Source organism: Siphateles boraxobius, unplaced genomic scaffold (genome assembly GCF_051911475.1).
Source record: "Siphateles boraxobius isolate OS27281-9 unplaced genomic scaffold, OSU_SipBor_1 25, whole genome shotgun sequence".
In the NCBI taxonomy this organism is placed as follows: Eukaryota; Metazoa; Chordata; class Actinopteri; order Cypriniformes; family Leuciscidae; genus Siphateles; species Siphateles boraxobius.
In genome coordinates, this window is record NW_027508866.1 from 2,092,063 (window position 1) to 2,157,997 (window position 65,935).

A 65,935-nucleotide genomic window follows, 5' to 3' on the forward strand; every position below is an offset into this window, starting at 1 on the left:
TACGATTCCACCAGCAAGCCAAAACAGTACTTTAGTACGGTAATAATGAACCTGTATTGGTCCATGAACAATCAACAATGCGGTGATTGGTAATGGTGACAATGGTAGCTTAGGAGATAAATATAATAGATGAAAGGATCGACGAATGAAGATAATTAATCCTTTTGGTCTTGGTACTGCTTATAGTTGTGATGTTTCCTTACACACATGAAAAACTTTGCACACAAACAAATAGATAATCAACATGTGTTTGGTGCTAACCTGCTAACAAACCATATTTACAATCTTGAGTGTACAAATGTGACTACCAATAATAGTACCAGCATTCATCTTCTTTTTGGCATCAAAAACTCTGTACTAAATCCAGCTTTGTTTTTGTTACCAAAAAGAAGATTAACGGCGGTATAAGTACTATAATTTTTCACAGTATTCATGTATTCCATATTGTTTACTACCTCATTGATGAATTTTGCTTGTTGACAGAAATGGAGATATCCTCTTCTGTAGAGGAATCTTATCAATGGTATTGTTTGCATGGTGAATAAAGTTAGTTTGTCCTTAAGTATCAGTGCATACAATTGGCCAATTAAGTATTAAACCTTCCAGTTGATGTTTTTGTGATTTAGAAGCATCAGCTCCATTCACTCCTTCAAACTCCTTCAAATGCATACCATAAGTACTCAGAATTTTGATTCAAAGTCAGAACATTTGCATGCCTTGTTCAAACAGGGTTTGTTTGTTTTATATTTAAGATAAAATATACATTTTAAATCTCAAAACATTAGCTGTAACATGGAGGATGCAAGTCTATAAACAGTTTAGGGAAACTAAACTAGGGAATACTCGCTTAACACTGGACTAACAGCAGGCTCAAAGTAACTCATTGGAATCTGTAATTTGTTTGCAGAAGTCAACTTCTTTGAGCTGTAACAATGTATCCACCTGTGGAGAAAATTCTTTCAACTGGTACACTGGTCCCTGGAACACAAATTGTCACGGAACGTGCAAGGTAAAAAAGGTGTGAGGACTCAAATGCAGAGAACGGTAATTTATTAAAAAAATAACCAAACACAAAGCAAAAACCCACGACACAAAGCAAAAACCAACGAGGGGGAAAAACACAATAAATAAGGATGAAACAACTGAACCTTAACATGAAGCGGGGAACGGGGAATCACGGGGAACAGGAGACATTAGACAAATGACCCGACAAAGACTGCAAACAAGAGGAGACTTAAGAAGGGAACAAATCAAGAGGGGACAGGTGGAAGAACTCAAACAATAATCAGGTAACGAGGGGGAGGGATCAGACAACGACCAGAGCACATGGCCCAAAATAACAAAACACCCATGTGCAACACAAGACAGGACAGGCATGTGACATTACCCCCTCCCTACGGAGCGGCTACCAGACGCTCCATAAGACCAGGGCGGGACAGGGAGGAAACACCAGGGCGGGACGGGAAGGAAACACCAGGGCGGGACGGGAGGGACAGACCAGTGCGGGACGGGAGGGACAGACCAGTGCGGGACGGGAGGGACAGACCAGTGCGGGACGGGAGGGACAGACCAGGGCGGGACGGGAGGGACAGACCAGGGCGGGACGGGAGGGACAGACCAGGGCGGGACGGGAGGGACAGACCAGGGCGGGGCGGGAGGGACAGACCAGGGCGGGGCGGGAGGGACAGACCAGGGCGGGGCGGGAGGGACAGACCAGGGCGGGGCGGGAGGGACAGACCAGGGCGGGGCGGGACGGGAGGGACAGGGCGGGACGGGAGGGACAGGGCAGGGCGGTACGGGAGGTACAGACCAGGGCGGGACGGGAGGTACAGACCAGGGCGGGACAGACCAGGGGCGGGACGGGAGGGACAGACCAGGGCGGGACGGGAGGGACAGACCAGGGCGGGACGGGAGGGACAGACCGCTTACTCCTGGGAGGCCAGGGCGAAGCAGACAGTCCATCGGGCGGCCAGGGCGAAGCAGACAGTCCATCGGGCGGCCAGGGCGAAGCAGACAGTCCATCGGGCGGCCAGGGCGAAGCAGGCAGTCCATCGGGCGGCCAGGGCGAAGCAGGCAGTCCATCGGGCGGCCAGGGCGAAGCAGACGACCCATCGGGCGGCCAGGGCGAAGCAGACGACCCATCGGGCGGCCAGGGCGAAGCAGACGACCCCTCGGGCGGCCAGGGCGGTGAAGACCCCTCGGTCGGCCAGGGCGGTGAAGACCCCTCGGGCGGCCAGGGCGGTGAAGACCCCTCGGGCGGCCAGGGCGGTGAAGACCCCTCGGGCGGCCAGGGTGGTGAAGACCCCCTTGGGCGGCCACGACGGTGGCTCAGGCTCAGGTACAGCAAACACCGGCTCAGGAACAACAGACACCAGCTCAGGAACAACAGACACCGGCTCAGGGACAGACACAAGAACTGTAACAGTCACAAGAACAAACACAAACACAGAAACAAACACTGGCTCTGGCGCTGGAACAGGCGCTGGCTCTGGAACAGACATTGGCTCCAGCTCTGGAACAGGCCTTGGCTCTGCCTCCGGCTCTGGAACGGGCACTGGCTCTGCCTCCGGCTCTGGAACGGGCACTGGCTCTGCCTCCGGCTCTGGAACGGGCACTGGCTCTGCCTCCGGCTCTGGAACGGGCACTGGCTCTGCCTCCGGGTCTAGAACAGCAGACACTGGCTCCGGCTCTGAAACAGGAGACACTGGCTCCGGCTCTGGAACAGCAGACACTGGCATGTCCAGGATCCGAGCCAGACGCTCCAGATAGTCCGTAAGTGCCTTGGCGGCCACACAAATGGGCATTTCCGGATCTGTCTCAGACTGGGCAGACTGGACGTGCTCAGTCTCCGACTGGGCAGACTGGACGTGCTCAGTCTCCGACTGGGCAGACTGGACGTGCTCAGTCTCCGACTGGGCAGACTGGACGTGCTCAGTCTCCGACTGGGCAGACTGGACGTGCTCAGTCTCCGACTGGGCAGACAGAGCGTGTACTGTCTCTCGCTGGGCAGACGTGACGTGAACAGTCTCTCGCTGGGCAGACGTGACGTGAACAGTCTCTCGCTGGGCAGACGTGACGTGAACAGTCTCTCGCTGGGCAGACGTGACGTGAACAGTCTCTCGCTGGGCAGACGTGACGTGAACAGTCTCTCGCTGGGCAGACGTGACGTGAACAGTCTCTCGCTGGGCAGACGTGACGTGAACAGTCTCTCGCTGGGCAGACGTGACGTGAACAGTCTCTCGCTGGGCAGACGTGACGTGAACAGTCTCTCGCTGGGCAGACGTGACGTGAACAGTCTCTCGCTGGGCAGACGGGACGTGAACAGTCTCTCGCTGGGCAGACGTGACGTGAACAGTCTCTCGCTGGGCAGACGTGACGTGAACAGTCTCTCGCTTGGCAGACGTGACGTGAACAGTCTCTCGCTGGGCAGACGTGACGTGAACAGTCTCTCGCTGGGCAGACGGGACGTGAACAGTCTCTCGCTGGGCAGACGTGACGTGAACAGTCTCTCGCTGGGCAGACGGTACGTGAACAGTCTCTCGCTGGGCAGACGTAACGTGAACAGTCTCTCGCTGGGCAGACGGAACGTAAACAGTCTCTGGCATGGCCCCTCTTCTCTGCTGAGTCCTCATTTGGTCGGATCGTTATGTCACGGAACGTGCAAGGTAAAAAAGGTGTGAGGACTCAAATGCAGAGAATGGTAATTTATTACAAAAATAAACAAACACAAAGCAAAAACCCACGACACAAAGCAAAAACCCACGATGGGGAAAAACACAATAAATGAGAATGAAACAACTGAACCTTAACATGAAGCGGGGAACGGGGAATCACAGGGAACAGGAGACATTAGACAAACGATCCGACAAAGACTGCAAACAAGAGGAGACTTAAGAAGGGAACAAATCAAGAGGGGACAGGTGGAAGAACTCAAACAATAATCAGGTAACGAGGGGGAGGGATCAGACAACGACCAGAGCACATGGCCCAAAATAACAAAACACTCATGTGCAACACAAGACAGGACAGGCATGTGACACAAATATAGTGTTTTGCCTATCGTCAGTAACTGGAGACATTCCCTTTCAATATTGGTCTCTCAATGTTGCATCAGAGCTGATGCTATGGGGAATGTGTCAAATCACGGCGTGTTACTGTGAAAGCTGCTACAGCAAAAGTGGAGCTAATGGGCCTGAGCAAGGTGTCTCACAGTAGGAAATAACATGCTAACGCTATGGTTACAACTATTGTATCAAGTTGCATATCATAACATATCTAATGACAGTATATCTCCATTGCTACACACAGCAGTGATGTCTACTAGACCTAGTTGAACACCAGTGTTATATGGGTTGGCTAAGCACTGGCAGCACTGGTGCCCTTTGTTATGCACTAGGGGACTTGATTAAAAAACATCGCACCCAGGAGGCGTCTACACAGCCGCTGTAAGAGTGTGAGTACTACAAGCAGTCCACAGTAACTAAGCAGGCTATGTGGTAGTCCCAGCCTCAGACGTCACACCCACAGACCGTTGGCTGAACGTCTGATGAATAAGGCACACTTTTCTGGAAACACTTCAGGAGTTTCAAAGTGATTGGTTGAATTCTACATGATGTCCGGTAGACGTGTGTGTCGCGTTCTTTATTGGTCCGCCTGGAAACAAAGGAAGAAGAAAGCCGTTGTGTTTACAACCGTGACAACAAACACTTACCAGGATCAAATAAACGCTGGATTTTCAAAGGTATGTGAAATTCACGGCTCCATTGTTGCAGTAAACTCGGACAACGTTCTTGAATGAATCATTTATTAGATGCACGCTGGTCTGTTAATGTAGGAACATCAACATTATATCGTCACGTCCCTAAACATGACGCAGAACAAAGCGAACTGTGATTGGTTGCGTTACATGTCAGTCAAACGTCCTCTTGGGCGATCCTTGACCAAGAAAAGCTGCGATAGAGTCCAGACCTTCTGCTGTTAGTCTGAAACTCTGGCTACTCGAGACTAGCTAGGTGGTGGCAGCGGAATGGGGCGGTGAAGGGGTTCTTACTGGTTCAAAAACACCTGAACCAGCTAAACAGTCCCTGCGTCTCAATATCCATACTATTAATTAATAGTAATACTAATATAACATAATACAGTAATACTAATCCTAAATAGTATTTGAGAATAAGTGTGTCCCAAAGCATAGTATGTTGAAAAAAGTATGGCAAAAGTGCCCGGATGGTCTACTAGTTCTGGTAGATTGTATGATGTGATAGTATGTCCCAAGCTTGTCTACTCTTCTGCTACACACTCAAAAGTATATATACTTTTTCTTCACTACAAAAAAAGTAAATTTTAGGGCTACTTTTAGGCGAATTGAGACGCAGCATAAGTCTTACTACACTGATTAGCTGGTTCAGGTGTGTTTAATTGTGGTTGGAGCTAAACTCTGCAGGACAGTGGCCCTCCAGGGCCGAGTTTGGAGACCCCTGTTCTGAGGAAATAAGAACGCTTAAGAAGAAAACAGATAAATTTAGATTACAAGCAGTTTATATAGGATACACAACATAAAACTAGCTCTCTTGCACCAAGTATACAAGAAGCTAGTGAAGAAACGTCCAGATTTTTGAATCTGGCAAAAGTGTTTGGGGAAGCCCATCCTGCTGCTGAGAAAATGTCCTCTATAGACATCCCATGCCCATGAGGAATCCATACCCCTAATAGAGTAGGCTCGAACACCTTCAGGACACTCCAGATTCTGCGAACTATAAGCCAGAGCTATTGTATTCACAATCCAATCAGGGTCAGGGTGAAAATTGCAACCTTCAGTATATTTAAACTGTAACAAATTTACATGAACCTGTTCAAAATTGCTGCAGTAAATGCGTTCTATATGAAGTGTTTTTACATAATGTGGGACGTTTCTTGGTGATTTTTCTGCTTATGTGAAATAACCTTTGTTTACAGCCAGTCACAGTAAATGTGCTGCACATAGTGCCAATAATATGGGAGGTGCTTTGCAATAATAAAGTTTACTCAATATTTATCATATACTCTATAGTTCTAATTTAATGTCAATGTGGATATGAAAGACTCTTGGAAGGACAGTGGGATAAGCTTAGTAAAAAAAATTTTGTATTTATTTATTAGGACCCAGACATTGAAAGTGAGAAGAGCCCTACTTCTGTTCTAAGAATATTATTATAACTACAAATTACCTTTCATGGTTTTTGAGGCACTTAACATGCTGAACATGGCAAAAAAAAATTTAAAAATAATAATAATAAAATAAATAAAATAAAATATTGGCACAGACATCAGTTGTCAGCCATTAGGCATAACTCTGTAGTTCCCTGACTAAAGTGGTGATTCACCAACAGAAGTCAGCCATTTTGGATTCAATGTGTTTTGTTTTTTTTAACTACAAGCTATGATTTTTTTTAATACTTATGAATTCACATATAAAAAGGAAAGCTTATCTAATATTCAATCATTTTACCATTGGGATAGCAAAGCAGTCGACAGCATTCTTCTCCAATCCTGACCTTTATTACTGTTTGACCTTGAGTGAGATGTAGCCGCGCTCTTTCTAGAACAAACATACACACCTCCTGTCCGCTGGGAGCTGTGAGGACTGAGCCACAGTAACACACACAACAGGACAACACACTATCAAAAGCCAAAAAATTCTCAAGCTCTCTTTCACACAAACACACACAGACAAGAACTATAAATACAAACAGTTGGTAAGTGATAGCTGGAGTGGTTCTTGGCATGTTAATCAGGCTTTCTTTTGCCGAGGGCTATTTAGAGGATTCACCAACACTCCACGCTGAGTTCCCTCACTGCTCGATTCAAGGACAAAAGCATCTCAAACGGATATTTAACTTTGCTCTTGGCCAATATCCATACTTATTATAGCAAACATACACACATGGCTGCAACTGAATAAAACATTTATGTAAAAGTAGACCAGAGTTATTAAAAATGTTTCCTCTGTTCAAATGTGCCATTCAAATGTTTTTTTATATATATAAATTGGTATTTGATGCAAATAAATGGCATTGGTAAAAATGACATTTGTGATAAAAAAGGGATATACTGTATTGAATACAACTTGCACTCAGTGAAGCTCAAAATGCAGCTTTTATGCTGAATGAAACAGACTAAGGATGATTCATACAAGATTTAAAATAATATATATATAAAATATATATTTTTGCAAAAATATCATGCTATGTTGGCTACATGTAACTTGATAACCATCATCTGTTATAAGTTCTCTGCAGTGTATTAAATAGACTAATAGCAGCTTATGTCTATGCAGATAGGTGTTGTAACATCCTCTTACTCTCTTTTGCACACAACACATCAGATCCTGACATCACACCAGAGTAACGCATCCCATCATCCTCTGGCTCTGAGATTCACATCAAGGACACCATCTTCACTACACTGTAACTAATACTCAATCTCACGCTCTGTCTCTCCATCAAACACTCACGGCAAATAAACTTATATAAACATTGAGGATTTTAAATGTTAAAAAAGCATTGATTTTTAATATTCCTTTTTTATCAAGCACCAAAAATGCTTCTATTAACATTGAGAGAGTCAACACTACCTTACATAAAATCTACATCATGTAGATAATGTATAATACATTTACTAAGCCTTAACGAACATGCACCCAGCAAAAGTAAAAAAAAAAAAATGTCTTCTTTGCTGCTTTGCACCACTCTATCACCTATGTACAGTTCGCATTAAATTTTTCAATCAAGTTTGTCAGTCTATAACTATAACAGTCTATAACAAAAACATCTGTGGCTGTGCATTATGTTTCGTATCGCTGATTTTGTCACCGTGAACACAGGATTTTGCATTTTTATCAAGTTAATGTCAAAATCATTGTTAACTTGCCAATTTGTGTTTATAGTAATAAGATATGATAGCCGTCACTGTCACAGATCAGGTTTGTGAAAGCCATGAAACATGTTCATATAAGGTTCATTTGAAGTTCTCTAACTCCCCCTACAGGACACACTGACTCAATTCAATGAAGAGAGTTACTGCATGTCTTGTGTTACAGAAGATTCCAGGTGAAGGTTTTGATGCTTTTTGAAAAACATTGATATACATTAAGATATTTATTTACATATTTATATTGCATAAATAGAAAATGTAAATTTAATGATACAGTGAAGTCAGGGTAGAGATACATTTTAAAGTATTGATTACTTAGATCATTTACTTTAATATGAACATGTTTGATACAAACCAGAAGCAATGATATCAGAACCAGATATGATGCCACAGATCAGTCACTATTACTGGAATACAGTTACACAAACCAATGTACTTTTAAAAATTGCAAACGGAACAGATTAGAATACAATAATAAAGTTGGAATGTTTTCTAGGGAGGCTAGTTCATACACAGTATGTTATTTCTGAGTAGATATTCAAGCCCATTTCTCCCACATTGGCACATAAAAAGTTTATCCATGTAAATGTATAGTTAGAATAATAAGTAAAATAAACATGTTAAAAAAGGTTCTGGTTATGGCAATTGCAGATATGCAAAGCATTGGCAAAAGGTCTGTTAACGTAGCCTCACGTCTGTGGCCCGTGGCCTGTGGCACTGTGGCTGCGGCCCAATAAAGCTGCTGGCTTCCCCTGGGCCACCAGTTCAAGCCTCTGGTTGCTGGTTGCTTTCACACTATTTATTTATTGTGACACATCTCCAATTAAAGTGTGCAGAGAACTGCATTTCCCCCTCACTCCTCTCTGTCATAAAGAGAGAAAGACAGAAACACAAAGAAGAGAGAGAGAGAGGGGTAATACTCTGCCTTCCAGCAATGATTGCAGTCATTCCCACTGAGTCTTGCCCTGAGAGGTGCTGTGAATTATAATTGTCTGAATATTGAGTGAGATGAACGGAAGCTGTGTTGATCTTTATGACAGCACAGTTCGTGAACAGAGCTTTATTTTTGCTGTTTCTAACCCTCGAATCACAATGCAGACATTAAATATCCTCTAACTTAGACACTGTTGGTCCAAATCTGATTATTTGTTCATCTCATTGAAATCTGATCTAAATGATTGACTGTCCACAGCGTGTATATCAACTGTTCAGATTCAATTTGTGTGTCCTGTGGCACTCTTTCATTTTCTGGAATGTCTGCATTGGTTTCTATGGTAATGACATTGCATTGGAAATCCTACATCAAAAACAACAACAACAACAACATGGAGGGGTTTGCAACACAGATGTTGTCTCACAACATGACCATGTGTAACCTCGACACTGGACTATGAGGAGACTTGTGTGCTTGGCTTTGTTCTGTGCTGCTGTCTCTGTCAGTCTCAAAATTCAAATTAGTGGATATTGTACATACACAACTCTTTGAATATACATGTAAAAATGGGTTCTGTTTGTGGGATTGTTTTGTGTGGGTTTGCACATGTTTTAGTTCTGTTTCCTGTGTGTGTGTATTCATTTCCATGGTTTCTCTTTGATAATTTGATTATGATTTGCACCTGTTGTTCATTTGATTGTTTTTTTTTGTATTTAAATATTCATTGTTCGTTCTCTTTGCATTTTACCAGTTGTTCAGTTCATGTTTTTTCCTGAGTGTTTTGTATTTGAGTGTGAAATTAATTAAATCATTACTGACAGCAATTACTGTAGATCCAGCTTTTCCAATCTTTGCCACAACCGTACATGACAGAAGAACAGACCTAAAATGGATCTAGCGGCAGCAGCCTCTCGCAGGGGGATCGCTCTCTCGAGGAGCACACACAGGACTTCTTGGATCTGTACCAATGTTAAGAAGGCACAGCCAATACGCGTGCTCTTTACTGCGTGATGTCAGCCAGTGTGTGCCCGCTGAAGAGAGATGAGTGTTACGTTTTCTGAGGCTGAACAATAGCAATAATTTTCCATAAAGTGGACATTCTCTTTTCATAAGTAATTGAAAATATGTAAGTGTGATTTGCAGTTTTTTACTAGGTGACTCTATATTTATGTTAGTCAGGTGATTTTAATGCGTATATTAGTCTATTATCGTTAGCTTGTTTCTCTCACGAGCAGAGTATAACAATTGGCAAGTTCATCTGCTGTATTGCCTTCTTAATAAGTTTAATTCTTTATTAAGTAGCTTTAAGTGATGTTTGTTGGTAGTAAACTTATAGTATTTGATATTGTATATGTGTGGATTGTTAATTACATGTCGTTCGTTCACATTTATCATGCCACTTGCAATAGTGATGTGTCGTTCGCGAACGAGCCGGGTTCTAAGAGCCGATTCTTTGTAGCGAACAAGGAGAGCCGACTCTCGTCTGGGGAGAGCCGAATATTCAGCAGCAGGAAGGGGCGGGACTTTTTTTTGGATGGGCACACCATGCGGCCAATCACATGGGCGGACAGACTAGGATCATACCAATATGTGAAAGAAGGAAGGGGGACACACACTCCGAAGATAGCAAGTGTAGTGGTACAGGCCAGGTACATATAGCGACTTGGGCCTCATTTACACTGCAGGTCTTGATGCCCAATTCTGATTTGTTGCCTATATCCGATTTTTTGGACCGTTCGTTTACACGTTCTTTCAATTGTGACCCATATCCGATTCATGTGTTCACACTTGACATACTATCTAAAACGCCCCGCATGCTTAAAGGGGGTTCTTGCACAGATGAACGAACGCGAAATATGCTTGATGCTAACTTTGCGATATATGCGAAGTTCGCCAAACATCACCACTATTTTGAAGAGGATGACGAAAAGAGCAAATCATTGCAGCCTGCACATGTGCTTCAGTTATTGTGTGCGAGAGAGATCTCATAACTGGTGGGAACATACAACACGATCTCATGAAAGTGCGTATCTGATACTATCCATACCAATAATTTTATTTCTCGTGCCATTTATAGCCAAAAATAGTTTTTGCGTGCATGATAAGCACTGTATACCCCTTGGGTAGGATTAGGGGTGGGGAGTGTGTGCGTATTACACGCCATAAAGTGCATATCATATGCACGCGAAAACTGCATATCATATGCACGCAAAAACTGCGCATCATATGCACGCAAAAACTATTTTTGGCGTAAATGGCACGAGAGAAAAAATTTGTGCCATAGATACACACTTTCATGAGATTGTTGCAGGCGAAATTTTCGGATGAGCAAGCCAACCTTTGATATGTTGTGTCACCGTTTGTCCACATTCCTCTCCTACAACGACACAACGTTTCATCGGGCCATTCCGTCCCTTTGCAGATGCGCGTCGAGGTTGCTCTCGTCATTAAACTGCAGAGACGTAGCCAAATGCCTCATAAAATCCGATCTGCCTTTTTACATGACAGTCGCATTGGCACATATCTGATTTATATCTGATTTATTTCCACATATGAACGAGGCCTGAAATATCCGTATGGATGCGTTTTTTTTCCTGTTTACACTGTCATAGAACACATCCAATCTGTGTCACATATGAGCAAAAAATCGGAATTGGGTCACATTTCACCGACAGTGTAAACGAGGCCAAAGATAGGCGGGGGAGCCAGATTTAAATGCAAGCTCGCTGGGAGAAAGTGAAGAAATGAGCGAAAACCCGAAAAAGAAGCAGCATCTGGCTGCATTTTAATGATATTGGATTTCAGTTTTCAGTATTATTGAAATGTTAAATAATAGTAACTGTATTTTTTTGTGGTGAAAAAATGCATAAAAATAAGGCTTTTATGATACCCAAAAATTAACCAAAAAATTGGTTACCAACACACAAATTATTCCCAGTTGCTAAATTAGGCTAAAATAGAAGTCCGAGTGATACAAAATGAAGAGCCATTTGGGAGCCGTAAGAGCCAAAAAAGCTGAATCTTTGAAAAGAAACGGACTTTCCATTACTAACTTGCAAATATAATGACCTTTCAGCTACTTTTATTCTATGCACCACCTAGCACTACAATAATGTTTATTTCAGTACATCTTATATAGTTTGAGAATATGATTTTTTCTTGCCAATTGTGAAAAGTTATTGTGATTACTGTCTACTCATTGTTATCTTTGTTATTTACAGACCACATCTATATAGCCTAAATGTCCACTATATGAGACTTTTGAGCAATAAATGCCCTGTATTCTGACTGTGCTGTCACTTCTGAATAATTTCATTAAATTCTGAAAACTGAATCCTGCCTCAGGTGTCCTGACCGACACACCAGTGTGAACACGCAACCACCTGAACTAGTGCACATATAGAACAAATCCTTTTCACAACCATTGTGTCTATTTTGATGAAGACAGCCTGTGTGTGTTTTAGAGACTATAGTAAGTTTCCCCGTCACATCTGACTTAAGTTTATCTGGGGTGTATCCAGGGAACACCCAAGCATCTACAGTCGACACTTAATATTTATACTCTAGCACTGCTTCTACAGTCAACAGCTGGCCTCGAGTCGCTCGACATCTCGACCTTTTTGAACAATATCACTTGGGAATAAGGTCTTTAGTGTTCCACTAACTTGCTCCACTAAATTATGTTTTATTAACAAGGTTCGGGAACACGTTCTAATGATCAAACAATCAAGTCATTCCAACCAGCTGTCAGCAATCAGTAATCAACAGGTCCACTCAATCAACATGAGTAAGGCCTATAAATATACGCAGTCGACTCACCCTTATTCCTCGACAGTTTTCAGCATCCCTCCACCACCCCATCTCCTCACACTTGTCTGGTTATCTTCCTAACCAGAGATATGGGGGGAGTACTCTGGGTTCAGGCCCAATTTCCGAGCTCGGAGCCCTCCCCCCGGACAGCACGCCAAATACGCATAACCATTTACTCTCTGATCATTCGTAAGTGTGAACTCGTGAAACACTATAACTTTAGAACATACGATCTCTAGTGTCTAGCCTGCTGCGCAGCAATAATCAAAGAATACAATAGTTTTTATAGAATAGGAGCATGGCAAAGGTGACATGGTTCATTACATAATTTTTCAACAACATGATTGGTTCTTCATATGTATAATTCAACAAATCCTTCGGTCACTAGGTAAAAGCAAATCCTGATTTCTTGATTCAAATTCATGAGTTTATATTTAGACATCTGTCAAGTTTTATTTCCCCTTTTGTTATATTCAGATATAATTCAGACACACTGACTTTGTCCCAATGTTTGGGGACATTTATGTTTCAAAAGAACATAATTGTTAATCCTAAAAGCAAAAGAAATGTCATTATTAATTACAAAAATCCACCACAAAACGGTCCTCGAGGCACGCTATTGGAGTTTGTGGACTGGGTGCTTTTACATAATGCATCCCCCTTTTTTTATCTGCGCGAGAGAGGAGTCGTCCAGCACACCCACGACTGCAGTCCACACAGCACCCGCTGCCACCACCCCAGTGGACATAAAGCCAGAGCCCACCGCAGCCAAGGTGCCTGAGCATGCCACGATGCCAGCACCAGAGCCGATGGCTGAGTCAATGATCGTCGCGGAGTCCGAGCCCAGTAAAAATTCTGAGCAGGTATGAGAGCCTGCAACATCGTCCGTCCCTGTGGGAGTACTGGTGGAATACGTGGGGATGAAGTGGAGCCCTGTCAAAAGTGGAGTGGAGCCCTGTGAAGTGGAGCCCTTCTGCCAAAGTGGATGTAAGTGCACTGAGCTCAGCTTGCCTGATAAAATTGGTGGAGAGTGCAAGTATTAGCACACTGGCTGTTTCGTCAGCCAGCAACAGTTCACTGCTGTCTTTGATGTTCCCGTCCTGCATCCCACTCTCACCTCCTCTGTCTGTCCCATGTTGGACAGAGAGGCTGTTCCTGTATTATCTGTCTGTCCTGCATCGACCAAGGAGGCTGTTTATTTTTAGACTGTGTATTTGTCCAGTGTTGGCCAGGTAGGCCATTTTGAACCCTCTGTCCGCACTGCAGTCCTTCAGCCCTGTCTCATATCAGTCCTTTGTGTCCTCCTATGCTGCCTTTTCAGAGCATTGTGGATCCACCTTGGACTTCTGGTGCGCCAGCTCAACCCTGGAATGTCGACCCTCTAGCTCCACCCAGAACTTCCAAACCTGTAACTCCACCTCGGCCAGTCAAACTGTCAGCCTCACCTAGGACCATCGTCCCCATGGCTCCACCAGGCTTCCTCATCCCTCTGGCACTGCCTTTGTCACTTTGCCTTCGCCATGGACTTCAGGGCCTTGGTCTGCGACTCGTCCCTTCACCCCTTTGGTTCCGTCGGGCTCCTCTTTCCCCCGGCTTCACCTCAGTCATCCTGCACCCTGGTTTCACCTCGGCCATTCGTCCCTGCGGCTCTGCCTTGGTCTCCAGGACCTTCAGTGTCGCCCGGTCTCATCGCCACTTCAGCTCCGCTTGGGTCTCCACCGTCTACAGCTCCACCGTCTCAGTCAGTCGATACCTGCCATGTCTCCACCATGGCTCCTCCCTCCCTCGACTGCTGTGGGCCTGCATCCTTCTGTTCCTGATGGGGTAAATCCTCCCTTTCTCCTCTCGCCATCATCTCCACCCTAGGCCAATTCTCAATATGTGTTCTTAAGCGATCCTGTGTCCTTGTGTACTCGTACAACGTCATCATCACTCATGTTCAAATCCAATAAAAGTACATTGCAAGTAAATTGGATGCATGAAAGTACCTGGATGTGTTCTTGATAATGAGGATGCATCGAATGCAGATTTGAGAGAGTCTGCAAGCTAGCAAATATTTGACGGCTTGTGAAAGTAAACATTTGTGATTTTGCTTTGCCTAATTTTAATAAAGTGATGAAGACCTGGAGAAAGCCAGCAGTATTTTAACTGGCATATTAAAAAGAATCTTGACATTGACAAAGCATAAGTAACATAAAACAACATTTTTACAAATACACGTGGTAAAATGTTATAAAATACTATGAAAATAATGTCTTTAACAATATGAAATTTGTTTGTGATGTTATGTTGTATTTCTTGAGCACTGGCTGCTGCAATATAATGGGATAGTCAGTTGAGCAATAAGAACGCAGCACATCTCAATTCTCACAAAGATTCTGTGTCCTCGCGTCCTTCTGAGTTTGTTCTTTCAAGGTAGCCTGGCAAGACAGGTCTCCATGAGCATCTTTTGTATTATCTAGTCTATGTGAATGTTACAATCTCAGACAATCAATGCTTAATCGACATTGACCAATAGGTCTGAGAGAAAATCTGCATACTCTTTTAGGAAATCTACATAGGGCCCTGGAGGTCAATACATGGTAGCCAAAGCAAGAGTTAGTATTTGTGTAAATGGTAGGTTGTTGTGTAAATGGCCGCTTAATCATCAAAGTCTAGCACTAAATCCATTGAACTTCAGGGGTATCTATTTGTCCATTTAGGAAGCATGAGTCATTGTGAATGAAAGTGACAACAGGTGCACTGGAGAGACAACAGCAAGACAACCCCCAAAAAGGGAATGTTCTGCAGGTGGTGGCCACAGACAATTGCTCTCACCTTATACTGACTGATTTGTCTTTAGTTTTGGGTTTTGTTACGGTCCTTGCACTACTTGTAGCATGAGGTAGTGCCTGCAACCCAATCAGGTTGCACAGGTAGTCTAGCTCCTCCAGGATGGCACATTGTTGTAGATTTTTCCCTAAACCTAACTACGTACCTGAAACCTAATTATCTTCGTAAATAAATGTATCTGGGGCACCCAGTCAACGCCCAAGTGTCTACAATTGACACTTAACCTAGCGTCTCCAATCGACACTTAACCTAGCGTCTCCAATCGACACTTAACCTAGCATCTACAATCTACACATAACCTCGCGTCTCCAATCGAAACTTAATAAACTTTTATACTCTAGTTCCTTTCGTCTTCCGTCGACAACTGGCTGAGTTCCCTATCTCTAACTTGCTTGGTTCCCTGAACTGAACTGCTGCGCAGCAGTAATATCAGACAGACTTCAGCAAATGTCCTTTAAATGCTTTTAATCATGGCCGGGAGAGTTCTCGAGCAATACTCAGAGAACTTCCTAAGAAGAAGCAAGGCCGGTGGATCTTAGATAAATTCCATTGAGAATCCCACCAGTAAACACGAATACAATAGTTTTTATAGTATGAAATGATACATTACCACGAGTTTTCGAACCCAGACATCCGTCTAGTTCCATTTCCCATATTTGTCATTTATGCACACACAAAGTCACAAGTTTTCAACTAAAGGGGAAACATACATTTCAAATTCAAAAGCATATGAATGTTGTTAAATAAGGTTAGATGTTAAAAACATGGTTAATTTAATATTCAGTTTAAAATTTCCACCACAACATACATACATGGAGATTTGGTGTCTCCCAGTTTCAAGAGGATTGAAAAGATACCGGGAGACAGGCCGTTACACAAGGAGAGCTGGACAGGGCCGTAGAAGGGCAACAATCCAGCAGCAGGACCGGTATCTGCATCTTTGGGCAAACAGGAGCTGCTCTGCCAGAGTCAAACAAAATGAAATCCAGCAAGGGTTACACAAAATTGGATACAGGCTGGAGCGAATGGGTTTATTGTGGGATCCTGACATTTAGTATGCACTAAAACTACAGTATGTGTGCAGTAAACATTTTGTCACTGGTAAGTCAAATATCCAAATGTCAGTTTTATAGATTCTATCCTGTCGCTGATTACGTTCCCCTCCAGTGGGTGTAGTTCTCAAGAGTAATATGACACGTTGCGCTCCGTCTCAATTGCCTGTATTCACTTTTGCGTCCTTAAACGCTCGTTTTTGGGGGTTGACAGCTTATAAAGTAGTTCTGTTTTTTTTTTAGCTTGTTTGCTGTACAACTTGTCACATAGAAGCTTTTAGACATTGTTTTGTTTTTTGTTATAAATCAGAAATGACAAGCAAGCAGTTTCTCACAATACAAAGTCAATGGAGACGGTTGGATTGTCCCAATCACAATTTTTTAGAGAGAAAAACCAGTTGATTGACTTTATCTGGTTTGAGAGTTGCCCTTTGCCATGTGACAATATTGCCACCAGTGCTAACAACTCTTTCTGAGGGAGCACTTGTTGCTGGAATGCACAAGCACTTTCTAGCAAGTTGGCTAACTCCTGGAAGGTTTGCCTCATGGACTTTCCACCATTCCAAGGGATTCACCTCACTTTCTGCATTCATTGTGGACAAGTATCCCTTCGATTCCCCTTCTATTGCCTCTTTTAGAGATAAGGAAGATGATCTTGGAACTGCAGATGTACTTGCACCACCTGAGGTTTTCAAAAAGCTGGCAAGTGATTTCTTTACTTTCTTGTGTGGTGTTGGTTCTGCGTCAGGGCTCTGTGATGTGGAGGCAGATGTAGGCTGTTGAACTGATGCTAGATACTGTACGGTCGGCAAAGACTCCAGCTCAGATACAGCTCTGGCTTGTATTCCCTCTATCTTGTCGCTGTCAATGTATTGGGATCAACATGCGAAGCCATATCCGACAGGTCATCAGTGGTGGGATCCTGATATTTGTCAGTGAGGTAATCGAGAATTGTTTTCTTCATTGTTTTTGTTAGTTCAGTCTCATCATCATTCAGGCTCAAGATGTTGACTTTCAAAAGGTAAAGCACTGGCTTTACGTAGGACACACTCACGTAGTCCTCACCGGAGAGTGCATCAGTAAAGTCTCTCAGTGGACTCAGTGCCTTTTTCACAGACTCCATCACATCAATGTCTTGCCATGATGGGACCAAATGCCTCGCCTTCCGGTCTGCCTTCCGGTCAGGACCTGCGAAATGGCCTTTTCCTGGTCAAGCACTCTCTCAATCATGTTGAGTCTGGAACCCCATAGTGTCTGTAGGGGATTCAGTGATGAGTTTCTGTTGAGGTAGTTTCAGCTCAGTTTGAGCATTATTTAATTCCCTCTTTTTCTTCCAACTGAAAGAGAATGTACTAACGACTTTCTTGCAGATAGATGTTATGCGTTCAACACGAGGGTCTTTGGCACTTTTTTCTAAAATAAAAAAAGATAAAATTTATTGATTAGATTTAATAAAATTAATTCACAAAGGTTTATATTTTTCAATTGTAATATTTTATTGAAACCCAACAAATAGTGCTACAATACCATCTTTTTTTTCATATACAAAACATTTAAATATAATATTCCAATTTATATTGTAAACTAGTCTCATCATTTTACTCTGTTCAGTGTTACTAAATATTTACTAATTAGGGTACATTAGGATTACAAACAAACTTCTAAATGCCAGTGACAATATTTTATATTTTGTTTCACTCACCAATAGTTAGGTGAAGTCTGTGCCCAAATCACTGCGGACGTGTCCAGCTGTTGAGCTCCAAGGCCCTCACCATGTTAGCCCCACTGTCAGTAGTCAAGCAGGTCATGTCCGCTTCTTTCAGTCCCCAACATTCAAGCGCTTCCCTAATTCCTTGTCCTATGAGCTCGTGTGGTCTTGCGGGAAGTATGCTGTTTCTAGACATGCATTGCAGTTCCAGTCATCAATGAAATTAATTGTCAGATTTAAATTGGGTTCTGAAGTGCGGTTAGACCATAAATCAGATGTTGTGGCAAAAAAAATTAACGTTTTGGACTTTGTGTTCCATTCTGTTGCGGCATTTGGAACCCCGCCGTGGAATGGCCGTGGCAGAAAAAATATTTGCGGCTGGGAATCTCGTAATGCGGATCTACGACTTTGAGCCGTCTTTTGAAGCCCTCGTTTTCGACAGTTTTTATGGGGATCATATCCTTGGCCAGGTAAAATGTCACTGCATCAGTTACATCTTTCCAGCGCTTATTTGTCCTGTCATACGGAGTTCCTTTCTCAAATACCTCCTTCGATAGAGTTGTTTGTTTAAGCCTTGTAACGTTAGCCTCTGGCTGCTGCGTGGATGTACCTGATGCACTCGCTCACATTTTGACTGTCAGCATATTCTTTAGGGTGTTTTCTTATGAGGTGGTTAAAAAGATTCGTTGTGTTGCCATCCGACGTGCAAATCTTATCATTGCAACATTTACAAATAACTGTTGTTTGCGCCGTGTCTGTTATGGAAAATCCAAACCATTTCCATATTACCGATGTTTAATTTTTTTATAGCTCAACTCCTCTGTGTTTTCATCCATCGTCCCTGTGTTGCTAAATCTCACGGGCAAGTTTATGATCCTGTTAACACACTGACATCTAGCGCGATATCGGATCACATGTTGTTACGTAGTTGAAAAGCCATAGAACTGCATCTGATAGAACGTGCACTGTAGCACGATACAACGATACTTCAGAAAAAAGTGAATCGTGGAGACATTTTAATCGTTCACGATCAAATATCGTAATATCGCCCACCCCTAGTGTCAAGCCAAGCTCTTTTGGGTCTGAAAAGCAATCCTGCAGTGCTGAAAAGCCTCTCACAGGCAGCTGATGCAGGAAGAGGTGTATTAGTCTTGATAGAGAGGCTGCAAATAGCAGGGAACATGAGTAGAGACTCCCTGGTGTCTGAAACACAGGCCAGATATCCATCCAACTCTTTGCTGGCTTCATGTGTTGTTAGTTTCAAAGAAGCGAAAAAATCTTCATCATCAGATGAACTGTTGGCCAATTCATTTTTGTGGTCCAAAGGCTCCAGATGCAGTCTGATGTAGTCCATGAGTGAGCAGACACAGAGAAAGGTTTGGTTGAGGGGCTTCTGGGAACAAATTTTATGGGTTTTGTCATTAACTACATTTACGTGCAGTCATCTACATCTATATGCCTAAAATCATGCAAATCCCTTATTTATCCCTTATTCCCTATATTACATAAATTCTAACAGTTCTAACAAATTCTAAGCCTTCAGGAAGTTGGAACCACTGTCTTTGGTTGTGCAAACAACCTTGTCACATATTTCATACTCCGAGTGGATATCATTCATAGCACTGGCCAGTACCTCAAAAGTATGAGAGCCCTTTAATGAGTACGAGAGCCCTTGAGAGCCCTTTAAATGTCGTTCAAGACTTTCAGGGTTGATCCAGTGAGCAGTTACACCAATGAATGACTTTCTACGTGCAGTCCAACAATCCACTGTGGTTGCAATGCATTCAGCTTCACTCCTGGTAGCAGTCACTTTCTGTTTTGGGGGGTAAAGTAGGCCTTGTAATTACAGAACTGCCAGGCTGCAGTGTACTAATCAGCTCTTTAAATGATCGCAGGTCTACAGTGCTGAAAGGATAAAGTCCTTGAATTATGTACCTTAATATAGCTTTGTTCACTGTGATTGGAGACACATGTTTGACTGGGAAAAGTGAGTCAACTTTCAGTTGCTTACTGCTGGAAGCATGGGTGGAGGTCCCAATCTTTCACTTCTGTGCTGTCAATTTAGAGTAGTTTTTGAGGTAATTTGGGTGTATTCTCTGTAAAAACAACAAATAAATATTTAAAAAGAAGTCTTTATATTGTATGCAATATTTATGCAACAATTACACGTAGGCACTCTCTGATTACAGCATTAATAAAACTGCCATTTGCAGCCAATTGCACACTTTATAATGTTAAATACTTGTATAAATACTTGATTTTAGAAATACACTAGCATTTAGTGACTATGAAACATTTTTTTTTTTATCGTATTGACAAAAACACTGGACTGTAAGGCTGACATTACAGGGTGAATTGATTTCATTACATTAGTTTTGACAATACAACATGAGTTTTGTAGCAGAAACACATCTCCTCGCTTGGTCGATCAGTTCACGGATACCTTTTCTTGTGTTGTGCATGAATTCAAACGCAATGAGATGATGATTCAAAGCAATACCGCTATAAGCGCCAAATTTCCCGTGGAACTACTAACGGAAAAACTTAACGTACTTACCTCAATATGCTTCCTTGAGTTTGATGGTGAACTATTGAAGGCCAATATTTCCTTAAGCGGGAGACAAAGGACACATTTCATATTGTATGAATCCTTACTAATTCCACTAAAAGAAAATAATTCGTTAAGGCTCTTGATCCTGTGGCTGATTTTGGACTGTCCGCAGCTGAATCACGCTCTTCCTCCATTTTCTTCCACTGATTGACTATAACAGTCAATCAGTGGAAAATGGAGGAAGAGCGTGATTCAGCTGCGGACAGTCCAAAATCACGCTCTTCCTCCATTTTCCACTGATTGACTGTTATAATTTCACCAATTTCCAGGTCAAGGTGCATTGTGGTAATAGATGCGACATGACGTCACTTCCAAAGGACCAATGAACATGTCTGACCAATTTCATGGAATTGGAAAATCTCATTGGCAGAATAAAAAACATTTAATTTAAACTGGGCATCAGCGCAATGGGTTTGGTAATTTTAGCAAGGGAACATAGAATGAAGTGATCTCCATAAAATTAGTACTTTTTGACTGTAAATAAAAGTGTAAGGAGTAAAAAGTACTTTTTTTTCTTAAAAAATGTAATTAAGTACTGATTTACCAAAAACAATACTTAAGTACAGTAATCAAAGTAAAATTACTCAAGTACTTTACAACCCTGACAATGCCAGGCCTCATGTGGCCAAAGTGTGTAGGGAGAGTTTCTGGATGATGAAGACATTGATGATATCGACTGGCTCTCACGTTCTCCAGACCAGAATCCTATTGAGAACCTCTGGGACGTTGCATCCGAAGCCGGCAAGCAGCACCACAGGCTGTCCAGGAGACTTCATGCAAGGTGGATCATCCTGTAATTTCTATATTTTTTAACTTAGATTTTTGGTGTGATTATTGAAACCAGCCCTCAATGTGTTGATTTTGTCTTTGTCTTCAATTGACCATTGTCAGACAATTTTGTTCTCAACGAATTGCACAATGTATGGAAGTAAAGGTGTTCAACTTGAATATTTTGTTCATTGAGATCCAATGTGATTTAAGTGACCCCTTAACTTTTTTTGAGCAGTGTAGTAAACAAGTTACTATCTTTAGTCAGATGCAGGTGGAATACATCATTTAGCAGGTGTAATCAAGCCATTTTCTTCTCAGCCAATGCACATCGCTTGCTGGTTTCTCTCACTCAGCAGCAACAACATCGGAAAGGTGATTTTACAGTGTAGGAGACGGGACAATTTAGCTTGTAGAGAGCATTTGATTGGACAGAAAATCTGACATTTTGAAGTTCAGAATGAGTCAACATTTTTTAACATTATTTTTGGAAAACAGTTTTCCAAATTAAGCATTTATCTTCTAAATGCATATTTTGTTATTGCTTAGGAGTGCATATACCGGTGAAACTCGAAAAATTAGAATATCGTTCAAAAGTTTCTGTATTACAGTAATTCAAATTAAAAGGTGAAACTAATATATTTAGTATATATAACTATATACATATGCATGATTATACTTTACAGAGGGCCAACATTTCTGTATTTAAAATCCTTTTTTTTATTGATTTTAATGTAATATTCAAATTTTCTGAGATTTTGAATTTGGGGTTTTCATAAGCTGTAAACTATAATCGTGAAAATTATAACTCTTGCACGATATTCTAATTTTTCCAGTTTCACCTGTAGATAACCACAAGGCTAAAACCCATAATGCTCTTATTTTGATTTCATTGGGTCTATACGCTAAAGCCAACATCATTTATATTACTGAATAATTTATGAAACGTCTCATTTTCTGATGTCTTCTCATTGACCAACATCCACTTCATACTCTTCAAGAAACACGAGTTAAAGAGCTACAGGCTAGAGAGCGCATATTCTCTGGTTTTACTTGCATGTCAGTTTGCATTGGAATTAAGTGCTATTTTAATATATGGGTGAAATGTCAATTATATCAGCGTTTAATTCATTTTCTATGTTTCCACGATATGCTGTTCACTCATTAACAAAAAACACTTGACTGTACAAAAACAAAATTATCAAATATATAACACAATTGCATAACAACAGTGAATAACTGTACAAGGTGAAAGCTGTATGTGCATACCTTTATATATATATATATATATATATAAATAAAAAAAGCATAAATCTCACTGGTGTGTAGCCCATACTTGATTTTGTTCGATTTAGCTTCTACACACATATTAAACTGACCTAGAGAAGCAAAAACATACATATTATAGGCTACCTGAAGATAAAACATCATTAGCAACCACCTCTAATCAGGTGCCCTACAAGTTACTAGACCCGAAAAACACAAATTGCTGCTTTGATAGCAAGTTTGACAATTTCATTGAGACTCTTCGGTCCACTCAATGTTTTTTTTTACAACTGCACCATAATTCAAACATGGCTTAAATACAAATCACTACAGTACCAGATCGTTTTAATCAAATTTCAGCAAGACATACATATTTTAAATGGAACGTCCCACCTCCAAAAACAAAACCAGAAAAGAAATTCAATACAGTCAATAAGCACACGGGACAACACTTTGAGCTACTGTTCAACACCTGGACTCAATCTGAGCTCTATTTGATAAAGCATAAAATACATTTATACATCATAGCATAGTTTTGCACCTGAAATTTAAAACCATTTCCACCTCTCCGCTAGCCTTCATTCGCACCTCAGCATTATTGCTTCTCTGACATTTGCGGGAGAGCAGAAGAAAAACAACAACAACACACAATGAATTTTATTATAAAAAGAAAACACGTTCCATAGCTTATGAACATTGCTGTGTGTGTATGTGTATGTATTTTCACTGATTTTGTAAGTTGCTGTAAATAAGGCAGCTGTTTCACTTAAGGCATTGCTGCTATGAAAATGCTTCACTTTTAAACCTAAAAATGCACATACGAGTCGACAGGAAATTCTTAAAGTATGAACCTTTTTTTTGTTTGTCAATTGAGTTGTGTGGCGTTTCACAATTAGATCACCTGTGCTGATATCGAGCCAATCATTGTTCAGTTTGTTCAAATGCTTGTGGCCGAATGACGAGTTCAGTCTACATTAGCGGGGAAGATTCATCTCTTCATAGGTCTGGAGAGCGCAGTAGCCCTTCACCGGATCACACACCGCTCCAAATGGGAGACACAAGGGCAGGAAGTCAAATCCTCATCATCTACTGCTGGTAGTTGCCATACTGCCCCTGTAACGAAAGACACAACGGTGAAACAACACAGCTAGCAAGACAGACGCAGCAACTGACATTGTATTACTGAAAAGAGTCGTGTTACAATTGTCTTTTTCTTTCAAAGACATAAATGAGATGAATAAATGTTGCTTTAATCCAAAATATTTAAGGATTCCAAGACATTGAGAAACATGTTTGAAAAGGAGTTGTCATCGCAGATGAGTACAGCTGTAATGATTTAAAAGAGAACACCAAGAAATAATGACTAAATTAGTGACCATGATGCCACCAGCAGATTACAGTCACACTGTAAACACCTCAAATTCTCATTTTTAACAAATATCTCAAGTCAGGGCTCCAGACTGGGACCAAATGGTTGCATTGTGTGACCTTTTCCCCTGCCGCGCCAATTTTAATGCTTCTCACTAGATCTCGCTGCAATGTTATTCATTATGCAGTAAAATTAAGTGTATAATCTGTTATAAACCACAGATATCAGAACAAACAGCACTGACGTGGAAACCAGGAGAAACAAGTTAAAGAAGGCTTTTCAATCCACAAATCACCAACATTCACCCTGGATTTAATGTAGCAACCCTAACTGTAACGTGGTATTGTGGCAGAAATAGTCGAACATTTTTTTTTACATTATTCACCTCCACCCATTTGAGAGTAAAATTGAAGGACTTTCATGTGCTTCAGACTTTTTCCAGCCCTTCAAAGCTCTAAATATCCATGTGACATTAAAACAAAAAGTTTAAAGATGTAGGAAAACTAACACTGTGGCAATCAAACAAACAAAAAATGAAATGCCCACTCTAACCAGTAGATGGCGGCAGAGGACCACTTATTAGCCATTTCCAATCCTTACCATATAGAAAAAAGTAGGGTCACAACGTCTCATGAGAAACTAAAACTTCACAAAAAACTATTTAACAGCACTCATTGTATAATCAATAAGGCAGTCAGGCAGTTAATTATGACACTACAGAACAACAATGGTACATAAAAGCAGAATATTTAACTTTTCCCCAATAAAAATGAGGTTTTTGCACATTACTGTTGTTAATTAAAAGTTCATTCTATCTGCATATCAATTCAAGCTCACTGCTTTACTGTTAAATTTGCAATAAAATAAAAACATGTAATATTGTCAGTAACTGCACTTTTTAACACAAAACAATAGTAATTTTATGATTAAATGAACTTTATGATAAATTTTGCCCCAGTGCTAGCACGTGGTGCTACTGCTCTCAAGTGGATATTTCTAGGAAAAATGCATGAGCGTTGTGAGCGGTTTCTCACCTGGTCAAACGCATAGGGGCGCTGCGGCTGTCCCTGTGGTGGTCCAGGCTGTGGTGGTCTGTAGGCTGAATACTGCTGCCCTTGGCTCTGGGGGTAGTTTGGGTACTGACTTGGAGCGCCCTGAGACGGACCTGTTGGTATAAAAGGAAGTGTATTCATTGATGGGAATAATTTAATGTTGAAGCTTATACTCTATATTCAGTCCTGGTAAGAATACGGATTAAGCATATTGCTGACCTTTACGATTTGTCTACTTTAGACATGTTACGATTTCCATTACACGAGAGTAGATGTTAAAACTTCATGCTGATTTGTACTTGGCTTTCGCCAAGATAAGCACCAACTAAGACATAGCTTTACAGTAACCTATGGTTCTCCATCCATTTACGCTAGGAGTGTAAATATTAATCGTTTAATATCGTTTAAAATCCGCTGTCTCCTGCGTTTGCAATCAGCAAAAAGCCACATGCGACACACAGTAAAGCGGTGGTTCACTCAGCTGTAATAGCACCAAATAAAAAATAAAAAAACTATATATTGAGCCGCGTTCTGTTTTCTGTCATGCGTCGTGCACGTTTGCGATGACGTAAGATGCACGGAAACGCACCACGATTCGATAGAATCAGGTTTTGAACTGTATGCAGTAACTGTTATATTTGCTGTTCTATTTGCAGTGCATTGAGCACAACATACACATTATGTGAATAGAATGGGCTACAGTTCCTGTATTCTCAATAAAAGGCAAATTATAAACATTTTTGTTGATTTATTTGAAACTTAATAGATATCATGTAAAAATATCGATTATTGAATCGTATCGAATCGAATCGTATCGTGGGGAATTCTGAGTATCGAAAATAATCGAATCGTTGGCTTAAGAAATCGGTATCATATCGAATCGTCATGTAGGCTCCGATTTACACCCGTAATTTACGCTTCTTTCCATATGGTGATGTAAATCTCCTGTCTAGTGTTAAGACGCGTTAGCAAACACAACGGCTGCAACCACAGTGCGGTCCCCCCATGACAACCATCTGGATTGAGCGGAGTAGGGAACATCTTTAGGGTCTTCAAGTGGGCACCTTCCGTCCTCAGTGTTTCGTCGACTAGCCCACGACACCTCAAGAGGGCTCGACAGTGACTCTGGCGTCCCAGAGTCACCCCCCTCCGTCCCCCACTCAACTCAGCCCAGCTTACTGACCTCTACATCCCTCTTGCTGCTGAGACCTAACCCCAATCTCTCCGCAACCCAACCATACACGCCAACCCGTTTGACTAAGGCTGTCGAGCCCCACTGGTGCGTTAATATGCAGTTTTTTAGTGGCAACGGTTCCGTATGGCATACCACCTACCACAAAACACAATATCTGCCCAACCACCCGTCATTCACGCAATATACACAGAAACGTAATGACTGTAAATACTATACAACCTATACAAATAAACCAACAGACTCTTCAAGTTTTCAAGAATTCTACGAAACCGTAGCATGGCGGCCTGTACACAGCCTGCTATAATCTTTCCGTCTCAACTACAGCCAGTTGCTGCTCCTTTCTGCTGCTTCAGATAAGTTCTTTACTGTGCGACGCAACTCTTGGCCACTGAATCCGTCTCTGAGGAACCGGGTTGTAGAGTGTGCCACAAAACTTCGACAACCCACTTCCACTGGATAAACCTGGACTCTCCATCCTCGCTGTTCTGCTTCAGTGGCCAGATGAGCATACTGCAGTTTCTTCCTCTCATATGCCTCATCTACCGCATCCTCCCATGGCACTGTTAACTCTATCAGTTGAATGCGTGCTTATCCAGACCACAAAACAATATCTGGTCGTAGGTTAGTGGTGGCAATCTCAGGTGGAAAAATAAGCCGTTGATCAAGATCAGCCAGCATCTTCCAGTCCCTAGCAGCTTCCAGTTGTCCTGGGCGAGAATTCGTGTTAGCACCTTTTCTTGGTGGTTGCTCGCCTGGGCGGAGGAATATTGTCTTCTGCGTGTAATGTTTTGCTAGAACAGGCGGCAACTTATTGGTCATACTACGCTTGCCTTCCAATGCTAAAGCCAAACATTGCAATACTTGGTCATGGTGCCAAGTAAACCGACCTTGGCTAAGAGCCACCTTACATCCTGTCAAAATGTGCCTTAATGTGGCAGGTGATGAACACAAAGGACAAGAGGGATCCTCTCCTACCCAGAGGTTTAGGTTCTGCGGTGATGGGAGAACATCATATGTTGACCTAATAAGGAAACTGATCGTACTCTCTTCCATTGACCAAAGGTCTTGCCAGCCCATTTAGCGTTGTTCCACACTCTCCCATCTCATCCACTCTCCCTGCTTGGCCAGGGAAATGGCCTTTATACATCTCATCCTCTCCTCCTGCTTTCGCACCTCGTTGACTACCAGCTTCCTCCTTTGAGCCGGACCTGCCTTGTGCCATTTAGGAGGAGCTAAACTGAGCCCAAAACCCCCTTTTCCATGCTGTACCTGTCCCACGATATCCCCAATTTGAAGGTCAGCCTTTGCCTCTACTACAGATTTCTTTGCTGACCACTTTCTACCAGTTTTTACCACAGGGCTGCCTCCTTTACACATTTGTCACGTGACTCTGCTAAAGTAATTTCCAGTCTGACCTTGGCACACTTAAACTCCTTGGTTAAAGCAGAGACTGGCAGCTGCAATACTCCTTTACTATAAAGTCCCACTCTGCTGAGGCAGCGTGGAACTCCCAACCATTTCCTGATGTATATACTTATTAACGCTTCCAGCTTATCCACTGTTGTCAAAGAAACCTCGTACACAGTCAGTGGCCACAGCAACCTTGGCAGTAGAATAAACTGAAGGCACCAGAGTTTTAGTTTGCCTGGTAGAGCACAGCTGTTTATGCTCTTCAACCCTTCCACTGCTTGTCGTCTAACTTCTCCCACTCAAACTGTGTCCTTTAGATCCCCATCGTACCATCTCCCAAGACTCTTCACTGGCTTCTCAGAAACTGTTGGTATTGCCTCACCATTAATGAAGAATGTTTTATCTACTACGTTTCCTTTAACTATCGAGATGCTCCTTGATTTAGAGGGCTTAAATTGCATTCGTGGCCATTCGATATTATCTGTTAACTTATCTAATAACCGATTAGTGCAGGCTACTGTTGTAGTCATGGTTGTCATGTCATCCATGTATGTTCTGATTGGTGGTACTCGCATCCCAGAAGCCAAGCGCTCTCCTTCTACTACCCATCTTGATGCCCCAATGATTACTTCCATTGCCATGGTAAAAGCCAGTGGAGAAGTGTGCTTAGATAATGCTTAGAGGCATTATTCCAACCTCTAAGCATTGCCATGCGGTGCTGAATTTTGGAGTTGAGAAACTAAATTGCAAATCTCCAAAATAGGCTTTCACTAAATTTGTTATTGACATTGGTACTCTAAAAAAATCAAATGCTTCCCAAAGAAGCTCATGTGGCACTGAACCATATGCATTAGCCAAATCCAGGAATGTCACATGGAGCTCCTTCTAGGGCTGAACGATTCATTGCATTTGCGATAATATCGTGATATGATGAAATGCGATTTTGTAACCGCAAAAGCTGCGGTTACACTGGTCACGTGACACGCGAGGAAAAGCACTCTGCAGACCAAGCATCAACTTGAGGCCTGGCATATAGGAAAGAACAGTTTATTTTTTATGTATGTGACAGTGTTATTTATCAGACCTGCAAACTCCTCAGAGTAAAAAAGGTGACAGTGTCGCGGGGGGGGGGGGGACCCAGCACTCTGGATGAGCTTAAGGCCGCTATCGAAGCATCCTGGGCCTCCATAACACCTCAGCAGTGCCACAGGCTGATTGCCTCCATGCCACGCCGCATTGAAGCAGTCATTTCTGCAAAAGGATTCCCGACCAAGTATTGACTATTGTGTGCATAACTGAACATAATTATTTGATGGTTGGCTTTTTATTTTATTTATTAAAAACACTTATTTTATTGGTCGGATGAAATATGCTAATTTTTTGAGACAGGAATTTTGGGTTTTCATGAGCTGTATGCCAAAATCCTCAGTATTAAAACAATAAAAGACCTGAAATATTTCAGTTGGTGTGCAATGAATCTAAAATATATGAAAGTTTAATTTTTATCATTACATTATGGAAAATAATTAACTTTATCACAATATGCTAATTTTTTGAGAAGGACCTGTAAAACAAAACAGCTCCTTGGAAAAAATGAAATGTAATATTGTATTAGTTATAAACAAACATATTTTAGTTCAGATTAGTTTGAGGGCAGCAATTGTATTCATAATGTCAAAATAAAACCGACGTAATGTTACTTGAAGGCATTATAGCCTACTATTCCTGCCAAACTTCCATGGTTGCGGTTAGTGTTACTACAGTAAATCCATGGTGAATGTTGCTGATCTGTGGACACTGGATAGTTCATTCATGGCACAATGTTTCTTTCTGGTTTCCACGTCAGTGCTGTTTGATTCGTTAATAACGGAGAAATGTGAATGTTTCTCACTAGATCTCGCAGCGATGTTATTATTTCTGTGGCAAATTCAAATTATTCCTTTACTTGATCTCTTAGCGCTGTGTAGTAACAGTGTCGCTTGATCAAGCTCGGCTCGCGCTGCTTTGGTCCAAACTGATAAACGGTCCGTCAACCACACAATAACGAGCAGTTTCGTTCCGCTTGCATTACGTTTGCCATTTTATGTTGGGCAATGTTGTGGTGGCTCCGGCGGATTAGGAGCGCGCTACATTTGAAAGAACGAAATTTTGGTCGGCAGGAAAAATGGCCTAAAAAAATTAGATCGGATCATGAGCTGCCTAAAGATTCCCATCCCTACTGTACAATGATTTATTGCTTGTCTTTGTCGACTAATACAGAAGGTAAAGAACTTAAAGTAATCGCAATCGCAATATTGGTTAAAAAAAAACGCAATTAGATTTTCCATATTCGTTCAGCCTTTCTCCTTCCTCTCCTTTTTAGCTGATTGAATTCGTTGCCAGATAACACTGATATGTTCTAAGCATCCTGAGAATCCTGGAATGACCGCTTTTTGAACTGAAGTGTCAATGAAGCCATTCTTTAATAGGTAGGTTGACAATCTCTGCGCAATAATGCTGAAGAAAATCTTACCTTCGACGTTTAATAGAGAAATAGGACGAAACTGACTGATTTTTTGAGCATCTTTTTCTTTAGGTATAAAGACTCCCCCTGCTCGGCGCCATGCTCTAGGTACAACCTGGTTTTCCCATGCCACTTTTATCAATTTCCACAGAATTCGCAGAACTCCTGAAGCACTCTTGTACACTCTGTACGGAACTCCATTAGGCCCTTGAGATGATGAAGCCCTTGCCTTTCTCACAACCTGCTCTATATCTTTCCACTTAGGTGCACAGACCTCAATTTGGTATTCTGGTGGATTGATAGGTGGGATATCTGACGGAATTGACATAGGCTCATGCCTTTTTGCATCTGTATGCGTTTTCACCAAATATCTCTCTAGCTCAACCCTAGATGCTTTTAAAGTGCCATTCTTCTCACTGGTGAATAACTTCTTTACGAATTTGAATGGGTCTCTATAGAAATTAGCCCTCGCACGCTCCTTTTTGTAGCGTTTCCGTGTGCACTCAGCTCTGCGTAATGTTGCAAGCTTATCTTATATGGCCCTTTGTAAGAAACTATACAGTTATAATGTACATTATTCAACCTCCATTGCAAATCAGGTTTATTGGCAAAATGCACAGACGTTCAGCTGTTTGCAATGAACAAATCAAAGTAATTGAAATAGCTCAACAACAAATGTTTCAATGTTTTCCCCAAATTCAACTGAAATTGCAACTTTTAATGACTTCTGCAGTCTCAAAATGATTCAACCCCTTCATGGCAAGCATCTTCAGTACTTAGAACACCTTTTGCTGTTATGAGCTGCTACAAACGAGATGTATAACCAGACAGCAGCTTCTGGTTATCAGCAATTCCTCATGAACAATGGCCTCCAGTTCAGTGATATACTTGGGTTTGCGTACTGCAACCGCTTTCTTTAAACCCCAACAGAGATTATCTACGGGGTTCAAGTCAGGTGACTGTGATGCCACTGTATCTTCCAGGACTTCTTCTGTAACCAAGCCTTGGTGCAAAAGAAACATGGTAGCATGTTATCTTCCAGCTAAAACTTGACTTTTTTAGATCTACTTTTTTTTTATCTACCAGTTTTCCGGCAGACGACCGTACGCATACTACGCAAGTCAACTTGCGCCACAAGAGTAACTCGTGACGCATGTATGACATAGGATGTAGGAGTATCGTAGGATGTAGGAGTATCGTAAGCTTTGACGCCTCTCGCGGTTCAAACAAACAGGGCTGGGCAACAAACTCATTTCCCACACCCAACATTTCTCTTTTTAGACTTCGAATTTGTGACTGGTGTTTTGTTTTGCTATATCCTCTGCGCTTCCGCGTTCGTCATTACGTTGTGCGTCAGGTCAAGTGTTACTTCTTTCGCCGTAAATCAATGCATACGGCCGTCTGTCAGAAGCTAGTTATTTTAGTCGATAAAGTTTTAAATATGGATATTTTTCTTACAGAAATGCATCGCTTGGCTTCAGAAGGCCTTTATTAACCCCTGCAGAGCGGAGCCGTGTGAAGCACTTTATCATGGATGGATGCACTTTGATGGACTTCAAAACAGAAACAACCATTCCCTGCCATGATAAAGCTTGGAAGAGCCAGGACATGTTTAATATAACTCCGATTGTATGCGTCTGAAATAAGAACATCATATACACCTAGAATGGCTTCAGGGTCAGCAAATCATGGGCTAATTTTCATTTTTGGGCGAACTAACCTTTTAAATGTGACGTCTGCTCCTTCATTAGCCAGTTTTAAATCAGCTCTTAAATCTTATTCGTTCTCTCTTTTCTTTTGATTAGATTAAAGGTTTTTATTTTTACTTTTTATTGTATTTAGTTTAATGTGTTAATATTTTGTATGCTGCATGGTTTAATTTTATGCTCAATGTTTTATTGCACAGCACTTTGGTGCAACTCTGTTGGATTTAAATGTGCTATAGAAATAAATTTTGACATGGTGGAATTTGACGTATGCTTGGGATCATTGTCCTGGTGGAAGGTCCAATGACTCCCAAAGCTTCAGCTTCCTCGCTGACGGCATGACGTTTTCTCCTAGGATTTCCAAATACTTCAATGAACCCATCTTCCCTTCCACACGCTGCAGGTTTCCAGTGCCAGATGATATAAATCAGCCGCAGAGCATCACCGAGCCCCACCATGCTGAACTGTAGACAGAGTTCTTTTCAGCAAATGTACTTCAATTTAAAATGTAATTTATTGAAATGATTGAATTCAAAGCTGCATTTTTCAAATTCATTACTTTTACATATTATTTTGGAAACTTTCAATTTTTTCATGATTCTTTGATGAATAAAAAATTTGCCCATTTATTTGAAAATAAAATATTTTGTAACATTACAGATGTTTTAATGTCACCTTTGATAACTTTAATGCATCCTATTCCTTACTGGAAAAAAATTCTTAGTAACCAACACATTTTTAAACGGCAGTGTACATTCAGTAGGTTATTATTTATTGCAATATAAACACTGTCAGAGTGATCAACAAGGTATCTCTTCATTTACCAGTCGAAGACGAAGCAACTTTTATGTTTACTCCGTGCACTGTCATGGTCTTCATCATATTTGTCGTGTTATACCGGTCTTTGCAGCAATTATTTTACCGCAAATACTGCATCGCGCGCTGTTAGCATCGAGCCTGGAGAAATGTAGGCTACCCACACTTGTGATCGACGTTTCCAAATCTTTTTAAGGTATTATGTGTGTGTGCTCGCGTCTCATAAGTATGTGCGCAGAGAGTTTCCCGCGTCTTGTGTGTGTAGAGTTTGCGTGTATGTGCATTTCATATGTATTTGTTTGAGCACTGACGTTGACGAGTTAACTCCTTAGGTATCGAAATCTGGAACCGAACAATATGTCATTTTTCGATACTCGATAGTATCTAAGCAATTCGGTCGGTACCTAAAAAGTATCGAACTCGGTACCCAGCCCTACTCGAGGGTTAATCTGAACTTGCCTTCTCAGAAATCTGGTTGCAGCTGTTGATAGCTGTCTTTTTCTGCCCCGTCCAGGTAGTGTCACCATTGCTCCTTTAACTTTGAACTTGCGAACTATGCTTCCAACGGTTTCTCTAGGGAGATTTAGTTCCTTCTCCATCTTTTTGTATCCGGTTCCTTGTTTGTAAGGGGCGATAAGATCTTCTTTTAACTTTTTGGACCATTCCATTTATTTTGAGACAGTAGAAGTCATTACAAGTTGCATTTTCAGTTGGTTTTTGGGAAACCACTTACATTTTTTTTTTTGTTAAGCTACTTCAATTACTTTTGTTTGATTTGTTCATTCAGGGATGTGATTGTGTGAGTGTAAAAAAGCAGGACATTTTTTAAGACCCAGCATGAAGACAATACCCCAGACTTAATCTGTCAATGTGATGATATAATTCCTACCATAGGCCTGCTGTTGTCCGGGGTATCCCTGCTGTCCAGTGTACTGCTGCTGCGGTGGGTAACCCTGCTGCTGCGGTGGACCCTGCTGATACGCCTCTTGCTGCTGACCATACTGTGCGTTTCCTACAGAAAAAAAGACCAGGCAATTAACAAAGACTTTATCAAGGCTATCCGCCAAGTAATATGAACTGTGTTTGCAGGAACTCCAGCACATCATGCACAACTGTTCGCTGGGAGGGTGGAGGGAAGTGCACAAAACACAAAAAGCTAAGAGTTTTTTTTTTTATTAATAAAAAGCAACAAAGCACAAAGCTTATTGTAATTATTGGATGGCAGACGCATTAATCTTAACTGAAGATCAAAGATTGATCTAGGGATGTAAGAATCGATATCGGTTCATCAAAATGAAGATCGATTGAAATCGATTCATCAATCTTGTCAACCCAGCCCTAGTATACACAATAGATTTTCATGATATTTAAGCACATTTCAACTTTCTTTTGAGCAAAATATATTTGTTATATCTTTGGTTTGATTTTGGGGTGGAAAAACTCGGGTTTTATAATAGCAAGGATGATGGGCTTCAAGGTTGGGGTTGCATAGACTTGTCGACTTAAATGCTCTGCCATGACGCTTTAAGCTTGATGTCAACTAGTCGCTGATCATGGCCTATAGAGGGCGCAACAAGATAAGAAATCTTTGACATCCACTTTTACACTCCATTTCCAACAGTTAAAATGACAAATAAATGGATACTCCAAGCGCTCCACAAGACATGTTTGATAACCGTCTGGATGCTCAAAACTGATCGGGTGAATACACGTTTTAAACAGCTATTTGTACACAGAAGTTAATCACAGTTCTAAACTAATGCGCAGCTCCATTGTAACACACACACATACAGAAACTCACACACCACGTGCAGATCACGTGCACAGAAATATTCAGTAGCGCAGAAACTTACGGTCAATGATGTTCTGTGATTTATCAATGAAATAGCTTAGAAACAGAAAAGTTCCAGCATATATTTCTTAGTAACTAAAACCCACAGAGCTGCACAATTAGTAGAGGAAGAATTAATTCACACGCAATCACTGTCTCACTAATGCAATCATAAAAATGTAATCTTTACTGTGCAACTTTGTGTAACTGATTTAGAAAGAGCAGAAATCGGTGGGAAATATAACGACCCATAGACAAAATAACTGATAAAAATAAGCTGTTATGTAGGAGCAATAACCGTGTAGGCAGCGCTGTTTCAATATGCAAGAGCTGTGCACAAGACAACCCGCGTTCAGTCTCAGCCCGAGGTTCAGGCTTATCTGTTCATTAATGACGTCATCAGCGACTAGTCGACTTTCATCACATAAATGTCGACTTAAAAAATCGTTCATAAAAGTCGTTCAACCCCTACTTCAAGGTTCGCCTTCAGGAGTAAACAAACATTTACTGCACTAACTACAGATCTAAATTAGGACAAACATTAAAACGGGTAAAAAAATAGCAGGTTGCAAGTCAATGCATCCTACCCTCTGGTGCTCCCTGTCCTCCATGACTGTATTGCTCCGTGTAGTATTCCTCTTGACCAGCATATTGCTGAGGAGGTCCTAAAAATACACACACAGACACCATTAAAGAGGACCTGTTGTGCCCTTCTTCTGAAGTCTGTTCTAGTAGAGCCCAAAAACAAAGTCCAGATTTTCGTGCTTGAATGTTCAAAAAACACCTCATTGTTGCGGCTCCTCTCTTCCCAGTCTGTCAGTAACGCTCTGTTTAGTTCCTGTCTCTATGAAACCCCTCCTTCTGAAAAGCACAATGTGCTCTGATTGGTCGGCTGGATCAGTGTGTTGTGATTGGCCAAGAGCTTCGAGCGTGTTGGCGAAATGTCCCGCCCCTGTCCATAACTGCCAGTTTCAACACACTACTAACTAACTCAACCAGGCCCCGCCCCTTTATTCTGCGTATGAATTATTTAAACGAGGAATATTGTGACGTGTTCGTCACCGAAAGAAAACTCAAGACTACAATGGAGGTGTTTCAGGGAGTTCAGAAACACTGACACTGATATAGAGAATGACTCCCGCTGGAGGGACTTTGTGCTTTGGAACTTTGCAGAGCTTTTTGATGCTCAAACAGCAACATTATACTCTAAAGAAAGTTGAACATGGACAAAAGCATAATAGGTCCTCTTTAAGACAACCGACGATGATGAGTAATTCCTCCTTCACATGATTCTTAAACAAAACAAGCTGAGCATACCTTGATGTGGCGGCCTGTAGGGGGGCATGGGCCTCTGCCCCATCACGTGATTGCCTTGTCCCATCATGCCCATGGGGTTCTGCTGCCCCTGGTAATGCTGTCCACCTCCACCAGAAGGAGGCATGTTGTACTGTTGGGAAGGAGCCTGCTGGTGCATTATGGGCCCTAGAGCAAAAAATAAGCCCAAACACTAAAAGTGAAACTTTTTTTAATGATGTGATAGACATTATTATTTAAAATCTATATATATATTTTTTTGTTTTGACATAAGACAGTGACTAGAGAGCAGATGTACCCTGATTGGGCTGCATGTTCATGTTGGGCCGAGGGCCGTAATTACCCATGGGCTGCCCCTGGCTCATGTTCATTTGCCCCTGTGCCTGCAAGCCCTGCGAGGAGGGCACTGCGTGGTTATACGCCCCCATGGAGCCATGGCTGCTGGCCGGCATGTTCATGGAGCCACTGGGTATGCTGGGTGTCTGGTTGGGTCCGGGGCCCTGTATGGACATGTGGTTCGGGCCTGCAGAAGCAGATAGAGATTAATCACATTCAATGCGAAAATACAACCAAAACACAATCCTTTAACAATCCAAAAATCATAAGAACATTGCTCAAAGCCACCAACAAGAAGATACATACACATTAGATGCTTCAAAATAACCCTCGTTTTCAAGATGGTTATTTATATCTTTTGCTTTAGTGTTCCAGTAAGAAATATACATTTTAGTTTTCAAACATTCTGATCTTACCATCACCAAGACTGGGGTTACACGAAGAGAATAGGGGTGTCACAATATATCACAATACAAAAATGCAACTATGTATCGTGTATAGTTCACTCAAAATAAAAATTACTGGGTGATAAAAAATTCAAGTTTTCAGAGATTTAGTGTCAGTACTACATTAAACTACTATATATAATGTTGAATATAATGTATAATAATGTAATGGGGGAATATTTGTGGGTTCTGATAATGCCAAATGTCTGATGTTACCAGTAAAAAGTGGCATACATTATTTTAAATATATCTCGTCAGTGAAAGAGTGCAAGCATATTCGTCTACTATTATTATGTATTTTCAGCTTCAGAATCATGAATATTTTTACTCTGGTGTCTCTATTGTCCTGTGCATTAGGTTTCCAGCACCAAGTCCGACCCTATTCATTAACACCCACAATGTAATTTGTAATGTTATGTAACCCAAATTTTGCATTTTAATCAACAGGTGATTTTTTGTTAACCTTTTTATCATATGTCTTGGAGTATCGCAATAATATCGTATCGTGATATGTATCGAATCGTGACATGAGGGAATCGTTACACCTCTAGAAGAGACAGAAGAAACAGACACAACCTCAATTCAAGATGATTGAAACAACCTAACTGCAAACTATGCGCATTTCTATTTAGGAATAAGTCCAAAGGGTGGTCATACTACCAAATATTGATGTAACCCGTTAACTTTTACCCAATATATATATATTTTACAAAATAAGATGCAAGTGTGTTCCGATTGATCAGGAGCCATTGTTATCGGCTGATAATATATTTATACAGTTTGATCGGTGGTCTCTATAATGGCAGATTAGAAGAGCCGATCAGATTACTCAAAAAAAAATTTATGTGCAGCTAAAATTGCTTCACAACATTCACCTGTCTGGCAGTTCTAGAAAGGGTCTATTGTCTGAAAAGGACAATAGATTTGCAACGTCTTTGTAGCGGTGCACTTTCATGACTCTCTTAAAGCTCAAAATTAACATCCAAATCAACTATATATGCAAATCAGCTAGATCAGTGATTGTCGTAAAATAAAGTCTACTGTTGCTAAACTGCCAGACGAGCTCAATAATAAAAAGTGTTATTAAAACTGAAAGAGATACTGTTCGGCGACTTTCTTTCTTTCCGAGACGGAGTGGGACATGTACAAACAAAGTGAACTTTGAGCTTCGGTTTCACGCCTAAACGGTTAAAATATGTAAATACCGTTGGTTATGTCTGAAGTGAAGACAGCTGGTAAATAAGTTGTATATTAGATCCGTGCATTCTAGGGGTGCCACGAGATCTCGCAAGACTAAAATGTGACGAGATCTCACGTTGAGTGAAAAGCTGTCTAGCCATTTCTTCATAACGAAGCGTGAGGGTGAAATTAGCTACCGCTACATTCTTATTACATTAATATTGCATTACAATATTATACCAATATTGCTTCCAGTGATTGGAAATCAGATTTAAAAAAAACCTGTTCAGAGTACCCTTAATAATATGACTTATACAATTATATGACTTTAAAATTGCAAGAAAATCAAAACCGTAAGTTGAAATACAAACTTGAGTCTTGATAATACAATTTAATTGATACTATTCATGAAACTATTAATAAAACTATACATGGCATTTCTTTTGAAAACATACAAACTTGCGTAAAATAGCATTTTTCAAAACTTTTCACAGTACTATAGTTTGCAGGTAGTTTGTCCCAAGAGACTCCCAAAATGATTATTTCTGGGAGTTTGAGAGTGAGTGCACTGGAAATGTTTGGTGTCTGAATTTACCTGGTATCTGTCCGTTCATCTGGCTCTGCATGTGTGGGGCGGGCGGCCCCTCGGGGGGCATACTGTGACCATGGGGGAGCTGAGGAGTCGCGCCACTTTGATTCATGGGCATGTTCTGAGTGGGCGGCTATAGAGAAACACAGAAAGACACTTACTCAACCACTGAAGTCCACTCTGGAGCACATATACCCCTAATGCACCTGGGGATGGGCGATTTTTCTGATTTTTTTACTGATTCTTTTGACTAATGTTTTGCCACAATGTTTTATTTTTAAGTCGAGAAATCACGGTTTTGAATAAAAATGTTAGCAAATATTACAATTAGACATGTTGACAATACGGCAATTATAACAGTTAAGAGAAGAAAATGATTCGACCACATGATGGCACGCCTGATTAAACCGCTCTTACATGGCTGTTCACACAGAATGTGTTATTGCGTTGAAAAAAACGAGACGAGGGCAGTGAACACATGTTTGTGTTGACTTTGATGTTTATTTTGGATCATTGTCCTAATGGAAGATCCAACCACGGCCCATTATAAGATTTCTAGCAGAGGCCGTCAGGTTTTGATTTTTTTATCTGTTGGTATTTGCTAGAATCCATAATACCATGTATCTGAACAAGAAGTCCAGGACCTCCAGCAAAAAATAAGGCCCGAGACGGAGTGGGCCGTAGGCATGGGGTACATTTATCCCTGTTTGCACCAAACACATCTGGTGGGTTTGCTGCCAAAAAGCTCTTTTTTAAGTTTCTTCTGGCCACAGAATCCAGTCCCTTTTAAAGTTCCAGTCGTGTCTGAGAGCTGAATATGCTGGAGTTTGTTTTTGGATGATCGAAAAAGGATTTTTTTCTCGAAACCCCCCCATGGGGTTGTTTGATCATTTTTTTTACACTTTTTAAGACCCCAAAACTAATCTCTGCAATTCTCCATGTGTGATCCTTGGAGAGTCTTTGGCCACTCGAACTTTCCTCCTCACCGTGTATTAAGACAATATAGACACACATCCTCTTCTGGCAGATTATTAACATCTTTAGTTGAATGGAACTTATCAATTATTTCCCTGATGGTGGAATTTCAATGCTTTAGCTATTTTCTTTCTGCTACTTTCTTTTTTTGTGAAGTTCAAAAATCTTTTGCTGCACATCAGAACTATATTCTGTTGTTTTACTCATTGTGATGGATGATTAAGGGAATTTGTAAGGGAGTTTCCTCATATTTATACTCTTGTAAAAACAAGAAGTCATGGCTGGACAATTTCATGTTCCTAGTCCACCCTGGTGTGCTAATAAAATGTAAATATTAATGGTAATATACTTCAGAGATATTTTATATAATAATATTTAATTATAATTGTGGCCAACGTGTGGCAAACGGAGAATAAATACTCACCGCGGGAAGCAGAGACTGCATGTTCTGGTTAGAGTCTGCTATTGTGGCCAGATACACCAGATTTCTGTGTAACATCTGTTGGTAGCTGGCAAAAGAGAAACGAGAAAAACACTTTGATCACGGACTGAATCAGGAAAAGAATTATGCAGCATCCTAGATCATTTGTGCTTGAACACTATTGTATCAAACACAGAGTTAATATTACAGCGACAAGTAATTAGTCTGTACACACTAGGGCTGTAATCTCCCAGTCGACTAGTCGATTTATTGGTTGATACGTTCTGGCTCAACCAAAATTCGGATTGGTCGTTTTTTTGCCGTGTTAATTTCATCAGGGGGAAAGCACTGGGCATTAAAAAAAAATTAGTTTGGTTCTGGTTTCCGACCGACCCTGTCAATTTATGTGCGACCCAAATTTATTTTATGAGCTTGGGGAAGAAATAATACAAATTAAATAAATACATAAATAAAAAACTTTGAGGCGAACTATAATCTATGTTTTTGTACAGCACCGTATTTTTATAGCCTGTTATCCTCCAGCAATGGGAACAAACGAGGCAACCATGGGCGTTCACACATCGTTGTTGTCATGTCGATGCACGGCTGCGCTTGTGACAGGGCGCATGAACTGAACGAGCAAAGATAGAGAGAGAGCCCCGGTCGCGCGCGCGCGAACTCTCTGCGGAGCCAGGCGAAAGTATAGGCTTCACCGTCTCAAAACTAAGCACTGTCTTGCTCTCTCTCCCTTGCACATATTAATGAAAATAAATCGACACGATGGCAAGGTCGGAAGACTGATGTTTCATGTGGAGCATTCGGAGATTTCTTTTTTCCTGAATTAGCGCTGGGTGGGAAAAGCGTTCCACACACTCAGCTGACATATAAACCACACTTTAAATAAACGAAAAAACTATCCAGTGATTAAATGTTTTCTGTGGGCTGACCTAACCGCCGGGATAATCACACAACGCGCACACGTCCGATAATGACACGTCCAATTCGCGAACTAATGACTCATTTGAACCGATTCGTTTTAATGAATGGTTAAAACAACTGATCTTTCCAACACTGAACTCACGAGACGTCTGAATCGGTGTATAACTAATCGGTAACACTTTACAATAAGGCAACCCCGTTTGCCCCCGCGCACACATTTAAAATCAGCGTGTGTGTGTGAGTGTAACATGCTGGGACACACAAGGTGGCAGAGTACATGTACAGGTAGGCTATGTTATGAAAAAAACCCTATTTTTTCATAACATAACAGCTTATCCATCGCTACTGTAAATAAAAATACAAATAATACCGTATTTTCCGCACTATAAGGACCACGGATTATGAGGCGCACCTTCAATGAATGACCTATTTTAGAAAATTAACTGTATATAGGGCGCACCGGATTATAAGGCGCATAAGATACTGCAGTCAAACGTTTGACTGGGTTTGCGTTATGCATCCACTAGATGTGCTAAAGGGAATCTAGCGATTGCGCGGCGCCGGAGGCGAGGCGTTTATTAGTAAGCGTGAGCGCGCTGGGGCGGGCACGTAACTTACATTCGCAGCCTGACTCATACGAGTATTCATGTGCGGCGGCTCGCTGACAGCAACAGCTGGCTGTTTTGAATGAGACGACCCGGTAACTGTGAACGGGGAACGCTTTATGAACATTCTGTGACGCGCAAGTAGCGCCGGGGACAGTGTGTCTGTTCATATGTCTGTTAGTAGGAGTGAGCGCTCGTGAGCGGGCACGTGACTTACACACATAACCTGATTTATACGAGGTTGAACTGGCCGTGTGACAGAGCGGCCATAAGATGGACACGAGCGGAGCGTTATTAACCAATTGAGCCATATATAAGGCGCTCCGGATTATAAGGCGCACTGTCGTTTTTTTGAGAAAATTAAAGGCTTTTAAGTGCGCCTTATAGTGCGGAAAATACGGTAATAATTTCCATCCTATCCCTTGCTGCCACTGAAAAAAAAAAAAAAAAAGTCCCTACCGACCCATGACCTCAACTGACAACCAACCGGAACCGGTCTTTTCTTTTTATGCCCTAACTGCTAATAGGGGTGTTTTCAGAGCAACCGTTTCACAGGTAACAGCCTGTCTTCAGAGCACCCCCTTGTTTTCACTTTTTTTGGATTAGCCCAACCCACTGGAGACAGATTGGCTAAAGTACTAGAAGGCCTTGGTATGGTGGTTTGCTGAATATTTACTTAATTGTGAGCGTTTCACAAGGGGGTAATCCATCAGCCGGAAGTTGAAGCCTCGCGGGAGCCGCCATTGTAGCAGAACTTCACCTGCTGTTAGTATTCCATTGACTCCCATTCATTTTGGCGTCACTTTGACAGCGAATAACTTTACATCTGAGGCGTCCAAAGACTCCATTTGTCCATTATATATTTCTAAATAAACACGACAATGTATAAAAGGCTCCATTACTTTGTATCTTACGTTATGGCCCCGTAGAAGCCGTTTTTGTTAAAAACAGGCTAACGATTGCGTCATAACCACGCAACTTTTTGTCGCACAATAGAGACATTACCGTATAGACAGGAGGAGAAGCTCGCAGGCAATCGTTTAAGTCGGTTTGAGTCTGTGCGTCAGGAACGGAAGTGCTAAAAAAATCGCTAAAAATGGGCTTCAACTGTCTCAACTGAGTTCCAATGAGATGGCTCTGTCCACTTCTTATACTGTCTATGGCGTTTCATTTACAGTCAGTCCTCCTCTACCATGTCAAAGACATCAGCAGTGGTCGAATGCAAAGTTTGTATATCACAGCTCGACATCAAACATGGCATATCACCTAAAAACGGAAAGCTAACTTGTCTGCGTTAGGTTGCCCCGTCTGTTTTGAGTAGCCAGATGAACACATCAGAATTGGCATATTTCAATGTTTTAGTCTAATAATGGTTTTATAACTTCAGGCGCACCGGCCGCGCCGCAGCGACGGTAGCATCCCCCAGACCACACTGGATGTTAAGCCTCCTCTATCATCCGAACGCAAAACTATCATCACAGAAGGAATTGTTGACTTTTTTTATTAAAGTGGACGTGCCTTGTGTGTTTAAGAGTAAAAGCTTTAAGTTAATAGTCTATTCGTGTCTCAGCCGTGAAGCTGAGCTTCAGCCTCGCTCTGTGCGAGGACATGCATAGAGCGGTTGATTACAGCTCTAGTACACACCAGACGAGACGGCACAAAATCAATCAAAAATTAGGCATGCACCGGTTGACCGGCCATAAATCGGAGCAGGACGGTTTTTGCTTCTAACGCGCAATCGTTTTTTGTATTCTTTCAGACGATTTTTCCGGTTACATTGGAATCATTCGCGAACATGTCTTTTGCATGGAAGTATTTCGAAATCTGTGAGCAGGACGTAAGGATTGCAAACTGCAATGTCTCAGAGGGACAAGTTAATCGTGGAGGAACAACAGCGAAGACAATCGGCACAACAAACTTGATCTTTGAAAGTTCATCACCTGAAAGAACATGATGAGTATCAAAAATCTGTTGATAATGCAAAACAGGCAAACAAAAATGACAGATTATAGCCTGCTATTATCTAGAGAGCCTCTATTATTAATACTACATGTTGTTGTTGTTACCTTGGATCTTCTTTTTGTAAAGAAGAACTTGCAGGCACTTTTAAAAAGCTAGAAGTAAACATCGTTTTTATTTCACCTTAAATCACATTGAATGTAATGCGCAGTTACTGCCGTTAACTTCAGATGGTTACAGTTATTGTTTTTAATAGCCAAAGGCCAGTTTGGCAAGTTTTGCTTGTAAAAAATCTGTATCAGACATGAAAAATCATGATGGGTGCATCACTATAACCACAGCCAATCAGAAGTGACTGAAACAGTCGCGGTCATAGAACGAACTTGTTTGTTCAAAGTATGAACGCTCTTGTTTCCTTTCACTTATTTTTAATATTCAAAGTCTCTTTCAGTATGGCTACAAAGGTCAAGCAGAATTGATATTAGACACTTTCAACATTAAATAAAACACATAATCAGAACCTGAGATTATCATAGTCATACTTTAAATGATGACGATGAAACAGTAACTCTGATTAACACGGAAAAGATCCCTTTCGACTTACCCGAGGCTCATACAAATATAAAACATACATATATAGTGCATGTGAATCTTTGATGAACGAGAACTTACTGTGAACATTCAGCTGTTTTTCCTTTACTTTGGAAGTCCATGATGCACTGAATCAGCTGATTGTTTTCATCCAATAACTGCATTGGAAGATGTCACAATGTTAATTAAACATTATTAAAGATAGAAAAAGAACTAAATAAATGAGAAAAAGCCTGATAATATCAAAACAGATCTGAGTAACAGCAAACAATCAAAAGCAAAACTAAGTTCTAGGGCACATTCGATTCGATTTCGATTCACAAGCTTGCAATTCGATTCGATATTGATTATTTTGGATATCAGGTACAATACATGGCAAATTCTCAAGGAAAACAAATCTCTTAACTAATGCTGTAAACTGTGGGAGTCAGTTGTAGCCTATAGGCTTCATTAGGCTACTATAATATTGAAGGTAAAGATTTACTGATTTGTTTACAAACACTTATTTATTTGTATAATAATAAAGTTCTATGAAAAATAAACATTTAGATGGTGGCTGTCATAAAAACTTGCCAGATTTATTAAAACATGCATTAAATATTGAAGAACATTAAAAATTATAATGAATATGTTATATGCTGCATATATTTAGCAAAATGCTCCTCTCTAGAGTAAATTTTTCCAGCTGACTAACGAGTTTACGGTCACTGGATGTGTTTTTTCTGAGGTAAATGTGACGTTACATGACATTGTTTACAAGCTGTTTCACTGACGTCTTTCCACGGTTAAAAGACCGATTGAGCGATTCCATGTGACATGATACGGATTTCGATAAGTTTTACTTTTTACACATGTTCTATTCATTCATCAACTGAAAACAGGATGACTAATCGATTCTTGGGATTTGAGAATCGATTAAAATCGAGAAATCGATATATTTTTTACCCAGCCCTACTAAGTTCTACATTAGCTGGTCCTCTATACAGTGTTCCCCATTCATTAAAGTCCCCCTGAAGTTTTTAATGCTGTTTATATGTCTATGTGGTGTTTTTAATGTGCTTTAAGACAAATCATGTGTAAATTCATAAGTCGACAGCATTGCTGAGTATTTTCTCCTTAAAACTGCAGTGAACCAAAGACAGTCTCAAAAACACGGTTTGAAATCGCTGGTGTTTCTGACGTCACAAACTACCTTGTAACCAATCAGATCAACGTGTGATCGTCAACCAGTGGAAAAACAATTAAATATGTCATTTTGGTGTTCAAAGATGAGTTTTAAGGGATACAACGATTGACTACAGGCGTACTGATCATGGTTTATAATCATTTGTGCATTAAATTCTGCATTTATAATCCATGCACATCATAATTTGCTGTAACATCTGAGTATTACTAAATCAATGGATACAGCACAACAAATCCAGCAGTCATTTTATGGTCAATAAATGTGCCACACGAGCCGCTAGATGACACCTAAATATATTTTGCTGCCTAAAAACTCAACATGTATAATCTTAAACATTAATTCAGTGTGTTACACTGAGCGAACAATAAACAAAGCTTCGGGAGACAGGAGGAAAAACACCTAATAATGTGTGTGTGATGCTTTCAGAGCTGCTCGCAACATCATTTCCTACAAAAACTACTATTGCACGCCATTTCAGAGTAAAACTGACTCAAAATAATGAATGTGACATGAAAAAATATTTACGTTTACATCAAAAGACAAAAAAAAAAGAGCAAACACATGTTAATGCATGCATGTGTATTTATTGCATACGGATTCAGATCATCATATTTCAGATCATGGAGAATGTGAATATTGTGAATGCTGTGTATATATCAGGATTGAAAAGCACTGATTTAGAGAAGCAGCTCATAGAAAGACCAAGACAAGAGGCAAAAGCTTGGCTGGCTAGATTGTCTGTGTAATTGTGTGCTTAAACATGCAAAATATATACCATACAGCTGTTCTGTTGTGACATTTTTATTTAAGACCAACTTCTAATGTAAAAAAAACATGAATAAAATAAAATACTCTAGAGAAAATAGATCAACTTAAATCAGACATGAGTAATAGAAAACCGAATAACATATCGTCACTGACCAAATCATTAATGAAAACTGAAGCACAAATATCGATAAATCAGACCTGTTGAATAAAAAACGCAAAACATACATCAACAAAATAAAGGTTTCACTGATCAAATCAGACATGAATAACGAAAAACCGAAGAATAAAGGTGGACAGGTCAAATCAGACGTGCGTAATCGATAAGGAGAACTCGGCTATTAGCATACGTGCGTGAAACGATATGTGATTAAAAACTAAATCAGGCGTAAAGTAACGTTATTAGCAACAATACGTCGACGGCACAGTTTTTCCCCCGATTGGACGTGTCCTCTGCGATGCTAGTAACGTTAACGTTATAAAACAGTCTCTATTGTGAATGATTCGAGTGTCGACCGCGTAGCGGCAAACAAAGACACAGCAGAGCTGAGCAGATATTAATAAATTTTATTAATATCAGAGATTTTCAGCTCTGCGTCATACTCGTATGAGCGGTTAAATACGACGACAAACGTGTCTCTGAATGTTTTGTTTACGGTGCTGTGGGAGTGTTGGCGGGAGCGATGTCACGGCTAACTAGCCGAGCCGAACGTTACTAACTGTACTGTTCCTGCACGCGCAATTCCGCTCCGCTTGATAAATGATTTCATGAAAATTACCTTTTGTATCCCGGCAGGCGTTATATCCCCCTTGGCGCGCTGCCGGTGCTGTGCGAAAGCCACAGACATGTTCGGTTACCGTCGGTTGAGATCAGCGCTACGGAGAGTCAAACACTGACCGATGCGAGCAAACTGATGCGAGCTGAGCTGCGAGACCGGAGCGATCCACTGCTCAAGTGATCGACGGGGGGCGTCGATCCGCTCATCGCCCACAAAACAAACAACTAGCAAGACTGTATCGAATCCAGCCGTATGGAAAAAGTATTTAGGCTTTTATATTATCCAACAGTGTGTTTGTAAAACACGGTATCCCGGTTAACATCAAAATATAGGGGCTAGAATGGCTGCGTCACACCTGTTTTTGATAGTAATGGTTTGTTCCTGAGGGTCACAGAGGGGGGATTCCAAATGGCGTTCGTTTCTCTCATCAATTCAAGTTAAAATGCAATGTGTGAAACAGCGTCATATGTAAAGTACAAAAATACGCTGTTTGTGCAGCACTATGGTCGACATTGTTGTATTATTATGTGCTTTTTAAATACATTGGAATTGGAATATACTCCTCGAATTTACATTTTCCGCATGTGCGAGCTTGTGCAACATATGGCGCAAGATGAAAATTATAATTCATTCATTTAATTTTCCATTTCCCTACACCAGCATGTGCAAGCATTACATTTATATTAAACCAGAAGATGCCATTAAGGTAAAATACTAAATCAACTATTCTTGAATTTGGACAATAAATTTAGCAGTTGAATAAATGAATAAATGATGACAGAGAGAGCAGAATCCCAGTAAAAGATATTCATTTTGAAAGGTAAAATTATTATGTGACTTATAGCCTATGCAAGCATATGAATATTTACATATTTAATTGCCCGTGTTTTAATTGAAAATATGTCATAGTAGCAACATTATGAATGCAAACTGAATGACTTCACTCAACTAACCTATAGAGAATGAAAGCAAAGATGTCTGGAATGTGCATCTAATTCATGGAAATACTGAATAATAACACCATTAATTACAATAATTATAGAATAACACTTTAACAACATGTCACTTGGCACCTTCTGTGCCAATTATGTTGGCTCATCTTACCCCAAGGGTCCAAAGTTGTATTTTTACATCAAAATAAAGCTGGTTTCCAGCTTTTCTGATTCCCTTCCGAAAGCTAAACTGGGAGATGGAGGGAGAAAAATGAAAACGGACTAAATGTAATGCCTGGTCTCATCAACATTGGGAAAGATCACCAGCAGAGGTCGGGATATGTGGAATCAGATCATGACAAACGCAGTTTAACAAATAAAATCCACAGACATGTTGTCATTCGGTATGTAACTTTTTTTTTGGTTAAAAAACAAACAAAAACAGTTCTTGAATAATCCAACATTACCCTGATTCACATCAGTAAGCTTATAAAACTGATTTATAGTTTGAGCTTTTGAAATGAAAATGTCAGCTTGACGTCATTCTTACGTCACGTCTCCAAGAAGAAGACCAGGCTACTTTATGGCGTGTGATGAGGATGCAGTTGCTTCGAGTTTAAACGTCATCCAGATGGCTACTTTTAATCTAGACGTCTATCATCCGGGGAGTCACCTGTTGTCAAAACCAAGAAACCTCACACTGCGGAGAGCCTGCAGTTAAAAAGAGGAGTTAAAGCGACAGCCTGTGTTAAAACGAGAGTAAATATGGGTTTGTTGAGATCTGAAGGGATTGAAGACTGACAGAGAGATGGCTTATTTTCCTGCTGATCAGACATTTCAGTGCTCATTATGTAGCTAGATAATATGCAACGTGTGATCTGATCTGACTGAGCAATCGATAGATGTAAACATGGACTGTGATTTAGTTTCCATTTGGTCAAGAACAAAAGTGGCAGATATGTTACTAGGCACTGGCGGATTTAGCAAATTGGGGGCCCAAAGCGAAGGTACGTATCCCATCTTTAAAAGAGAACGGAAAAAAATGTACCGACTGAAAGCTAGTCTACGGGGAAGTAAAGGTTGGAGAGGAGAAAAAAACCTTCCCCTTTAAACCCTGCATACATCTCTTTACTCCAAAATGAAGATGGAAAGCAGAGAACACACAAAGTGTAGCACTACACAAACTGATAGTCATGATGGAAACCAACAGAGAATACGGTTTCAGATAACACCTGTCTTTGCCAAAATGCCAGGGAAACCAGCACTGTTTATTATTTTTTTTAAGATCAAATCAATATCAATATAACCAGAAAGACAGGTAGTTAACAGCCATATACTTATTTTAGCCATATACAAATATTGCCAAGATGAATAATTGACTTTGTATGAGTGAGTGAATTGGCATTGCACTTGAGATCGACATTTCAAACATTCTACAAACAAACATTTTTATATGTTTATACTAGTTTATATATTTTATTATGTAATAATTTCACAGCTAATCTACAAATGAATGCAGAGACAACATAAAGACAGTATATTTTAAATACTTGTTTAATGGCATCTTTTTATGAATGAAGGTCAGTAGACCTATGACTGATACTAATACAGTTATTGATGTCTGGATAAAAATTATCCCCCCCCCCCCTAATTTTAAACATTAATTGTGGCCATCCAACATGACAGTGTAATTGAAAGCCGAAAAATTAACATTTATTAGGCTTCAAAAAATATATAACAACTTTTAATTTATGTGAACTTCAAACAATCATCACATAAACCCATAATAAATGTCATATTTACTTTTGCCCTTTCTGTAGGATGTAACGTTATACACGTTATCCTCACCTAGCGTCACTTCACATCTAACTAAAGCTGCCGTAGCGGCATGTATCCCTAACATAAGGCGTAAAAAAGTTTGTCATTTTTTGGCAGCGTTGCCAAATACATATCGGCGTCTGTTTTCTTTTATTTGAGCCGCTTGGGTAACTTCGTTTCATTTTCGCGTTTAGACTCGTCTTGCTTCGTTGTGTACTTCCCAGTCCTCCTGTCATTGTGTGTTTATCTTTCGCCGTTTCGCGCCTCAGCGCGCACCGTTACGGACTAGTCCATTCCATTGAGAAAGTAAGGGGTGTTTTGTGTAGGGACAGATAACCATGAACTGGAAATTTTAACTACTACTTCAACATTTCAACGTATTTCTTAAGAATATTAATAACATTTGCTATGCTTTTAAAGCGTTCACGCTGATAAGAGAGGCTTTTTCATGTTTTTTCTTTTCTATATATATATATATATATATTTTTTTTTTAGGTTGGTCGGGGGCCCCCCTACTACGACCGCTGTTAGGGGGCCCCAAGCAGCCGCCTACCTATGCCTCTATGTTAAGACCGCCACTGTTACTAGGTGAGATAATTTTTCGGATGTATGCCTTTTAGGTACTCTGATACCATACTTGCAAAACTAATAAAGGTCAAAAATTATTAGGGCAACTGTACAGTCAGTAAAAACAAAAGAACAAATACAGTAATTACAAGCATAGAAATTACAATATAACAAAGTTAAAAATAAAGTAAGGTCTAACTGTAGAATTCATTTCAGGTACAGAAATGTAATAATTAAATGTAAAATAACACTATAGTGTTCAATGTATACATTTAATATAGGTTAAAAGTCCCCCAGGTAGTAAATAATTCTATCCTTTAAAACTCATCTTTGATCATCAAAATGACATATTTAAATGTTTTTTTCCTTGAAAAAAATCTCTTCATGCCTTAAAATATCTTGAATGTAACTCGACACCCTTTCCTCATTTAGTATGCGCGGTTCTGTGAATATGCAAATGAGCCCCGCCTCCACTCACTCACTCACTCAGAGATCCACTCGTTGACGATCACGTTGATCTGATTGGTTACAAGGTAGTTTGTGACGTCAGAAACACCAGCGATTTTTTTAGACTGTCTTTGGTTCACTGCAGTTTTAAGGAGAAAATACTCAGCGATGCTGTCGACTTATGAATTTACACGTGGTTTGTCTTTAAGCACATTAAAAACACCACACAGACAAAAGGAAAAAAGGAAAGGAAAAAAAAGTAACATGCAATTTTATATTTCAAACAGAGATGGCGCTAGAGATGCAAAACTAAACTAATACACAACCACATGACCAGCTTTCATAAACTTGACATATGTCTGATATATGTGAACTGGGCGTAGGCAACTCCTCAGTGACTCATTGCGGAAAGTAAAAAATCACCTCTGAGTTCCCACATCTCTGCTTTTCCACAGAACGTAGCTCTTCATGACCAACATACCATATTATCATTGTGATACGCCATGCAATCTGACAGTTGTGACAGGACTGTACAGGACAGGACCGCAATGACAAACAACACTCTCGTCTACTGTAACAGTAGAAAAATAAAGTCAGTGTCAATGTCAAGATGAGTGGGAAACAGTGCTTCTATTGAAAGCCTGCTGGAGCTCTTATCTTTACTAGTTGATTGGAGTGAATTATTAACTTGTTGTTTAAAGAGATAAGAAACACATGGTGAATTTTTATGAGAGACTCTTTCACAAGATAGTGGTAGCATTGGTACCAGATGGTATGGTAGCATTCATTTCTCTTTTGTTTATCTTCTTTGTCTGTGAAATCAAAATGTATCCATGCACATTAACATGCACGTAATCAAATAACATAGAAAAAGTGAATAAAGATGAGAAAGACTCTCAAAATAATCTCAGTAATGGTGGCAGCATCGATACAATTCTAAGTCAAAATAAAAATTTTGTAATTTTCGTGTAAGAAATAGCCACATCTACTGGATATCTCTCTTCATTTTCCCTATAATGTTGTTATTTCCCAGTTTTAACCTCTCCCAGCGTATGACGAGTCGCCCATTGCATCCGTCAAGATTTCAAAATATATGATAATACTGTTACAAAAGGCTAGCCTACATTAATAAATGCATTTATTTGTACATTAAATGACACATACTGACTGTATGATGTTTAAATACAAATAAGGACAATAATAAACAATACAGAATACAGAGGATTACACTACATAAACATAAAGAACATTAAACTATCTTAAATGATTGACACCATTGCAGAGTCGTACATGCAGTGGGATTTTTAGAGTTCTTCAAATAGTTTAGATACATATCAAAATCTTTCTTGAAAATTAAAAAAGAAGGAGTTTTCTTTGAAAATTTACACTTGTGAATATAAAATTTGGTAAGAAAAAGTAGCAAATTGAGAACAAATTTAAAATGAAAAGGGTCTAAATACAGAGAGTCACCAAAAAACACAATTTTTGGGCTTATACAGAAGTTTAAAGATAGATACCTTTTAACAAAATTTGAAAAGTCAATCCAAAAGATTTTGCAATACACACATTCCCAAAACAAATGAATAATTGTTTCATCAAACTGATGACAACCACTTTATTAGATAAAAATAATTTTTGTTGAAGGAGCCAGAAATTCTCCCAACCGATATCATCAAATTTGTTATTCCAAAAGCTTACACAAGCGAGTAAAGAAATCGGATCTCTGTTAAGAATTGAGCGAATTTTCTTGTTTGACAAGCTACTGAGAAGACATTGATCAACAAATAGATTAGTGTTGTCAAAAACAGGTGACGAGCATAAAGGACCTTTAGGGCCAGGTTTGACTAAAGATTTCACACAACCAGGAATTGCACCAAAAACAATGGCATATTCTCTTGGAGGGACTGGAAAAGAGATTTCTTGCACAAAGTGTTCATAAGAGAGCAAGACAACCCTTTCATCTAAAAGTTGACTCACTAAAAGTATATTTTTATCAAACCAATTATTAAAAAAAAGAGATTTATTTTTATATTTAATATTTTGGTTGTTCCAAATAAAATAGCTATGTGGAGAAAAATTATAATTATATATTAGGGACCAGCATATTAAAGCCTGTTTATGAAAACTAGAAAGAGTTAAAGGTATTTTAGAAATGTCATAGTTGCAGCGCAACAAAAAATGCAAATCTCCAACTGAACTGAAAATATAATTGGGGATGATATTCCCCAAATAGATGTAGGGTTGTTCAAAAAAAGATTTTATCCACTTAATCTTGAAAGAATTATTAAGAGTGGAAAAGTCCAATAATTCAAAACCACCTATTGTCCGATCAGCTATCATAACACTTTTTTTTTATTAAATGCTTTTTAGATTTCCAAACAAAGTTTACAATCATTCTGTCCAGCATTCTACAAATCTCCACAGGAACATCCAGAGCCATCCCAGACAGCAATATAGTGTCGGCCCAGATCCGGTCCACATCCGGTACGTGTTGAATCCACATGTACCAGATGTGGCCCGGATCTGGGCCAACACTATGTTGCTGTCTGGGATTGCAGGATAGATAACCCGAGATAACCCATCTGCTTTGGAAAGCAGCACTCTACCCGTTATAGACAGATCACGCTGTAACCAAGAAATACATTTACGTTGAATAGACAGAATAAGAGGTTCAAAGTTCAGTTTTGATCTTTTTTTCTGATCTTTACATATAATTATACCCAAATATTTAACTTCAGATTTGACTGGAATGTCACAGATTTTATCATCAGTGGAATGTTTAATAGATAAAAGTTCACATTTGTTAATGTTAAGAACTAAACCAGAAGCAAATGAAAAGAGATCAATTGTATTTAAAGCTACAGAAACTTGATCTTTATTTTTCAAAAACAGAGTTGTGTCATCAGCCAATTGGCTTAATAATATTGATCGGTTTGCAATAGAGATACCTTTCAAATTACTACTTTGAATGTGGATGGCTAATTGCATAGGAAGCAGAAAAAGATACGGCGATATTGGGCAGAATTGACGGATACCTCTGTCTATATTAAATCTATGAGTAGTACCATGCTGTAATTTAATTGAGGCATTGGCCTTATTGTACAAAGTTTGAATTGCATTGATAAAGTTGGGGCCAAAACCAAAAAAATTCAAAGATTTAAGAGTAAAAGGAAACTCAACGGAATCAAAAGCTTTATAAAAATCAAGAAAAAAAACAAGAAAGCGTCATCAAGGATCAGATCCGAGTAATCTAAAACATCAAGAACAAGTCTGATATTACTTGAAATAAGTCTGTCTTTCATGAAACCTTAGCAAAAATCATGGCTAGTATTTTGTAATCATTATTCAACAAGCTTATAGGTCGCCAATTTTCAAGTTGAGTAGGGTCCTTTTGAGGTTTAGGGATCAAATTTATAACATCCTGAGTCATAGAGCTTGGGAGAGCTCCCTTATGTTGGCTTTCTAAATACACTTGGAGAAGAAATGTAGAAAGAATATTTGAGAATTTCTTATAAAACTCTGTGGTCAGACCATCATTTCCAGGAGATTTATTTAATTTCAGCTTATCGATCGCCTCAGAAACGTCTTTAATTTGAATAGTAGATCTACACAAACTTTTGCCAATATCATCAATTTTGGAAATACGGTCTGAGTCAAGAGAATTAAAAAAATAAGTCTAAATGTTGTTGAGAGTGTCTAGAACGACAAAGATTTTTATAAAATTCTTCACAATGCTTAGAAATGTCTTCATGATCTTTTAAAACCACTCCATTTATGTTAAGACTATTTATAGAATTGAGATGATTACGCTGTTTTTCTAACCTAAAAAAATTATTGGAATTTCGTTCTCCCTCTTCCATCCATCTCCTTCTTGAACGAACAAAAGCACCCTTTGCTTTACATATATACAAATTATCTAATGAATTCTGAAGTTCAGCCAATTCTACTTTTTGGACAACTGATACATTTTCAAAGGGGATGCAGGAGAGACAGACAATTCTTTTAACAATGTTAAGTTCCTCTAATTTGTATTGCTTGGGTTTTTGAGACCAGTTTTGAATAACATCAACCTAATATTGAATTTTAAAGCTCCCAATAAGAACCAAAATTAGGAAGATGGGTTATCACAAGACAGAATAATAGACTTATGATCGGACAGTGGAGAAGGCAAAATATCAACCTTATTAATGTAATCACTTCAGATAAAGAGTCAGATATTAACCGGAAGTCAATCCTAGACCTCAATGAACCAGAGCTGTTAGACCAGGTAAATTGTGATGCATGAGGATGTTTTTCCCTCCAAATGTCAGTCAGACCAAACCGTGAAATCAATTCACAGAGGCCCGATGATCCATTAGATATTCTAGCTGGTGATCTATCCAAAGAGCTGCTCATAGTTTGGTTAAAGTCTCCACCCAAAATAATAAGCAAATTAGAATATTTAGATTTAAAATAGTCTAAATAAGTTTCTATTGAATTAAACAATTTTAAGTTATTTTTTTGCAGTGTTAAATCCATAAATGTTACCCGGGACAAAAAAAACCAATCATTTAAGGTAACTAATAGCAAAAGAAAATGACCTTCAGGATCCGAGATTGTCTCTATTATTTTACCCTTGAACTTGTGCTTTAAAGTTAAGACTCCTGCTGAAAGATTAGAACCATAAGAAGAAAACAACTCATCACCCCATTGTGATTTCCAAAACTTAAAATCGCTAGAGTTCGCATGAGACTCTTGTATAAAACAAAAATCGGAGCTAAGAGATTTAGCACACAGAAAAATAGCTTTACGTTTGACGTCATTACGTAACCCTCGTGCGTTAATTGAACAAACAGAAAGTTTAGGAAACATTAGAACAGACACCAGAACTGTAACAAGTGAATCAGTCCATGACATCCTGTAAATGAGAAACTTACTCGCGGTTAAACACACAAGGTTGGGGTCATTCGGAGCAAATGACCCTCAAAGTGACTTTTTCTAAAAGTCTGTTAATCTTTCAGCAAGCATTTTTGAAGATTGAGAACTGTTACTTACGTCAGAAACATGACAATAAAGGCAGAACAGAAGCCTACCACTAGCAACATCATCAAGTTCAAATCATTCGACGACCTCCAAGCCTTGCAAATGAAGCTCTTTGCCATCAACGAACGCCTTTGGACCAACGAAGTAAGTGCGGTGCCCTTGCTGACGGGCTCTCTCAACAAGTGGCCAAAGTTTGTTACGCCGCACGCGATCCTCACGGGACAGGTCTTCTGCGAAACGCAAGTGGTGGGTAGCAAGATACGGAGAGTTCTTTGCGGCTTTCCAGAGAGCATCCCGAAAATAACGCATTGTGAACTGAAGAATAATTCCACAAGGTTTTTTTTTTTTTGACCAGAGGGCAGAGTGTCGTCGCTACTCACTCTTTCCAAACGGTGTACCACATCAATTAACTCGTGAGATTTTCCAGCTGGGACAACAGCCTCGCATATATCCAGAACTTTCTGCCTCATGTTTTCTCCTGGTTGTTCAGGTAGACCGTGTAGCCACAGATTCCATCTCCTTTTGTATCTGGAGAGATCCTGAACTTTAGTCTCCGATTCACAGATTCGTCTCTCGGCATTTGTCACCCTCTTATCAACTCGCTCCACATTCCCCTTTGCATCTTTAATTTCTTCTGCCAGAAATTCGACTGATACCTTCACTTCTTCGATGCCTTTATCAAGGATGTCGGCTCTTTCATTAATGACGGACTTGAGTGATGTTATTAACATCATGGCTAAAGGGGAATGCAGATCTTCATCATCATCATCATTCCCGCCTTTTTTGTGCGATGGTTCCGTTATTGGAGTTTCGGGAAGAGGGACGACTGAACCAGAGCACGAGTCGAAGTCCACAGTAACACTTGCACCGAGATCTAAAGATGAATCCATCGGCTTAGATTTGCGTTTTTTGTCTTTTGTCATATTTCAAAAATTCTTCCAACGGTTTGAGCACTCGAATTAGGCCTAACTAACGAAAATCTAAATAAAAGGATAGGCCTAAGTCATGACAACAAATATCCCAAAAGCAGAATAAAAAAAAGCAAACAGACCCCTAAATGATCAACAAGTGCTTTGGATTATAAATTATACAGTATTAAACGAGATGCACTTTAAATTACATGTTTAAAGACAAATTTTGACGGACCGATTTCACTCACACTGTTAACTTCACGCCGCCATTTTCCTCCTCCCTTCCTGGGTTACGCCTCCTCCATCGTAGTCTTAAGTTTTCTTCTGGGAACAACGCGTCACAATATTCCTCATTTAAATAATGCCCGGTGTTTACGAATGGCTGTTGTCATACCAGTGGCGGCTGGTGATATTTATTTTTGGGGGGGCGCATTTTTTGAAAAATTTTATTTAGGGGGGCAAATAAATACAAAGCAGTACCAAAAAACATGTTGACTGCTTGAATATAAATTTTGATGATCTTTATTTACATGACAGTCATACCCTGGCATTCAGACCAAACTGGGGGTAACAACAGCTCATGATGATGTTCGTTAAAGATAATCAAAATATTCTTAGAAGAACAGATCTGAACATTGGGATCAAAGGTGATGAGTGCTGCTGTACCGCATCTTCTCCTTTAGGATCCCGATTCAGGATTGTGGGTGTAGTTCTTTACCAATGTTTTTGGCAATTAAAATACATTTTTATATTGTATACAACAGCCTCACCCAAGCTCGATCCTCAAGCCAGATCTATAGGCTCCATTAACACAGTCAAGCAACCTCACACGACGAGTGCTGTTTTCCTAAATAACATCATGATTGAAAATGTGACATGATTTCATACAACAATTCAATAAACAGTTAACATTAAGTCACTTACACTTTAGATTTGACTGTTTCAGTAGCGAAAATAGTTCCAAACACAGATCAACCATGGCATGTTTTCATTAGGCTACTGAATGATTCAGCATTTTGAATTAATCGGTTGAGTCACAATCATAAACAAATGCCTCACTCTTGAATGAATCAGTCGTTTGAACGAATCGTTTGAATGAATGACTCATTGAATCGCTCAAGACCGTTGCCTGCCGCCACCTATTGGTGGTTTAGGGTTATGTTTAAAAGTGTCGTTCTTTCCAACATTTCAAAAATATATTCAAAAATATTTAAAACAATCTCATAACATTATTTAATAGAGTTGTAATTTTTCAGTGTACATTATTTAATTTGATCCACCCTACCTAGGGTAGCAGCCCTATAGTGTCTTATTATTCTAATGAAATATATTGATAAAATGAATGAATTTGGAATGAAAGATGAAGCATACATTTAACAAGATTAGGGAGGAAAATTTAAAATCAAAGACGTGTCACTCGTATTGTTTTGAATGGCGGAATAAGTCCCGCCTTCCAAATAAGAGCCAAACGCCGATTGGTGAAGTCATCGCGTCACTGCAGCCGCTAGAAGCTCCGGTTCCCATAGATACAGTCAGACGTGCACTTCCGCTGCGCATTAGCTTGATCAAGCCTGAAAAATGTCGTTTTCTGTCATGATTTGAGCATTTAAGAACAAAATTTATGAGACAGTTGTTGTCAGATTTCATTAGTGATTTCAAATATGAAATCTAATCGTAAGCTTGGCGAACAGTTTTGGAGAATTTGATGTTTCCCCATTCAAAGAGAGAGGAGCTGCACTTGCATGCCCAAGAGGCGTTTCAAAGATAACCGCAGACTGAAATATTTTTTAAATTATTATTATTTTCAGTGTGAACACACTATTTACACTACAAAGCGTCATAGTACACAATAACGTGAAATGGGGCACTTTCAGGAACAATAGGCTTGTTTGAGATGAGCAAAATCTGCGCAGAACCGATCACCGGTGATCAGCGCGCAATGCATGCTGGTTAGAAATGTGTCCGAGTGCGGTCCGCCTTGCTCTGATGTCAATGAATCCCGCGATATCCATCAGTGATCTCGCTCGCAGGTGTCAGATCCACTGCGAGAAGCGAGAACTGTCCGGCTTGCCTGCGCTTCTTTCACTCCTCCCCTCACTGCAGCCGCCTACTCTCGCCTATATTTAAGGCGAGGCAAGGCGCATCTCAAACAAGCCTACTGTTGTTGCGCAGTCGCTGTTAACTGAGTCACAATTGCGTGTGCTTTTGGATTAGCTGTCGACATACTAAAGTCCCAACTGAAATGAGTCAGTGACTTTGCACTGCTCTGACCTCGGCGCTACCCACTCATGGAATAAAAGCCGAACAGCAACAAAAGACGTGGTTTTATATTTATTCTGTTTATTCCTTTATAATGCTTCACGCAGTCTAATATTTTAGTCCATATTTTAAATGTGGCATCAAATCATTTTCAAAATCTTTTTGTTGGAGGCTGGCAGCGTCTGGCTGGTGGGGTTTTGGACTGCCGGTCACAGTATAAATGGCAGATAGTTTTGTGAAGTGTATTGATATCTTTAGCTTGATAAAGAGTCTAATTTTAGTGGAGCTGTTGCAGGAGCTGGTAGGAACTGCAGCTGGCTTTTTCAGAATTTGTATTGCTTTCAAATTGTTTCCTGTGTGCATTCTTTTAGTATGAAACGTTTTTTGTGAATGCCGCCACTGATTCCCGGATCACACAGAATAAAGGGGTGAGGCCTGGTTGAGTTACTCAGTGTGTTGAAACTCATGGTTATGGTAAAGGGTTTGACACGGCCGTCACATGAGGGGTGCGAGGCCCTGTGCAAACTTGGGGTTGCTATAGGAAGTAAAAGGCTATAGGAAGTATAGGCCGTTGCAAGAGGCTTTAACTTTAACGCACATCTGATCGACAAATAATAAAAGTGGTTAAACCTATTTCAGATGTGGCAATTTCAATTTAAAATGGACTGAGCAAAGCTCTGTATATAATCTTAACGTGTGATGCCGTGCTCACTGACACGCATACGCAAGAACCACGGTCCCTCCCTTGTCATAAGAATTGTAAGAGCTACTGCATAATAATATAATACTGTAATAATAAAATAATATTATAATAATAGAGCAGCCTAAAAATTTTATTAACCTGAAATTATTCTTTTCTTTTTAATTATTTTCCTTTTCTCACCACCCGACTCGTGTCTACGAAATCATTCGCACATTTTTTTTCTCTTCCTCGCATGAGCAGTTATCTAGAGCAAATACACAGTGGAGCGAGCGAGCAGAACATAACATCGACATTAGAAATAGAAAAATAATAATTTGGAAAAAAGTTTCATGTGGCCTTGATTATGCATAATTGTGAGCATCAATTATGCATTTTATTTGATCAAAAACAGTAGCTAATAAAAAATTTGACATAAACTAGCCTATATAAAAGGGCCTGTAGACGCGATGCCCCGTGCTATCGGTCGCACACGCCGTCCTGGGTGTGAAATGTTCCCAAACATTCCCATTTCCCTCTAAGCACTTGACCAATCACAACACACTTGTCTAACGATGAATAAGAGTGCAGTGTGCTTTTCAGAAGGAGGGGCTTTTATAGAGACAGGAAGTAAACAGAGCGTTACCAGAGAGCTTTGGCACTTCCTATTAGCCCCGTTGTATATACTCTTGGTTGCAGTTCCATTAGAATTCCACTGGAGGTGATCGCGGGCGAGTGCAGAATGAATGGGAGTCTATGGAGCTAGACGGCTAAATGTATCCCTTTCTCCTGCTTGTCGTTGAATCAACGTAGATTTTATTGTTGATTCCGCAAGTTCAATATAGATTATAGTCCAAAAGTCGAATGAACGAGTACTTATGTCCTTTCGATTTCTTACAGGTTAGGTCGTTGGTGGCCGGAACACGCTAGCATTCTGCTATTACGTGACGTCATCACATTTTTGAACGTATTTTTAGAACAGATAAGTGCAATTTTCAGCTGAGTGTATTATCTTAGCCCCCCCCCCCCCCCCCCCCCCCTTTTGAATGCAACTTTCAAATTACTTGACAAAAAATTACATCCTGAGAAAAGTGGATTTCTGGGGGTGAAACCCCATAGACTCCCATTCATTCTGCACTCGCTTATGAGCACCCCCACATGGACAGAGACGTGTTACTGCAGCCAGTCCAGAAAACGGAAGTAACCAGACAGTGCCATTTCTCTTCTATTAGACATTCTCTGGTGTTACTGACAGACTGGGAAGAGAGGAGCTGCCACAATGGAGAATATGGGGAAAATAATCACTCAATAACCTGTCAATCATGACGTCAGAGCACCATTATTTTAGCATCAAATAACTAACTAAAAACAGTCACTTGAAATTACATCAGTGTGATAAAAACTACAGTAAATGACAGAAAGTATCTTTGGAAAAAAGATATGTGAAGTGTAATTTAATTGTTTAGTTGGTCTCACGTCGCGTTGAATAACATGGGGAGTCGGGGTTTATGAGCTATACTAGGACCGGTCACCGGGGGGCGATCGAGGCGCTTTGGCTTCACTTTTCAGGGCTTATGCGGCACGCTTGCTTGAGACAGATCGTACCAAACATCAGATTGGAGTAGTGGTTTGTCTCAAGGGGGTAATCCATCAGCTGGAAACTGAAGCCTCGCGGGAGCCGCCATTGTAGCAGAACTTCACCTGCTGTTACCATTACATTGACTCCCATTCATTTTGGCGTCACTTTGACAGCGAATAAATTTAGATCTGAGGCGTCCAAAGACTCCATTTGTCAATTATTTATTTCTAAAGAAACACGGCAATGTATAAAGGTTGCATTACTTTGTATCTTACGTTATGGACCCGTAGAAGCCGTTTTTGTAAAAATAGGCTAACGATTGCGTCATAACCACGCGACTCTCTGTCGCACAATAGAGAAATTACCGTATAGACTGGAGGAGAATCTCGCAGGCAATCTTTTACTGTCTATGAGGCAATCGGGGGGACATGGGGGCATAAAGTCAAGGGAGAAGCCCATAGATAGAGTGTCCACAAAAGCAACGGGACAAAATATTTCAACAACGCTTTTGAGGAATTAGGTGATTCAGCAGCAGCGGCTCGCCCATAGAGGGCGCTGCGGCGCCGACCTCCCGCTGACCTGCGTGTCTGTTTTTTTTATTTAATGTTTTTTATATATATATATATATTTTATAATCTCTCATTTTGAAAAATAATCTGTGTTAATTATATGATAATAATGACATTTTACTTTAAATTTTTACACATTTTACTTTGAAAAGTGTTTTTAACTCTCCAGAATGTTACGTTTATCATGTTGGTGTAGTAGTAGCCAATAGGCTGTCTTTTCTGGGCTCCAGTTCGCTCAGCCCTACAATGCTGGAATTTAGGCCAATGGTTCCCCGGTTGCTACGCAAAAAGTTTATATTTCGCCAATCAGCGTCGTCGAATTTTATGGTTTGGGGGCTCTGAAAATATCGCCCGCAGTACCAAGATTAGAAGAGTGCACGACCACCACATTTACCTCAGAGAGATACAGAATGGCGGCGCCGGCGACGTCGAGTAGCATTAATGTAGTCGTGGGAGTTGAGCTAGCCCCAAATGCAGTTAAATCTCTACACCTGTATCCATTCGAAAGAAGAACATTTGCGGAAAAACTCGTTGTAAAAGAACTCGTACCAGACAAGCCAGATGTGAATATAACCCAACAGGCGCGAGAAAAGGAGAAAACCTACAAGAGAACATTTTCCCGAGGTTGGTTCGATCGAAAGGCTTGGCTAACTAGCTGTGGTTATGCCAATGCAATATTTTGCTTCCCTCGCTTACTGTTTAAAACAAGTGCTTGTGATACCTCGGGGACACATACAGGGGTGACAGACCTGAAACATTTGTCAGAACGCATTAAGAAACATGAGCGGACAAGAGTGCATATGGACAACTCTGTGAAGCTAGCCATGCTAGGCCGAATTAACATAGCCACACAGTTAGATGAGGGACACCGCATTGCCATAAGAAGGCACAACGAGGAGGTGGACAGGAATTGGCATATTTTGTCAAAGATCATTGATGCCGTGAAATTTGGTGGTGCCTTTGAACTTGCCTTGCGTGGTCACGATGAGAGTGACGCATCAGAAAACCCTGGCATTTTCCTGGGTCTAATTGATCTCATGGCCTCAATCGACCGCGAGTTGGAGGTGCACCTGGAGAACGCCACTGTTTTTAAAGGCACTTCGAAGACCGTGCAAAATGAACTGTTAGACTGCATGTTGTCAGTTCTCAGAGACCGCATTCTGGAAGAGGTGAAACACTCGGACTATATTGCCATTCAGGCAGACGAGACAACCGACATCTGCACTCTTTGTCAGCTCGTGCTTGTGCTACGGTATGTAGATTCTCAAGGTGGGACATCCGGGACTTTTACTCCTATAATGCACTGCGCGCGCATAGCAACGCGGCGAAGGGTAAAACAAACAAGCGCCCGCCATTAAGCAACACGAAAGCGGAAGATAAACAAGCGCCGAGAATCATGCCTAAAAACTATACATTTATGCAGTTAGCCTTTATTGGCTTTTTTGAAAAAACTGTGTCCCTCACTGACATTGTACAAGCTGTGCTACTAACAGACTGAGCTCATTACAGCCACTTTGTAACACAGTGCTTTTGAATGAACAGTTTTTTTTAATGAATAAAAAATCGATTACATAGTTAATGTAATCGATGCTTGATGGGTATTTAAACATGACTGCAAGTGTAGGACACATGGTATGTACACATGGTGTTCATACGAGGGGATTTGATGAGGTAATTGTATATGTCTGGATACTCGAGCCTGGGCAATGCTTTTGGGTTGTTCTCCCAGGACTCAGCTGGATGCCGATAGGGACAAGATTGTAATGCTAATCCTACAAGCGACAGCTTTCTGTGGTACCTGGTCAATGCAGGCGCTAGGAGACTGTCTATATATATTGATAAGACATTCTGTAATAGAAGAAGAAGATCTGTATTCATATACATTCACTTCTCACCACCGACATACATTCGCATACACAGATATCATGCATCATTAATACAAAGTAGTCCGTTAGTACCCATAACTGACATAATCCACAGCAAAACTTCTGTGAATAGATACCTTTTTGATATGCCTCGGGCTGTGTCTTCGGTTTGTTTTACCCTTCAAACACGGCGGCAGCTTGTTGCTATGCAGGTCACATGATTTGTGATGTAACGCCGACCAAGAGAATGGCCACAACAACATTCAAGAACGCTTTTTTGAGTTTTTCGCACTTCCAAATGCGACCGCTGATACGATTGCCACTGCATTATTGGAAAGGCTGAGCACCATTCTTCCTGCGGGACAAGAGAGAAAATTAATTGCCCAGGCCAGTGATGGAGCCGCAGTGATGAGGGGTGCTACTGGTGGAGTGCAGCGTAAAGTGCAAGACGTCTACGGAAGTGCATACTACGTTCACTGTTACGCGCATCAGTTGAACCTCATAATGCACCAGGCAACATCTCACATCCCAAAGATCGGTCAGTTTTTTTCAGACATTGGGGGGTTTTCTACATTTTTTTCCAAGTCATTCAAACGAACGGCAGTTCGCTGGATGAAGTGGTGGCACACCGACTTCCAGGTACTTCAACAACGCGATGGAACTTCCATAGTCGTGCTGTTAACACAGTTTACGAGCACAAAGCTGAACTGGTGAAGTGCTTCCAAACCATTCGAGACAGTGGAGACTTTGATGCTATATCGAAGAGAGAGGCAGGGGGTTGTATGAGAATGTTGGAAGATGAAGGAAGGTTTTCTGTTTCATTCTGGCGTTATTCCACAAAATCATGCCACATGTAGACATGCTGTTTATCCATCTGCAGAAGAGGAACATAGACTCTGTCTTCATCGCAGGGATCACCCAGAGGTTCACTCACAGCATACAGGCTATCGGGTAGGCTATATATCAGGTGGGCATATTAGCTGAAAACATGCTTCTGTAGCCTTATCAATAAAAACATAAAACCATATGGCTGAGCACAATAGAACTTATTATAAATATCACAATTTCACCACCATGTTAGACTAGTGAATTTATTTGTGATGAATTTAGATAACATTGACGAGGGCCAACACAACAATAGCACATATTTTAATACAGTTTTATTACAATTATCTTTCTATCTCCAGCAAGTTGGTTTCTGATGCAGTAATTTCAGGGTGGACAGTGACTTGTGAAACTTGTTTTGGATCAGGGACTCCGTTCCTTCTCTAGTTGAGGATGAGGAGTGTAGGGGACCTGTACAGGAACCAGCGCCGAAGAAACGCAGGGCAATGGGAGAAGAAACGCAACAGCATCTGGCAATAGAGGTAAGCAGTAACAGAAATTATATTTCTGTATTCGTATACGTATTAGCCTATATGTATTTGTGTTTGTTTGCACATTTTTGTATTCTGAATTGTCATTATTAGAGACATATATCTATCTACTGGAGAATGCAGAAATTATGATTTTTTTTCACATTTATGCATTTAATAATTATGGTGTGAGTGAGAGAGAGTGACAGATAGCCAATAAAGCTTATTGAGAGTGTGTGTGTGTGTGTGTGTGTGTGTGTGTGTGTGTGTGTGTGTGTGTGTGTGTGTGTGTGTGTGTGTGTGTGATGAGAATGAGAGTTGTATGATAGTGAATTATAATTAATAAAACTTACTTGCTCATAACAAAATTGTAACTGCTATGAATATGCTGATTTTATTGTACTGTTGAACTGAGAAATGTGAAAACTTTTAATGTTTTCTGTGTTTACTCTTCTACAAATATGTATCATTTCATAGGTATGTGATACCATTATGAGCCATGCCAAGGAGAGGTGTTCCTTCACCAAGCATCTCATCAGCGCCACTCTCTTGCAAGGAGACTTGTTCCCACAACACCGCAGTAAGTTCCCAGATTCAGCACTAGGAACCACAGTGGATGCCTACCCCATGTTGGACAAAGCTAGACTTAAAACAGAACTGTCCCTGATCTACGAAAATGAGGACTTCCAGGGTTGCAGTGGTGCACTGGCTCTCTTTCAGATTCTAATGGAAAATAACCTTCAAGACACATTCATTGAAACTGTAAGTCTTCTCAAGATCCTCATCACCACACCAATGACAACAGCAGGATCAGAGAGGTGCTTCTCAACTTTAAAGAGGATAAAAACTTTCCTCAGGAACACCATGGCACAAGATCGCCTCAACGCTCTGGCTATGCTCTCTATAGAGAAAAAACTCACACGGGATATTCCAGATTTCAACACAAGGGTCATTGAGAGATTTGCCACTCAGAAAGATAGACGAGCAAAGTTCCTGTACAAATGAGAATTCTCCATCCCTTTTAACTCACTCACCCCCCGCATTCACTCACACATTCACTCCATCTACCTCTCTCAT

The 65,935-nt window shown here is 40.4% G+C and overlaps 1 protein-coding gene across 4 annotated transcripts; it reads right to left on the reverse strand.

Annotated features, from left to right (window-relative positions):
• Positions 1-23,217: 23,217 nt before the first annotated feature.
• On the reverse strand, positions 23,218-47,211 carry ss18 (SS18 subunit of BAF chromatin remodeling complex). 4 transcript variants are annotated; one of them, XM_077242064.1, is made up of 10 exons: positions 46,856-47,211; positions 44,207-44,283; positions 40,035-40,119; positions 38,642-38,768; positions 36,384-36,608; positions 36,089-36,253; positions 35,359-35,436; positions 33,830-33,952; positions 25,293-25,423; positions 23,218-24,002 (listed from the first exon to the last, which is right to left on the reverse strand). In XM_077242064.1, the coding sequence occupies exons 1-10, from the start codon at positions 46,922-46,924 to the stop codon at positions 23,976-23,978; spliced, it is 1,107 nt and encodes a 368-aa protein (XP_077098179.1). In that variant the 5' UTR covers positions 46,925-47,211; the 3' UTR covers positions 23,218-23,975. The 4 variants fall into 4 exon arrangements, with proteins under 4 accessions (XP_077098179.1, XP_077098180.1, XP_077098181.1 ...); XM_077242065.1 differs by having other exon boundaries at positions 36,429-36,608; positions 46,856-47,016; XM_077242066.1 differs by lacking the exon at positions 35,359-35,436 and having other exon boundaries at positions 46,856-47,017.
• Positions 47,212-65,935: the final 18,724 nt, after the last annotated feature.

What these genes read in the sequence shown, in the direction of transcription:
- ss18 (XM_077242064.1), bottom strand. Translation starts at nt 46,924, where the DNA reads ATGTCTGTGGCTTTCGCACAGCACCGGCAGCGCGCCAAGGGGGATATA. An exon ending in GAACATGCAGCCCAATCAGG is followed by an intron (nt 36,254 to 36,383) that starts GTACATCTGCTC and finishes TTTTTGCTCTAG; the next exon opens with GGCCCATAATGCACCAGCAG. An exon ending in GCCCCTATGCGTTTGACCAG is followed by an intron (nt 24,003 to 25,292) that starts GTGAGAAACCGC and finishes CTTTCGTTACAG; the next exon opens with GGGCAGTATGGCAACTACCA.